This window comes from Tauraco erythrolophus, chromosome Z (genome assembly GCF_009769465.1).
Source record: "Tauraco erythrolophus isolate bTauEry1 chromosome Z, bTauEry1.pri, whole genome shotgun sequence".
Classification (NCBI taxonomy): domain Eukaryota; kingdom Metazoa; phylum Chordata; class Aves; order Musophagiformes; family Musophagidae; genus Tauraco; species Tauraco erythrolophus.
The window spans coordinates 61,114,426-61,186,005 of record NC_141496.1 but is presented as its reverse complement, the minus strand read 5'-3'; the positions used below and the strand labels follow the sequence as shown (position 1 = coordinate 61,186,005).

General features: G+C 43.5%; 1 protein-coding gene across 2 annotated transcripts; it reads left to right on the top strand.

Moving 5' to 3' along the window:
• The first annotated feature begins 17,954 nt into the window (after positions 1 to 17,954).
• On the top strand, positions 17,955 to 68,884 carry RAD23B (RAD23 nucleotide excision repair protein B). Of its 2 annotated transcripts, XM_086628743.1 has the most exons (11): positions 18,075 to 18,092; positions 28,293 to 28,335; positions 38,984 to 39,065; positions 45,385 to 45,464; positions 49,382 to 49,629; positions 53,124 to 53,179; positions 57,019 to 57,146; positions 63,335 to 63,458; positions 64,566 to 64,693; positions 65,102 to 65,278; positions 67,112 to 68,884. In XM_086628743.1, the coding sequence occupies exons 2-11, from the start codon at positions 28,315 to 28,317 to the stop codon at positions 67,223 to 67,225; spliced, it is 1,158 nt and encodes a 385-aa protein (XP_086484869.1). In that variant the 5' UTR covers positions 18,075 to 18,092; positions 28,293 to 28,314; the 3' UTR covers positions 67,226 to 68,884. The 2 variants fall into 2 exon arrangements, with proteins under 2 accessions (XP_086484870.1, XP_086484869.1); XM_086628744.1 differs by lacking the exon at positions 28,293 to 28,335 and having other exon boundaries at positions 17,955 to 18,092.
• Positions 68,885 to 71,580: the final 2,696 nt, after the last annotated feature.

The window sequence follows — 71,580 nt, the reverse complement described above, 5'->3', positions numbered from 1 at the left end:
GCTCATGGCTCTGGGAGGGAGGGAAGGTCCCATTGAGCTAAGAGAGAGTGCTGCTATCTAGCAGCTGAATTTTTTTCTTCCCGAGGTTGGCAGGTGGAGGGAACAATCTGTTCATCTGTTTTACATTTCAGCCTTTCACAACTCTGCAATTATTCCTACTGCCCTAGTTGAATTGCTTGTTGAACCTTGAAATTTGGCTAGTAAGTAATAGTCAACTGGAATGTGTACTACAGCCAGCTAAGAATCTGTACGGATCTCTTCTAAAAGACAGCACCCAGCACACTCAGTCACCTAATGAAGCAAGGAATGTTCCCAGTGAGTCTGCTGCCCCATTAGCATTCCATTACTTGCTGTGGCAGTCCATTCTGTAAATGCCTTGCTGAAAAATGACAATGACAATGTACAAGGGAAGGCAGAAGTACAGAGCAGGGATGTGTGTGTGTCTGCGTGTGTGTGTATCCACCTGTGTTAGGGAGTGTCTAAACACAACTGAATCATTCAGCCCAAGTCATCCAAAGCAATCCAAAACCTGGGTTTGCTAGCACAGACTAGGCTAGGCCACCTTCCATTATGTCATACAAAAATAGCCTTGAGTACCAACAGACATCAAAAAATATTGGATGTTCTGCTGATGCCCTTTGCACAACAGAAACAGTATCCATTTGACTCAATGTCATCTTAGAAATAATCACAGACACTGGCAAAAATGGGGATTAGTACCATTGTGGTATAGCTGGTAAGAAGCTGACTATAGGAAGAAGTGGCACAGAGGGATCTGTAATGACAGCAGGGGATCATTAGCTTGGAAGTAAGTTACCTGAGGAATTCTTCAGGGACTGCTATTTGGACCCATCTTACTCAAAATTTCCTTCAATGACTGTGATGCAAAAAGTGAAAACACCATGCAGAAACTCAGGGATTAGCTCAAAGTTTACAGGCACTGTCCACGTGGAAAAAGATGTGACTTTGAGAACTGGAAGAAGGTGTATAAATGTAAGTAGTACAGACTCCAAAGTCATCCCTTCAGCAGCAATGGCAAGAATTTCTTCTCTAAGCTGAAGATTAGTGGTTGAAAACTGCCAAGACAGCCAGGCAAGTGTGCGTATTTGATTGTCATGGTTTAGCCTGGCTGGCAACTAAACTCCACACAGCCTCTTGCTCACCCTTCCTGACCCCCAAGGAATGAGGAAGAGAATTAAAGGGGAAAGAGAAAGAGACCCATGGGTTGAGATAAGAACTATTTAATACTACCACTACTAATATACGAATACATATATATATGTACAATGATAACTATACACAAACAAGCGATGCACAGTGTAATTGCTCACCACCCCTTGACTAAAGCCCGTCCCATCCCAGACTAATGATCCTGAAATAGGTAAGTCCCAACACCGTAATCCTGGATGAGCGAGAGGCCCGAAAAGACAGCAAGAGAGAGCGAGCACTGCGAGAGTCCGAGAGTGAGAGTCCTGGAACAGCAAAGGCCCTTTGTTACGGCTGACCCTCACTTTTATACTGGGCATGAAGCTGCCTGATATGGAATACTTCATCAGCCAGTTTGGCCCTCAATCCTAAGTCTGAGTACAAATCATAAGGGGAGTTGTGGACCCTCTGTCCCAGCCATGCTCCCCCCTATCCTGTTGTGCTCCTGCACACTGGCAAAAACACAGCAGCTGAAAAGTCCTTGAGACCTCAGTGCCAACTATAAACATCAGTGCTCTATCAGCATTCTTCTCAGAGCAAGTCTCAGACTGAAACCAAAACACGGAGCTCTTCTAGCTGCTAAAAAGAAGAACTAACTCTGTCCCAGCTGAAACCAGGGCACTGGTTGTAACATACCTACATGTTACCAAGAAGACCGTACTGCAAGAAGAGCAAGCACTTTCACAGGGCAGGTGCAAATCAAGATCCAGAAGCACAAATCATATGAGTGAGATGTTGTGTAGGGTCTGGTTCAAATCCAAGAAAGATTAAATCAGTTTGAAACAGGTGCAGAGAAGAACAAATAAACTAGTCATAGGAAAGATGGCAAAACTACAGAAGCTTGGCATGTTTAGTCTCACAAAATGAAGGCCAAGAGGAGTACAACTACTATATATGAATGCGGTATAAATGCTGAAATCCTGAATGGCCATGCTGGCCCAAGATCAAATAGGTTTAAACTGATCACAAATACAATTATGCTGCTTCAGTTTTGTAACAGGGGGTTTCTGAACCATCGCACTTTATTGATAGATTCATAAGGACAAAAAAAAACAACACCCTGAATGAAACAACAACAACAATAAATCAACATTAATAGGTTTTAAGATGTTTCTAGGAAATAAGGAGTCATGTTCCTATTTTCTACTTTTGAGCCAGAGAACCATGTGTGTACATAGAACTACAGTGTTCCTGGCTTGACTGAGCTTCTGGTCACCGGCACTGCTTCTGCTGAGGGACTTCAACCTCCCTGGCACCTGCTGCAAGGGAAAGGTCATCAGAGAGATATCTGGACAGGGTCAGGGACACCTAGGTGGCCAAGAAGGCAAATAGCATCCTGGCTTGTATCATAAATAGCATGGCCAGCAGGACTAGGGAACAGATCATCCACTTGTACTTGGCACAGGTGAGGTCGCACCTTGAATATTATGTTCCGTTTCAGGCCCCTCACTACAAGAAAGACATTAGGGTGCTGGAGTGTGTCCACAGAAGGGCAACAAAGCTGGTGAAGGGTCTGGAGCACAAGTCTTATGAGTAGTGGCTGGGGGAACTGGGGTTGTTTAGCCTGGAGAGAAGGAGGCTCAGGGGAGACCTTCTCACTCTCTACAACTACTTGAAAGCTAACAAGCAACAGGAGAAGAAGAAATGGTCTTCAGTTGTGCCAAGGGAGGTTTAGAGTGGATATTAAGAAAAATTCCTTCACTGAAATAGTTGTCAAGCGTTGGAACAGGCTGCCTGGGGAAGTGGTTGGGTCACCATCCCTGGAGGTATTTAAAAGACATGTAGATGCGGCGCTTAGGGACACAGTTTAGAGATGGAATGACACTGCTAGGTTAATGGTTGGACCGGATGATCTTCAAGATAATTTCCAACCTCGATGATTCTATGATTCTGCAGCACAGATGCTGGGTGGACCAACCTGGAGTGATGCTGTCCTGGATGCACTAAAGAACAGGAAGAACTGGTCAGGGCTAAGATAATAAATAGGAGCCATAACTGTAACAATCCTGATACAGAGGAATTCAAGATCCTGGTGGGAGTAGCGTGGTTAGGAAGGTGCGTAGCCCTGCACCTCACAAGAGAAAGCTGTAGCTTATTCGGGGAGGAGGTAGGTGGGAGGCAGCTCTGGTGGGAGCCAACTCTGCAGGGCAAAGGAACTCAAAAGGGCTAGCAGGCCTTTAAAGATAATCTCCAAACACAAGAAAAGTGCGTGCTGATGCTCAAGAGAAAACCACAACAGATGTATCGGGAGGCTGGCATGCCTCACCAGGGAATTCATGGCAGAGCAATGCAAAAAACCATGTATACGGGTGGTGGGAGTTAGGACAGGTTACGAAAGAGAATACAGAAGCACTGCTGACATGTGCAGGGGTGCAACCAGGAAAACCAAAGCAAAGCCAGGATTAGCAAGGATACAAAGAGCAACAAGAAGGGCCTCTGCTGCTGCATAAATAGTAAATCAGGCAAGGAAAGCACGTGCCTGCTTGTCTCAACAGGAATTGAGTGATAAAGCAACAGAAAATGTGGGCAAAGCTGAGGTTCTCGGTGCCTTCTTCGTCTCGGTCTTCACTGACACTGTTCCCAGGTGTTTTAGCCCAGAGGTGGGGATCCAGAAGAAGAGGAATTCTAGTCTCAGAGGACATGCAAGTCACGGGTCTTCCGAGAAATCTTGTCCCACACAAGTTCGTCGACCCCGATGGGATTTGTCTGAGGGTGTTTAGTGAAGCTGGCTGATGTCACTGCGGGGCTGCTTTCTGCTGTCTTGGAAATGTTGTGAAGCTTGGGGGTGGCACCAAAGACTAGAGAGCAACAATTGTTGCTCCCCATCTTTAAAACAGGCAAGAGGAGGATCTGAGGACCTCCAGGACAGTCATCCTTGCCTCTGCCCCTGGGATAAGCGTGGGCCAAGTCCTCTTGGTAGCCATTTCTGGCCACATGAGAAACCAACCTGGGTGAGGATAGCATCGCCAACTACATTGTAAGAAATACCAAGACTCTTTCTGTAGCTTTCATCGATTTATTGTATTAGTAGATCATCAGAGCCAGAGTAAGAATGACAGTCTTCCAGTCCCCTTGGGACTCGTCCAGCCCAAAAAGGCACAGGCTGGACAGGATGAGCCTCTGCGCTGCTGCTTCCCTCCGGCCAACCCTGAAGATCAGGCCCAGCTCCTGCTGCAGCCAGGGCAGCACAGACCGGAGCAGAGCAGGGTCCTCTCAGAAGAGCAACACCCAGACACGGGGATGGAGGCCGCCCACAGGAGCCCTGTCACCGGCCCTGTGGCTGATGGCTGGTATGCTGCAGGGCAACAGAGACTGGGGCGACAGTGAGTGGGGTAGGGTGGGCGTCAAGGAGCTCCTCCTGTCACGTGGATGGTGACTGATGCAGCAGTCTGTGGTGGTGGTATTACAGCTGGTGGCTGATACGCTGCAGGGCGACAGACACTGGGGTAGGGTGGGTGTCGAAGAGCTCCTCCTGTCGCGTGGATGGCAACTGATGGAGCAGCAGGTGGTGGAATGACAGCTGACGGCTGATATGCTGCAAGGCGACTTAAACTAGGGTTGGCTGGGCATTCAGGAGCTCCTCCTATCGGGGGGACAACGACTGATGGAGCTGCAGGGGGTGCGATGACATGCTCCTCAAAGTCATTGTCCGCCCACACTGAGTGCACAATGGCGCTCAACCTCCTCTTGCAGAGGGGGCACTCGGCCTTGCTGTCAGCCCACCGTGCGATGCAGGGATGATGTTGGTGTGGATACCAGTGTAAATAAAAGCAAAGCAAAGTTGTTACACTTTGAAGTTACAGCTTCTGTAAGTGCATTTCCCCAGGTGCAATCTGGCCCTTAAAATTCATTTGGCCTATTCTCTTGAACTTTCATGGTCTTAGGTGGTTCACAGACCCCTTGAAGTTGTGCGTGACCAAGGAGAGCGATACTTTGGCTTGAGTCATGTGGAGAGTCATAAGGAAAAACTAATAAAAGTCAGATTTTTTTTCAAAATGCATAGCAGGAAACTCAAATTTTTAGACACCACAGAAAGGCTTAAGCAAATCAGTTATGATGAAAAACGTCCATCAAATTCTTGAAAAGAGGATGTTAGTATTCAGGACACAGGAGAACAGACTGGAAGTGCCTGGAAAACTTAATGACGTTGCACTTCATTGCACTGCAACTTCACCCTGTTTTTCTGGACAGGTCAGCTACTACCACCACAAGAGAAGCACTGACAGCATTGCTATCATATGTCTTCCTGGAATACTTGGCTACTGTAGTAAGGAACATATGCTGACATATAATGACAGACACTGACATATACTGGTTAGGCCACACCTCGAATAATGTTTTCAGTTTCAGGCTCCTCACTACAAGGAAGTCATTGTGGTGCCATACAAGTCCATTGACCATGATGGGATTTGTCTAAGGGTGTTGAGTGAGCGACTGAAGGAACTGGGGTTGTTTAGCCTGGAGAAAAGGGCCTCAGGAGACTTTATTGGTCTGTACAACTACTTGAAAGGTGGTTGTAGTGAGGTGCGTGTGGGTCTCTTCTCCCAACTAACAAGCAACAGCACAAGAGGAAATGGTCTCCAGTTGCATCAGTGGATGTTTAGATAGGGTATTAGGACAAATCTCTTCACCAGAAGTGTTGCCAAGCATTGGAACAGGCTTCTTGAGGAAGTGGTTGAGTCACCAATCCTGGAGGTATTTAAAAGACACATAGACGTGGTGCCTAGGGACACGGTTTCATGGTAGAATTGATATTGCTAACGTTAATGGTGCCACAGGAGCCCTGGGCACCAGCCCTGCAGCTGATGGCTGGTATGCTGCAGGGCGACGGAGACTGGGGCGACGGAGAGTGGGGTAGGGTGGGCGTCGAGGAGCTCCTCCTGTCGCGTGGATGGTGGCTGATGCAGCAGCCCGTGGTGGTGGTATTACAGCTGATGGGTGATACGCTGCAGGGCAACAGAGACTGGGGTAGGGTGGGCGTCCAGAAGCTCCTCGTATCATGTGGATGGCAACTGATGCAGCAGCAGGTGGTGGACTGACAGCTGATAGGTGGGATGCTGCAGGTTGATGGAGACTGGGGTTGGCTGGGTGTTCAGGAGCTCCTCCTATCAGGCGGACAGCAATTGATGTGATGATGTCCTACAAGAGTGCACAATGGAGTTCATCCTTCTCTTGCAGAGGGGACACTCGGCCTTGCTGTCAGCCCACCACGCAATGCAGGTGTAGCAGAATTGGTGGAGGCATGGCACCACATAGCTGGCCTGCTCCCAGCTGTCCAGGCATACTGGACGGCAGTCGTCCAGCTCCATGGCCATGCTTTCCACGTGCTGGGCTGGGCTGAGGAGAGCTGGTGGTGTGGAGAGGCTCCTTCACGCCGGTGCTGCAGCAGTGGCTGTTACACTAGAAAAGGGAGAGAGGCCATGGTCATGGCTGGCCCAGGGAAGGGTGGAAGAAACACCCAGGTCCTTCCAGAAGGAAACCCTCCCAGCTCCCCACCCCAGGGCCAGGTGTCCCCGCACAGCTCACCTCTGCTGCTGCAAGTGCCCCTCCTGGGTGTCCCGACTGCCTGAAGGTGGCAGAGCCGGGGAAAATCCTTGGGCGGCTCTGGGGTTGGGCACGGAGAGCTGTGAGAAACAACTCCCCGAGCACACGACCAGCACCGAAGAGCTCCCTCAACACTCCAGACCTCACTAAGTCGCTATCGCTCGGCTGGAGTGTTGGCACGAACTTGCTGGGGAATGCTTGGTTTAAGCAGTGAGGGAAGTGAGGTCACAATCTGTCGCTTGGGGACGTCACATCCATCGCTAGGTGACATCAACATCCATCGCTATGTGACATCAGCATCCGTTGCTGGGGGACATCACAATGGGTGATCCTCACCCATGGAGATCGCCCCAGCAGCGCTGTGGCCCCAGCACTCTTGTCCAGGGTTACTGCAACGCCAGTGTCCCCTCCATGCCCCCATCTCTTGTCTAGTGCTCGGCATTGGTGTTCCACGCCAGTCACCGAGGCCTCGGACGTGTCTTCCCAGGGCCCCATCAGGTTGCTCTGGCCATGGCAGACATCTCCAGGCACATAGATTCATAGATTCATAGATTTCTAGGTTGGAAAAGACCTTAGAGATCATCCAGTCCAACCATCCCTAATCCCCATTAAACCATATCCTCAAGTAGATCATCCACCCTATTCTTAAACACATCCAGGGATAGGGACTCAACCACCTCCCTGGGCAGCCTATTCCAGTGGCTGACAACCCTTTCAGAGAAGAAATACTTCCTAACATCCAACCTGAATCTCCCCTGACTAAGCTTATACCCATTTCCTCTTGTTCTATCACCCATCACTAATGTAAAGAGCCCTTCCCCTACCTCCCCACCATCTTTTCTCAAGTATTTGTAGGCCGTAATCAGGTCTCCCCTCAGCCTCCTCTTCTCCAGGCTAAACAGCCCCAACTCCCTCAGCCTCTCCTCATAAGTTTTATTTTCCAGCCCCTTGACCAGTTTAGTCGCCCTTCTTTGGACTCGCTCCAGGAGCTCAATATCTCTCTTAAAGCGAGGGGCCCAAAACTGGACACAATATTCCAGGTGCGGCCTCACCAGTGCCGAGTACAGGGGCAGGATCACTTCCCTGCTCCTGCTGGTCACACTATTCTTGATACACGCCAGTATCCCATTGGCCTTTTTGGCCACCTGGGCACACTGCTGGCTCATATCAAGCCGGTAGTCAACCAACACCCCCAGGTCCTTCTCCGCCAGCCAGCTCTCCAGCCACTCTTCCCTGAGCCTATAGGGATGCTTGGGGTTTTTATACCCCAAGTGAAGGACTCTGCACTTGGCCTTATTAAAGCTCACGCCATTGGCCTCAGCCCAACGATCCAGTCTGTTCAAATCCCTCTGAAGGGCCTCCCTACCCTCGAGCAGATCGACACAGCCTCCCAGCTTGGTGTCGTCCGCAAATTTACTGAGGGTACATTCAATCCCCTCATCCAGGTCATTGATAAAGATGTTAAACAGAACTGGACCCAGCACTGAGCCCTGGGGAACCCCACTGGTGACCGGCCTCCAGCCGGATTTAGCCCCATTTACCACCACTCTTTGGGCCCGCCGGTCCAGCCAGTTTTTAACCCAAAGGAGGGTGTGCCTATCCAGGCCAGCAGTTATCAGTTTCTCAACCAGAACACTATGAGAAACTGTATCAAAGGCTTTACTGAGGTCTAGGAAAACTACATCCACAGCCCTTCCCTCGTCAACCAGGCGGGTCACCCTGTCATAGAAGGTGATCAGGTTTGATTGGCAAGACCTGCCTTTCATAAACCCATGTTGACTGGGCCTGATCACCCGGTTAACCTGTATGTGCTCATTGATAGCACTCAAGATAACCTGTTCCATGACTTTGCCCGTCGCCGAGGTCAAACTGACAGGCCTGTAGTTCCCCGGATCCTCCTTCCGCCCTTTTTTGTAAATGGGGGTAACATCCGCCAGCCTCCAGTCCAGCGGAACTTCCCCAGTGAGCCAAGACTGCCCAAAGATAATGGACAGGGGTTTGGCAATGACATCCGCCAGCTCTCTCAGGACTCTCGGGTGGATACCATCAGGCCCCATAGACTTTTGGGCATCCAGCCGAAGGAGCAGTTCCTTGACCCGTTCCTCTGGGATCACAGGAGCTTCGATTTGCTCTCCCTCCCTGCTCTCAGACACCGAAGGCCAGCTCACCTGGGAACTACTAACCTTATTATTAAAGACTGAGGCAAAGAAGGCATTAAGGACCTCAGCCTTGTCCTCATCCCTAGTGACTAACGTACCCCCTGAGTCCAGTAGGGGCTGGAGGTGATCTTTAGCCCTCCTTTTGTTATTAATATATTTATAGAAAGACTTTTTGTTGTCCCTTACGGAGCTGGCTAGTCTAAGTTCCAATTGGGCTTTTGCCCCCCTGATTATCTCCCTACATGTCCTAACTTCCTCCCTGTATTGATTCCTGGATGCCTGCCCATTCTTCCAAGACTTATAGACATCCCTTTTTCTTTTGAAATGTTCCCAAAATGTGGATAATATCTCATGCCTCCCTGGGAGGCTGTAGGACAAGTCCCGTAGGCTGTCCCCACACCCCAGCACTGCTGGCCAGCCCTCTGGGCTCCCCTGCTTCCTGCCGCAGGGCATCACAGGCAGCATTTGGCTTGCTTGCATGGATTTTCTCCTATTTGCTCTCCTACCCAGGCTGGAGGGAGGCAGGCTGTGGGAGTGAAGAACTTGCCTTCAGAGGAGCATCTGTGTGGCCAGGGCTTGTTCAGCATGGAGCAGAGAGGGTTTGGGGAACCTTACAGCACATCCTGGTGACTGCAGGGATGAGATCAAGGGGATGAGGACAGACTCTTGCCAGTGATGCCTGGAAGGAGGGCAAGAGACAGTGACTTTAGCTGAAATCAGAGATGTTCAGCATGGTTAGATACAGGAAAAAAATGAGACTAATTGAGCACTGCAGCAGGAGCAAGAGAGGCTGTGGGGAGTCTGTTGGAGGTTTTCAAAGTCTGTCTGGACAAAGCTCTGAGCATCAGGGTCTGAATTAATTCTTGACCCCACTCCATGTAGAAGTTTGGACTAGAATCTACCCACCTGCCTGCAAACTATAATGCTTCCGTGGTCACTGTGACCTAGGAGCTAGTATTGTTTTTCACAATGGCTTTACCTGGACAGAGTAGCTATATGTACAAGTGAATGCCTGATGAATCCAGAGAGCTCACCCTCTCCAGCTGTCAGGCTACCCATACGCTAGGAAAGCAAAATACTGCAGCAGCTATCTTACTCCACAGCAGATGGCCCGTACAAGCTATGAACACTGTGACAAAAGCCTTGGAGCATAGCATATTGTTCTTTTTTATCTGGCAGTCAGGATAAAAAGCAAAGTGTTGGAAAGTGCATGCTCAGAATCAAGTAATGCATAAATCCATAGTCTGGTCTCTACAGAAAGATCTATTTTAATGTCTAATTCCTTACACCACACTGGAAAAAATTAATCTGTGTGTGGGGCAGTACAATTGAGGCCAAATTTGTTTAAATGAGTTTTAACTGCATTTTGATTAAATTAAAATACTTTCAGATAACCACAGTGATGACTGTAACATGATTAATGACTCATACAAAAATAAACTGATCTAATTTATTCATAGTGGGCCCAGTAAGACCTGTAGGATTTGATTCATTATTTCTGAGATAAATATTTTTCTTGGAATCAATGTTCCAGATTAATTGCTGCCAATTTCTGATGTCATTTCCCCAGGAGCTTTTCACAGTGCACTCAGCAATCCATTCTGCAACTGTTCAGTCCAGCCCCAAGGTTGCGAAGACCCTCAGTGCGACATTGTCAAATCGCAGAAACAGCAATGGGCTTCCCTGGCTTCCCTGGCTGATCACGTTATTTGCTGTTCCAACGTCTCATGCAGTAACTGGCCTTGCTTTGGAAATATTCAGGTGCCTGGCCTTTCCACAGCAGCTCCGCGGAACTACAGGCGGCCAATATGCAGCTTCCGGCTTCCATTTGTGCTTGTTATTACAGCACAGGCAGGGACAAAGACAGGACAGAAGCTCAAACAAAGCCTAAATGTTAAAATAGTTGGCAAAGAGTCTGCACTCTGAAACACTGTAAAATCCCCTTGCAGCAACAACAGCCCTTCCTGACAACAGACCCAGCCATCAGATAACTGTCCTCAGAGACATGCACTGGCAATTGTCAAACCAAATCATTTTTATTCCCTTCCTTTTCGAATGTCTAGCACTCCAAAGAAAGCAGTGATTAAATAATAAAACTTTTTACGGACAAAATATTTATGCATTTCCAAATTAACTCTTTTGAAGCCTACAGAATTCAACACTTTCCTCGCCTCACTGACGAGTAGTCTTTACGCATACAGAGATTTACAGAGTTTAATTCTGATGCCCTGTCAATAGCCTCTTCCAGGCATTGACACTGATGGGCTAAGCTTCCAGAGTCACTAGCCATACTGTTGCAAGCCTGGAAGATGACCTCTGCTTTAAAATGCTTCAGGCAACAGGCGGTATGCAGTCTGGTATTCAACTGCAATCTCCCATACTGCCTTTCTTGGCAAACCTCATATCCTGGAGTAGCAAAATGACATGGATATGACTGCAAGAGAGCCCATACATAAACAAACAAACAAAAATATGTATGAAGGATTTAGATTCTAACTGCAGGCACAGCTTGCACTGGTGTGAAGTTGGACTGTCAGAAGCAATGCTCTAGGAATAGCTCTCGAGGCAGCATGCCTTGCAGTCACTCCCTGACTTGAGATTCCTCTCCTCACCCCTTGTTCCTCAATACATGGGGTAAAACAAATTAACAGTGATTTCAAATTAGGAAGTTCATGTGCTTACTATAGTTACTGCACCTAAACCTCTCTATAGGGCAAAAAAAGTAAAATCAAAGTTTTCGCTACTGAATGAGAAAATTTATTATATAGTTAGGGAGAATTTGCAGATTAGAGTCAGATGAGAAATCTTTTGTAGGTTTCCCCATGCCTGGTACTGATTTTACAGACGGGAAATATCAGCTAGATATTCCTAATAAAATTACTACACCCATATAATAAGTGTAATAAATATATAAGACTATCAAGATGATAGTCTAATGCACTTTCCAAGCTGTTATTTTACAGTGAATTCCCAGTGTTGGCATCTGTTTGAGTGCCAGTCAAGCTAAATGGTTCACAGCAAAGCAATAGCTCTCAAAATAAAAGACCGCAAGTGTGAATCCGTACTTAAAAGAAATTTTAGTCCCCTTTTATCACAAAAGGCTGGATTTCATTTTGATCTTTACGTCAGTGTGTATAAACTACAGGTGCTTCTGTGCAGACGCCAGTGCTAACATCCATGGTGTTCAAGCGCTGATGGAAACCGTACTGGGAATTTCTACGCTTCTGAGTGTGGTGTTGAAAATGCACACAGTGATTTCCCTCATCCAAGGGAGCACCACTGCTTCGGAGCAGGATTTCTCTGAGTCTGAAGGCTCCAGTCCCTTTCAATGACTTTTTTTCAGACCTTGTGGCATGCAGACTTGAGGTCACCGATAAAGACAACAAAAAGTAACATCCAGACCCTCTTCTGCCTGAAGCTGGTAGCGGCTGAAGGGGTTAGGACCACTTGGCTGCAAGTTTCCACTGCTCCCATGGTCACTGCCTAATACCTCATGGTCTAGTAAGATGATTAAGCTGAGCAGCTGCTCTTTACTATCATGGCAAAAACAGTATGAAGCTGCTTCAGTGTTGTCTTGCACAATAAATGAGAACGACTGTGGAAGACAGGTAGCAGCTTCATACCTCAAGTAAACCTCGAAATTATTCCTATACTGAAAGAAAGAATGCTGCCAACAGGAGACAGAAAAAGCTCCCGAGTGCATGTAGAATCAGATTAAGGGTAAATTAATTTACACTGTATCAATTGCTGCAAACTGGAATCTAAGTACCAGTTTGCCTACTCCAGAGACGCGCTTGCAACTGGTTCAGCTTTCCCGGAAGGTTGCACTGGCATTCTCTGCTAGTACACGTTACAGAGAGAGCGAAGCGTAGCTCTGCATAAAGGTGTGTGAAACGGAGACCAGCCATCTCAATGGAAAATCTCACCCTAATGGAAAAATAAACACTACATCTTAGGACACCTCACATTAATTCGTGCCCATTTAACGTCAACAGCCAGTGGAAAACGCCTGCTTTCGAAATATTTTTCTGGGATAGGTCACTTGTTGTGAAAGGTGTCAACGATGTCTTTCATTAAGTGTAAGGAGCGAGCTCTTCATGTTACTGCCTGCCAGTCACCCTGCTACTTTCCCTCACCTCTCCATTACTAGTGTGTGCTACATCTGATCCAAAGCCCCTCCAGACTGTGCTGCCTTTCTGGAGTTCTTCTACACGTGCACCTAAGTAACAGTTCTTCCTAACTACTGCCACAAGTTCAAAATCTTGCCTCTTCGAAGCTCCCATCTCCCTGCTGCTGCTCGTCTGCTGGTATCCAGCCTCACAGGCGTCCACCTGGAGTGCTGCTCTCTGCATACCTCCCCCCGGTTCAGCACAGCCAAGACAAGCTGCTTTCTCCACCTTCAGGATCTTGTGAGGGTCGTGTTACCGTTCCTGCCACTTCTCACTTGGTTTTGAAAAGTCAACACTCGCCTCCAAAAGATCTGAAACGCAACTTCTGCTATGAACGTGTCACTTCCTTGCAAGCACTGTTTCACTCCTTGCTTCCTTAGATTGTCAGTTCTTTGGGGTGAGAACCACCTTCATATTCTCGATCTGCCACGAGTCCTAATATCTGGGAAGGACTTGTAAAAATTATGGTATGCTAATACCGATGGGCAGCCTTAATAACATACAGGTATCCAAGACAGTGGGATGACCCAGGCAACAGGGTGTAGGCACTTACTGCAAGTTAATGCAGAGACTGAAGGCACTGACTTACCACGAGCACTGGCTGATGCAAGTATTTGCCTCAATGTTTGCCAGAGAAACCGCAGAGCCTTTTACCAACAGTAACGAGACGAGCTGTAGGAACATGCAATAAGGATTTTTTTGGTGGTTTGAGAGGTGAAAACACACAGACTTGTACACACTGATCTTGTTATGCACAGCCTTTGGACACTGCTGTCAGGTCTAAGGGTCTGCAACAGTCAGGCTCCTTGAAGCCAGGAGTACGCTCACAGCTTTGAACTGGTACATGTAGTGAAAAAATTCACTCAGTGGTGAGATCTTATCCTAAGATGCTTGACTCTCTAAGCAGGGTCTTAGCTTTAGGCCTCTGCCTGATGGACTTCACGCAGTGTGAGACTTGAAAGTGTTACTTTCCCAGGTTGTCAGGCGTATTATCCTGTTCCTCAACATTTTTCTTGCTTAGCTTCCTCCTCCTTTTTCTCTTTGTGATACAGTTTCTCTCAGGGGTCAAGGCTGTACTTCTTCCATGACCAGTAACTAACTACTAGTGAACTTTTTATAGCCTGGAGGATGCTCTTTTAGCCCACATCCATGTGTTCAAGGCCTTTGCCTCAAACCGCACATTGTAACGACACACTGTTAACAAACCTTCTTTTTGCAAAGTAAGTTCTCACAACAAGTCAACAAGCACAAGAGACCCTGATCCTCTGGCCTCGCAAAGTTAGCATAAGCGCTGTGGTCTGTTACCAACAACAGCAAAACTGCTTTTACTAGGCCACCAGCAGCTGAGATAATCAAGTCCCTGCACATTCGCTGTAAATAAGCAGGCTTTCATCAGAACTGTTTACTGTCTTGGCTATCAGATTCTCCATCCATTACTGAGAGAGACCTGGGAGGTCACACACTCCAGCTGCTAGCTACTGTGGGCTCCACAGCACGTAAACGCACTCTGATAAACTACCAGCAAGACCCTAAGCTTTGGATAACTCTTTCAGTCAGAAAGGGGTCAGCACTGACTCATGTCCCCGTCTCTCTGTGGTTTAAATGTGTGCATCTTCCCAACTTCCAGAAGCACTGGGGTTATGCAAGGAAACCTGGCTGCAGGGAAAGGTGTACCGGAGGCACAAATCCTTTCCAGTTACCTTCCCTACCACATTTTGGTTTCACTGTGTCCTCCTCCCACTCTGCAAGAGCCATCTGTAATTAATGACTTTGCCTAGTAATTTGTAAGCCATGAAAACATACACCTCTGTTTGAGAGACAGCAGTTATTGGGGAATCATGGACAACTGAAAGGAGCTGAGCATGGTGGCATGAAGTTGGAGTAAGTGCACCACGAAGATCAAGTTAACTTGGAAATGAAAACCTGGGAGTTCTGAAAAACAAAAAGTAATAGCTGTACGCATTTGTCATCAAAATGTCTTTCTAACTCTGGGGCTTCATTTCACATCTCTTTCAAATCAAGTTTTACTACTTGCATAGAAGAGGTTTGTGTGCTCTCTGAGTCAGAATACAAACTGTTGTAAATGAAGTGGGTAAGTGTGATACTCAAGCCTGAAGCCAGGGCAATTACCCAAAATACTTCAGACACAAAATGAAAAAAAAAAAAACAAACCCAAACAAGAAGAAGTTGTCAAAGAGAAGCACTACAAAACTAAAAGATGAGAGTACTCTGGGAAAAAAAACAACTGATGGGAACCAGCCTGAAGAAAGACCCAGAGAGTCAAGCTCTGCCGTAATCTGTTTTATGGAGCTGAGGGGGCTGAGCTAGAGGAAACACCAAGAACTTGTTTATTTAATTTAGGCCCTATACAGTGAGTCGTCCTAAGTTCTTGTACACTCAACAGGGAAAAAGAAACCACAGCTTTTTTTTTTTCTCATTCTATTTGCTCAAAGTTCAAATAAACGGTCAGAAAAATGTCATCCTTAGCAGTTCACAGCCTTCGGAGTCAATTCCCCATTATGCTGAGGCTTATACAAGTCTCACAGCAAAGCTAAAAAGCAACCACGTAAATGAACCTTTGCCCCACCACAAACTGGGCAGAGCTGATTCATACTATGACCAGCAACCACAAAAATCAGAATGAATAGGATAAATTTAACATATTCTGGGCAGAAAAGAGTAGTGAAACTGACACAACCCCTCAGCATGAGGTACTTTCATTTGCATATGAAGCTCAGAACTTATATATACTGGACTGCTGAATGAAAAGTCAAAAAAAATCCCTTTTATTCTACCTGCAAAGTACAGAATTAGATCTGGTATCAGGCAATAGTGAAAGTGAAAAAGCAGCATGTTTTAAGTTGTAACCATCCATGCGAAAATAGCAAGCAACATTTTATCTCATGCTTTTTTTTTTTTTTTTTTAATGGCTCTCCATGCAACGCAAGCAAGTTGTTCCCTGCTGCCAAGAATGCTGGATTCCTACTGGCAACAGTCAGCAGTTTCTTTTTGGTTGCGAAAGCCCTAAGAGGCTTTCGCTGTCTAGCAGCTGTGTGTCAGAGCCTGAGGTAGATGACGACAGAAGCAGCACCACCAGCTGTGTGTGTAAGACGTACACATTCATACGCTCATGCAGGAAGAAGTGTCTCCTACTTTTCCTTTGTATTGCAATGCAGCCTGCTGGCCCCTACTCCGCTGCACTGATGGTAAGAAATTGCTATGACCCCAAGCTTACTGTAATAATGAGTTAAAAAATGTTTTTTTCTTACAAACATTATGTTGACTATGTGGCAGAGCGAAACTTTTCAAGGCATTACACAACACTAAGCAATTTGGAGTTTAATCATTACAGTATTAAGTTAGCCTAACATCAGCCTCCTCTTTTGTAGGAAGACAGCCTTCGTTACAAAGAAAATGCTCTGGGACATCTCACACCTACTGATGGAAGGGGTTATAAAGAGCTGGGACAGGAGTCCCTTTCACCAGGAGTAGCCGGTTCAACTTTAAAAGGTTATTTGTAGCAGGGCTCTCTCTTCACTGCCTAAGGAGTACCAGGGGAAACAGAAGTTAATAGCTCATCAAATGTAAACACTAACTACTGAAACCAGCCCTGATGGAACTGAGGCACTAACTACATTGTTCCATCCAGTGCACCAGTTTCTATGATAAGCGAGTCACCTCCTGGGCTCCCTATTTGTATGCATGGGATCAAAGTGAAGTGGAAACGATAATGCAGAAATGCTATAGACTTTAGGAAAAGCAGACAACCAACTTGTTAATTATGAAGCTTGGGATGACTACAGCAGAGAACTTGTCTCAACTTTTGCAGTATGTGCATCGTAAGGCTTGTCACGATTTTGAAAAGACGTTTGGTCTTCAAGAAGCTTGTCCTAGGTGTAACACTACATTGCTATTGACTTCTTGAAAGACTTTCACCACACTGAACAGGAGATTTGCTGTGGTGTTAGGCAAGCGGCTTTCCTGATGTATCAGTTGAGGTCTCTGTGCATCAGTCAATGCCGCTAACGAATTGTTGAAGGGCCCGCCACGTTACAGCGTTGCTGCGGAGAGAGACTGGGAAGGAAACACTGCTACCCGCTTACACAGACACGGGCTGACTAGAGCGGTCTGTGTGTGCTGAGGCAAGCGGCTGGCTCACTCAGCAGCACAGCCGCCTCACAACACACGAAGCAACGCTGAAGGAGCCCAGCTCCCAGGCACCGCGGGCCTGCCAGATGAACACACGGCCTCCATGACCGAACGCCATGCACGGCCGCCCTGCAGGAGAAGGCTGCAGCCTCCAGGTCCCCGTCCCCCCCACCCCCCGCCACCAACAAACAGGCATGTACGTACTCACAAATTTGCAACAACAACTTAGAAGCGGTGCGTTAGACATACACATACGCAACCGCGCTTCCCCCTCAGCCACCCCGCCCCCACGCACCTCTCAGCCCCGCGCGCCGGCAGGCAGCCGCCGCGCATGCGCACTGCGGCCGCCTCAGGTCAGGCGGCGCCACGGGCGCGAGGCAGTGCCGAGGCGCCCGCGCCCCCCGGCCGTCCCGCAAGCTCTCGGCGGACGCGAGAGGCGCGGCGGCCGTGCGCAGGCGCACGCCGCCTGCCCCGCCCCCTCCCGCCGAGCGGCGGCCCCGCGGCCACCGTCGCCCGCTGCCCCGTGTCCCTCCTCCTCGCCCCCGTTGTGCTTCCCTCCCCTCCGCCGCCGCCTGCGCCGCGGGGGCTGAGCGCCGCCCCCTCTCCACGTCCCGCTGCGCCGTGAGCGCGGCTGCCGCCCCAGGGCCGCGCGGCACAGGGCGAGCCTTGCTCCGCCTCCTCCCCCTCCCCTTTCTCCCTCCCCTCTTCCCCGCCTGTCCCGCTGCGCTGCGGGGGACGTGAGGGGCTGGAGCGCGACCGTGACGGGCGGCCTGCAGCCGCCGCCGCCGCCGCCACCGCCATGCAGATCACGCTGAAAACGCTGCAGCAGCAGACCTTCCGGATCGACATCGACCCCGAGGAGACGGTGCGGGCCCTCGCGGGAGCGGGAGGCGGTGGGAGGGCCGCGCTCCGTCCCCTCCCGGGCTCAGGCCTAGCTCCCCGTTCCTGGAGGAGAGAGCGCGGCCCGGGCCGCGGTCACAGGGAGAGCTGGAGGGACTTTTCGCCTGCCCCCGGGCCGGGGGGCGAGATGGGGAAAGGGAGAGAACGCGCCCCTCCGCTGGGGGAGGGCCGGGCAGCGCGTGCGGGGGGAGGGAGGGGTCGCCGAGCCTCCGTGAGAGCCTGGGGCTGGGGCTGTGTGGGGGTGACGTGGTGATCGCCCGCCAGGAGTTTGGGATTGCCGGGCGGGGGCGGGGTGGGGGGAGGGAGTGAGCTCCACCGTGGGGCAGAGGAGCGGGGCGCTTCGGGGGGGGGGGGGGGGGGCGGGGCTGACGTGGGCCTGTTTCCAGGTATTCCTCGGGGTGCGGAGGGGTCTCCTGCTGGGGCAGAGTGACTTTTCGTAGCTAGAGGAGAGGGGCTGTTCTGGCCAGTCTCCCGGCGGGTGGGCTTTCCTCGTTGTTTTGGAGAAGAACGCCCAGAAGGTAGGAGGGAGAGTAGCTCAGGTTGTACTCTGGAGGAGAGGGGCAAGAGCACTATAGGAAGTTTTTACTTTCAGGAATATACGTGCCTACAGCCGTGGATTAGCGGGTAATGGGACCAAGTAGTAATCTCTGCTGTTTCTTATAGGGAGTACTGGGAGAGTTTCATGACCTCTGGCGGGGGGTGGGGGGAGGTGGGGGTTGCGCAGCGGAAGGAAAATGTGGCGCTTGCTCTCTGCAGATTCCCGCCTGGGAAGGAAGTGTCGAGAGAGTTGTAGGAGTTGCAGGGCACTTCTCTGTAGGAGCGTGTACGGGAGAGGAGCTTATGAGCGTTTGCTCTTAGATGCGTCCCTATACGCTTAGGCAAGCGTATGCTGTCTTTGATGAAGGTGGATGATTGCGGGGAGGCTTTGTTGTTTCACCTACGGTGTTGAGCTGCAGTGATTAATCTGCGTTTACGAGGTGAGGGAGCACACGTGAGATTCTGCTACCTGCTGTGGGGTGGCTTTTGGTGTCTCCTGCAGAGCAGGCGGTTGGGTGTGTGTTGAGGTGTTTAATGGAGGTAGTCTCCCTTGTTGGCAGGTTACAATGACTGTGTATCTGTGTACTTGTGAGACTCGGAGCGGGGAGACGCGTTTTAGTTGCAGGTGACTGTTTTCTGTTGGCACGTGGGAGTCCGCTGAAAAATCCTCCGGGAAATACAGCGTCCAGAGATGAGAGGAAGGGCATAGGTGAGTTTGCAGGGATGGAAGTTGCCGTGTCACTTGCCTGAGCACGGATGGTTGCCTCTGATAGCCAAGTACAGATGTCTTTGTGGCCGCTTTTTGAAAGATTTGGGGAGTTTAGCATCTGAAGGTGTGTCTGCAGCAGCCTTTCAGGTGACAGCTGGGCCCTGAAACTCTGGAACATAGCGTCTGCTTTTATAAAAGTCTGTTGGTTTATCCTCTTCCACTTCCATCTTAAGAAAAATAACAAACAGTTAAAGTCAGACTAAGAGTTCATTTGATGGAACAGTGTGGCAGAAAGAGGTGGCAAATGTCTAGCTGAAGCATATGTTAGAAACCTCCAAGGATTTAAAACATTAGTCTTTACTTGTTAGTGAGAAAAGCTCTCTCATTTTTTTTTTTTTTTTTTTTCCTCTCCTGCTCTTTGTATTCGGTAAGGTCCTGGGAAAAAAATCAAGGAGAGGGCTGAAGGAATGTTGCCAGTCAAAACCCTCACCAGCTTATGAGACAGCAAAATGCATTAGCTGGAAGTTAGGTTATGGGAAGTGAGACTGCACTCTCTGTTTTTAATGTAGTTGTTACACTTCCTCAGTAGCTGGAACAAGAATGCTTCTCCTGAGCATAATAATTCAGGTTTTGATTAGGAATGGGTGGTAAGATAGAGGAAATGTGGATAGGATTTGAGGAGAACTTTTTTGTAAAGTGAGCAGGGTGAAGCCTTGATCTTATTAGCTCTAGAGGTGTGGAAGTGTATATTTAAATTTCCTTGGTCTACTTTTGAGAAAATTACTAAGAAATTCTTGTTGAAAGTGTTGTAAATTGTAGAACTTAATAAAGAGAAGAGTGCTTTTGAGCCTCAGTTTAGAAACCAAATCTGTTAAAATTGGAAAATGCTTTGAAATGTAATTTAAGTGTTTCACAAGTATATGTTTGAAAGTTCTCTGTCTGTTTTTGAAAAAATACTAATTTCATGTAAGTATACTGGTTTATTAGATAAATTTTCTAACATTTTGAAGCAAATGTGTGTGTTTGTGGACTTCAGGAAACATTACTTGTAGTCTTTGAACTATATATATGTCTGTTTGTCTGCTAGAGGTAGGCTTGTTTACTTGGAGCTGTGCCCTGTACTGTGACAAGGCCAAAAACCATCTAGTTGTGATAGGCCCAGGAAACTTGTTGCTCTAAAATTGGATTCCAGTGCTCTAAAATTGGTTTCTGATTCTAGCAGTTTCTCCTCTTATTCTCAATACTGAATTAATCTGAAGAGACTTGATGTTACAGTGCAAGGTAGTCATCTAATAAGAGTTTATGCTTGTAACTGAAAGCTGTCATTAATAGTAAGGAATATTTAAACAGACCTTCCAGTGAGAATTTGAAGGAACACACTGCATAATAACTATTCAGGCTTGTTACAGTTAGTTAACACAAGCAACTATGGTTTTTTTTTTTTTCCTGCTCAATCAGACAGTTGAATTTTAAAGTTTAAAACATGCTTTTAATAATGGGACTTTAGTTTTTGTTTAGTTGTGTTTTGAAGTATTGGTCCAGTATTTTGACAGAATAGAAATTGCACTTGAAGCGTGGAGTATTTTTGTTTGTGAAAGTGCTAGATAAAGACAGTCAAATATTTTTACTAACTAAAGACGTTGGAAAGATTTTAGCCTCAGACCCTATAATTTGACAAGACTTATCAAACGGAGAAATTTTTGCAAACATGGCTGTGTTTGTTAATTTTTTGGGAGAGAAGAGCTCTGGAGTGCATGGGAATCAGTGTTGTACTCGCAGTGCTCAGTAGAGGGACAGATTTACCTGTTGGAAGCATTTTAGTGTTCTGAAAGGGGCAGTTCAGTACTTGAACATTCAGTCTTAACCAGGTTAATTGAAAGCGTGCATTTGTCTACAGGAGCTGCTTGTTGTGTTTGTTGACTGACTGTGAGAGAATAAAGACGTTAAGCGTTGTGTTAGGAGCAAATCATAAGTCCTGTGAGAAACTGATGGAGATCTCTGTAGCCACATTTCTTGTCTGAGGTGACAGTGATGACATTGTAGGCTTCTAAATCTAGCACTTCTGTTGTAGTTATCACTATGTAGACTTGAAATAGGCTTTTAAAAAAATCTCAACAGACATTCTTAACTATCTTTGACAGTGAAACATCAGTTGAAAGTAAGTCTGTCCTGTTTCTTTTTCAGCTTCCCTGTGCTGTTAACCTAAAACCTGATTGCCAAAATGCAGAGAAGTGTCGGTAGTCTTTTGGCTGCAGTCTCTGTGTCACATAATACGGGCTTTCACATTTCACTGTTCCACCACAATGTTTGAACACCCAGGAAATGCCTGCTTGTTTAACGCTGTGTCAACAAGACACTTGTGGAAGTTTGAACTTCTGTATGTTCTGATGCATCCTTAATATGTTTATACTTTATTGTTAAACATGTATATGGGCAGTTTTGGATGCTGATGTTATGCCCCTTTGGGGCAGGAAGCTCCTGCTTTTTAAGTTTAGAAATTTAGACTAGATGCTAACTGAAGCTTTATTATATGTGTGGGGAGCGTGCTCCAGCAAAAAATTAGTCAGGATCCAAAGGGTATGTAATATGGAAAAAGTAAGATTTGGCATATATTTCATTTTTCCAGATAAACCAGATATACTGCAGGGGGAAAAAAGATGCTACTCTCATTTTTCAAAAGACAATGTCATAGCAAAGGATTTGTATTTTCTGATTTGTAGAGGGTGTAAGAAACATTTTGGCTTTGTAACAACAGTGAGATGGTACTTATAAGGGTGGTGTTTTTTAGTATGTACATTGGGGAGGTCTGTGATAAAATGACAAGCTACTTTAATTCTCTTCAGAGTGCAGTGATACATTTCTGAATTAGTGCAGACTATCAGCTGAATAGGTAGAGGGTATGACTTGTGAACCTATATGAAAGCGAATACTATTCATGAACCCACATAATTTTATTAGTTACATCTGTTTTTATCTATTTGGTATATTGAGAGCGATATTAAAGCATCTAATAAAAAAGAGAGATGAGTATTGAAGGTCTGTGTAATTTTAAAGCATACTTTGCATCAGTTCTCATTCTGTCTGAGGCTAGGAAGGATGCATAGAAACAAATAGTGGGTTGTTGTAAAAAGTGTTGATTGTATTTCTTAGAGGTCTCCTGGTAAACTATGGGCTTCTGTTGGGAAAACACTGCCTGATCTAGCGCCATTAGTGAAGAATAAGGGTTAATACAATTCGATACATAAGTGAACGAATTGTAAGTAGTGGTACATTTATCTCATAAGAAAGTGTTTTGGGTTTTGTGTGTGATACAAGAAGATCTAAAAGTAATAGATTTAGCTTTGGTCGTTTTAGTTTTGCCGATTTGTAGTTTATAATATTTGTCAGAAGAATTAACTTCAGACAGTTCTGCAAAAGCCAGAGAATATTGATGGGTGAATTGGTAAAATCTGACTTTGAGCTTGCGACCTGTGAGGAAGTATGCACTTACTCTGATGACCTCCCTCCTACATGTGTCTTCAGTGTATGTTAATCCTGCAGTGTATGTATGTTTTCAGTGTATGTTAATTGCTGATAAAGAGGATTGTTTTCATATTTCCCTGAGAGTTTGTAATCTTAGTGGTTAGAGGAAAAGTGCTCTTATGAACCTGATCAAAATCCAGAAATACCCGTCTAGATTAAAGGTGTTTTTCTGTCTCAAGTCCTGATATCTTTCTGTAATTCTTCCTTGATTTTACAACAGATATCTTTCTCCTCTTCAAGAGGATTGTTACGTTGCTCTTGCATCTCCTAGGATTTTACTAGTGAGTGTATGTACTTGTGGAGTCAAAGGAGGTGTGAATTTGAAGGGCTTGTACCTACTGCTTGCAAGCAGTAAGTTTGATAGATGACTCTGCAAAAATGGTGGTTTCAGAGTTAACCAGAATAAGAGTTTCAGGAAACATTTGTGTGATTTGTTTTTTTTTTTATTATTATTTTTATACTTTCTTTGCAGACAGTAGCATTTTCAAGTTATGTTTTCTGATAATTCCTTTTTGTTTTATTGACTGAGTGTTTTTGCTAGTGCTATTCTTCAGTAGCTAGTCTTTTTCCCTATTTCCTGGCTAGAGTTAGAATTTTCAAGCAAGGGAAGTTGTTCTAATTCTTGTCTGAAGAAGGCTAGGCTTTCACATATTCAGAAATATTTTCCTTAAATTCTAGTGAGTGTTCTAATATGATATCCAAATAACTTCAGGGAAAATGACACATATTCTTTAAAATTTAATAAAGGAAGGTTAATATAGTATAAATTATGAATACAACTAGTTTTATTTGTAATAGAATATGGTTTCACATGGTAGGCATCTTTCAGATGCGTCAATTCTATGACCATAATTTTAAAACTGTTTTATTTGGAATGTTCTTATCCAGTTTAGCTGTCAGCAAGAAAAAAGTTACGTTTGTACTTCTAAAAATTTGTTAAAATCATGTGCTGTATTTCTGAACAGTCCCAACTTTCTTGGACCACCATTCCCAAGGTGGTGAGTAAACTGAAAAGTTAAATATATGGGTTGTACATGCCTATGGATAGCTCTGTACGTAATTGTGTCTTATATTTAAAGTCAGTCGTGGTTTAGCCCAGCTGTCAGCTCAGCTACCATGAGGTCGCTCACGTACCTCTCTCCCTCAGTGAGGTGGAGAGGAGAAAAATGTAACAGAAGGCCTGAGGGTTGAGATAAGCACAGGGAGGGATCACCCACCGACCATGGCCCCGGGCAAAACAGACTCAGTTTGGGGACAAATCAATTTAATTAATTAATGGCTCATTCAGAGAGCATAAAAAAAAAATGAACCAGATCTCAAAACACCTTCCCCCGGTCTTCTTCTCGGCTCCACCTCCTCCCCTTGCTACACAGGGGGACAGGGAGTAGGGGTGTAGGGGTTGCAGGTCAGTTGATCACGCATTGTTTCTGCCGCTCCTTTCTTAAAGGAGGAAGAATGACTCCCTACACACTTTTCCCTGCTCCAGTGGAACCCCTCCTCACTGGACAGTCCACAGACTTCTACAACATGAGTCCCTCCTGCAGGATGCAATCCTTACCCATCAGATTGCTCCAGCACGGGCTTTTCACACAGAGTCACAGCTTCTTCTCCATGGGCTTTGGATGCCTCTCCGTCTCCTTGTCAGCCTCCAGCAGCTCATGGAGACCATTCTCTATTACTTCTTTCAGGCACAGGCATCTCTGCTCCAGCGTGGGGTTCTCCAGGAGCTGTGGGTGGATCTCTGCTCCACCATTAATCTCCAGGAGTGGCAGGGGGGCCACCTGCCATCTCTCCACGGGCTACAGGGCAATCTCAGCTCATGCACACTTCTTCGCGTTTCATCTTCACTGTCCTCGGTGTGTGCATAGCCGTTTCTCTCAGATCTCAGTCCTCTTGACGAACCTCAGCAGTCCCGGCAAAATGAACTCCTCCCAGCAGATACCCCAGGAGTGGGCCGCTGTGGAGCTCTCCAAGCTGTGTCACTGCAGCCATCTCCAGTTGGGTAGAGGCAGCCCAGCGCAGGCAGCTGCCCGCCTGGGAGACCGGTTCCAGCCCCTGCCTCCCCCCACTCTTCAGTGTAGGTCCAGCCCTGGTTCGGGCTCCTTTGTCCCTGTCATAAATAGGGCATTCGCTGAGGTGCTGATCGGCTCGGCCCGGGGCTGAGGGGGTGGGGAGGGTCTGACCTGTCCAAGGGATATTGGAGCCAGGGAAGCTTTTTACAGCTACTTACAAGGGCCATTTCTGCAGCCCCTCCCATAAATCCAGCACAAAGTCTGTTTTGCAGGTATGATTGGTAAGCAAAAGTAATCTGTCCTTGATATGGATAACAACAGGCTGGAAGGTGTTCCCTTTGGAACTTACGAGGAGCAGAGAGTCCATGTTAATTATAATTAGAGAATAATATGAGCAGATGACCATGCTACGGTCTACAGTCTCATTGCTGCCCGTGGTCGTACAAGGGCATGTTTACTGGCAAACCTCTTGAAAATATTTTCATTGCATTTCTGAAACATAGCAAAATACTTTCCTGCAGGGAGATTTATAGGACCATGTATACTTAGAGGACTGAAGGATATGGCTGCCAATGTCTTTTCCCGCCAAGGTTTGTATCTTTGGTCACTGTTCCAGACAGGATACTTGGATGGAGCGGACTCACTGAAACAGGTCACTTTTTATTTTACAGGATATGGTGAAGTGCTGCATGTCTTATCTAGGCTCTGTAAGGGCCAGACAGGGCAGCTCAGTGGCTCTCCTCTGCATGCTGACCTGCAGGGAGCATCAAATGAACATGAAAAGAGGAGGAAAGGGCTTGTGACTGCTATAAGCTGTTGGAGTGCGGTATAAAGGCTGACTGACTCTAGTTATGCCTATCTCTATTATTCCCTTTGGTTTTGTATTAGCGGTACATTAAGGTCAGGGAAAGGAACAGAACTGAAGCTGAAATCCTTATCCCAGTCCCCCCAACTTGAATGTCTGAATTTCACACCTTGTATTTCTAACTACTTTTTTATTTGGTTATCTAAATGAAGGCCGTTAATGCATATCTAAATAAAACTTGTTTTACTCTTCCAATTGGTTTACCAGTATACAGTATTGAGAAAGCCTTTAAGTGTCTTTTTATAATTACTTAAAGTGTCTTGTCAATTTTGTTTGTACTCAAGCAACTATATTGCTTTTACACTCGGCAAAATTGGTTTGTGGAGAATAACCTTGTTGTAAAAATTGTCTGCTTAAAGGTACTTGGGGGTTGTTTGTGCTAATCAACATGACCATGCAAGTTACTTAGAGAGTGTAAACCTCTGTCCTTAAAACAAGCCCTTGCATATTCATAGTGAGCAGTCAGAGCTGTTGATAGCCCCATCTTTCTAATTTTTTTTAAAGGTACAGGTAGCTGAGCTTTTTTGTTTCCTGTTGCTTAAAGCTCTGCTTTATGTTGAAATCTGTGTGTTCATGTGTTAGTTCAAAGCTGAATGCATGCAGCTCTTTGAGACACTGTTTAGCATCAGAAAACTAGACCTTGTGTCTCCTCTTTTAAACAAGGCTTATTAAATCAATTTTGAAATGCAGATAAAAGTGCGTAGAGGCCAACTTTGAGATCAGAAATTCATTTTGTTGATCTCTGGGCAATGTGTAACAGCAACTACTGGACTGATGAACTTCATCTGGGTGTAGATGAGCTCAATTCTGGAGAGGAAATTAGAAATGTGGAGATAATTGCTCAGAAAGTAAAAGTCAGAGCTAAATTTCGATTTGCACCTTGCCAATTCCAGAGTATTTATATTCCAAACCATGCTGCTGCTTTCTTTGTATATAAACTTCAGCATAGTAAATGCAAATAGTAAATACAGAAGTTTGTGAATGCTTTATACAGTCTGTAAGGCGGTTTTAAAATACTGGAATAATTTTAAATGCCTTGTTTAGTTGAGTATAAATGTTTTTTCCCGTCACTCACTAACCTCATAAACCTGACTGGATTCACGAGAGGACTCTTCTCCTGTGGTTCTTCTTAATTACTTTGTCTATTATGCCTTTGGGACCCAAAGTAGAGCAGTAATCTGTTCGTGCAACTGCTGAGGTGGTCTCCTGACTAAATAGGGGTGTCCTGTTTAGGTAGACAATGTAAGAGATTACTGTAAATGTAGGCTTGTTCCAGCAAAATCTGCTTTTATTATTTGTTGAAGGAAGGAGCTAGAACCGAATGTGTTATCAGTAAAGCTACTATAAAGCATTTACTAGGAGCTAAGTAGTTTCTTACCCTCTTGACGTTTCAATAGTAGGCACACAATATATGCCATTAACCCGTTGCCGATCATGGAGTTCGATTAAGGGCAGTAAAACCTGTTGCACTGGTCAGTTTGTTGCTTCATTAGCTGTTTTTTTTTTTGTCTGATACAACTGCATCATCCTCACCTGACTTTGAGCATTGTCTATATGGCAGTATAATGTGTGGTAAATATGTTTTCAAGGGCAGCGGGAAGGAAAACTCGGGAATATTAAGCCTAAATTCCGAACAGAAGTGTTTATCCTGGCATGTTCTCCCTCAGAGACGAAGAGGAGAGCAAACCCCTTTGGGTTGAAAGCTTTCGTCCTTGTCTAAACGATGACTTTTCCCAAAGTCTGGGAGAAACCTGTTAGTCTATTACAGGAAAGATGGAGATGGGTAAAGAATTGTAAGGAGGATTTAAAAAAAAAACTCTGCACAGAGTTTCTTCTCAAAAAGAGAAGCAGTTCAGCTGTAGATAGGTTGGTAGAAAAGGTCTTTCGGAGTTAGTCTTGGGATCCATCTCTTCATACTGCTTTTATTAATTTGGTAAGACTTTGATGATTGTAAGTAGAAATCAGTAGAACCATGATGGAATTGAAGAACACCAAGTTTAATGTTTGCATTTGGCTGCCCGATTGGAGGTCAGTCTTTTCAAAATTGCTGTCAAGTGAGCAGCTTAGATTAATGAGTTGTATTCACTAAAGGGTGAAGCCCTGAAGCTCACAGATCCTGAAGCTTCCAATAAGAGTAGTGATGTCACTCATCTGTGTGTGTGCTGGCCACCTGTTCCCAAGGGGAATGAATTCTGCTAGAGCAGATAGATGAAAGAGGTGCTAGGAGGCTGTGGAAGACTGACTCCCACGTGAAAAGAAACTAAAGGGTGCTGGCTGACTTAGCTCACAGGCTTAGAGAAAGATTTGGTAATGCTGCATAAATATTTTACAGTGGTAAGCACCGTGGGAGGTGGGAAGGTTATTCGTGCTTGAATTACGACATCAGCTTAAGAACAAATGAGTATTAATAGTCTATGAATTAATTTGGACTGGAAATTAGGAAGAGACTTCTAACTTCAGAATAAACTTTGTAGAAGTCTTGTAGTAGAAGAAGGAGCAAATGACCTCACTTGTCTTTAGGTGAAGATGCATCAGGTTCCTGATGAAGATTGTTGTGTGGGAGGTGAGTATGTGGCTTTATGTCAGAGGGGTCCTTTTCAGTTTTATATTCAGTTTCTCTATAGATCTCAAGAAATTCAGAAATTTGTCTTGCCTGTATTGTACGGCCTGTGTAATTATAAATTTAAATTAATCGAGGTATACTGTTTGCTTTTTCATTAGGAATTATGAAATGTATCTTTTGAATCAGCCATTGTTTTTTTTTTTTTTGTCTCTTCTGTTTTAGCATAGTGTGTAAGGTAGGAGAAAAGAAAATTGGTGTGTGAGAGGGAAGGGAGGGAGTTTTGCTCAATGTACTGAGCTATGGGAACTACTTGCCTAGATGGAACTCAGCATGCCCTGCTTGCTTAGCTGGCAAAATAACCTTAGGGAACAACTGGGCAACTTAGCACTAGCAATTTCATGTAACTCATTTTTAGGATGTCCAGCTGGGATGCAGTTAGGGACTGGAATTTCTGTGGAAGACCTCAGTTTTTCAGTTAAGAGTCAATCAGCTCTGACTCTTAATTAAACTGATTGCATGGCATCTATTCTTGAGGACACTGTACAGTGTCTGAATAGTAAAGGAGGGCTTTGCATCTAAATTCGTAGGGGGCAGAAGAAAATCTTTTTGTCTTGTAAGTTGGCCACTATAGTGTGTAAGCATGCTGTTTGTGAATCTTTAGGGTAGATGTTTGCAGATTAATTGATGCTCTTCTTAAAGGTGTTGTCATGAAGTATGGGTTCCCTTTATTCTACTGCAAAATTTATTAGGGCCAAAGAAAAATGGCATTCTCTGAGGACTGAGTGTCATGGTTTGATGTGGGGGGGGAGGTTCTGGTGGCAGAAGCTGCCCATCAGAACCGGACTCCCATCCCCCTCAGGGCTGGAGCCAATTGGTGCCTCTGCGAATTGCCCTATTTACGTTTGGACAAAGGAACCGGAAAGGTGTGCCTTTGCCCAGGAGCGAGGAGAAGGGAGTGGGGTGCTGCCCCGGCTCCCGGCTGGGCTGGCACCACCCGCTGAGGATGGCTGCGGCAGAGCCGCTTGGGGAACTCGGGGAGAGCCCCGATCCCGGGACACCCATCGGACCGAGTTCACCCAAAGAGGACTGAGATCTGAGAGAAACGGCCACACAGACACCAGGTCAGTGAAGATGGAACAGGACAATGTGTGCTGCAGCTGAGTTCCTCTTGCAACCAGTGGTGAGATGGCGAGTGCTCCCCCTCGCAGCTAAAGGCGGTCCTCGGGGGAGCAGAGACCCACTCGCGGCCCGTGGAAAACCCACGTCGAAGAAGAGATGCCAGAGCCTGAGTACGGTACACATCTAAAGTCCGTGAGACAACCCCCGCCGATGGGGAGGTGTTTTGTTTAAAGGAGATGCCTGAGCCTGAGACTATTGTGAATTATGGGCACAGGTTGAGACGTATTTACGCATTTAAAGTCTGTATGGAGACGCATTTAAGGTCTATATGATGACCCATACCGGAGCGAGTGGCAACAGCTCCCTAAGAATCCAAGACTGTGGTAAAGCCCGCACCTGGAGCAATCCGATGGGGTAAGAATTGCATCCTGCAGGTAGGACTCACACTGGAGAAGTTTGTGGATTTTCCTCATGAGTAGGGGATCCACTGGAGCAAGGGACAATGGTGTAAGGGCTCCTTCTACTTTAAGAGAAGCGGCAGTAACAACATGGAACGAACTGACCTGCACTCCCCCATTCCCTGCCCCCTGCGCTGCTAGAGCCAGGAAGAAAAGGCAAAGGGGGATGAGTGGTGTTGTTTTTAAGATCTGGCTTTGTTTTCTTGTTATCCTCTCAAGTAACCATTTTTGTTTGCTTTTGTTTTTTTTTTTTTTAGGTAGCTGTTAATAAACTGTTTTGCTTTAAGGAAACTCAGTCTCCTTTGCCCGGGACTGTGGTTGGTGGGTGCTCCTCTGTTCTTGTCTCAACCCTCAGTCCTTTTATTATATTTTTCTCCTCTCCATTTTACTGGAGTGAGAGACCGACTGTGTGGAGTTTAGTTGCCAGATCGGCCTAAACCACAACACTGAGATATACTTGAACTCTGTTCAGATGGAATAAAGCTAGTTAGTCTGAAGGCTTGTTTATGGGTCTGTACTTTCGAGAAAAATATGTCATAATGTTGTGGATGCAGAGTTTGTCTGTATATCTTAAACTTGCTTTGTAAGTTTCACAGATCAGTGTGCTGAGTGTCCCAAAATTAATTTTCACATAATAACCCTGAACTGATGGTGATGCTGAAGTCTAGATTATCAGCGACCTAATTTGCTAGAGGCAGAGTTTGGGATGTTGCTCTTTTCAGCAGCTCACTGTACCGCTAGCTGGAAGATGTAGCTGCCTTTTCTGAAGAGCAGTGAGAGGGCTTCTCTTTTTATCCCCACTCCCCCCATGAAAAAGCAGCATTTTTTAGAGGTACTCATAGGTGCTCTTTTCTGTGTCTTCTTGTTAGTGGGTGCTAAATCTTCAGTCTTGAAGTTAGAACTACACGAGGAAATTTTATGCCACTAGCATGTTACTGTTAAATTGGATGTATCTGATGTTATCTATTCCTTTTTTTTTTTTATTCTGAGAATTGGTATTGTATCCTCTGCAAATGAAGTGTTTCTGGCCTCTTAGGCTAGGCAGTGACCAAAGCCAAAGAACAGACAGGCACTGTTTATTAATACTTACTTTAGCCTGAGTGTTTCTTGAACTTCTGCCTCTATCAGGAGAATGCTGATGTCTGCAACTGACTACATTCTCTTGCAGATTTCAGCTGCGGTAGTTAAGAGTTGGCTTAAGTAGAAGTTCTTTTCATTTGCTCCTTTTAATAGCAATGATCACGTCAGTGAATTTATTTGAGATATGATAGATTCCCTTATGTAAATTACTATACTGTATAAAACAGTTAAACAATGTTCTGAAATGCACTTTCTAGAAGTTACTTGATTCTTTTGTATATTTTCAGTTATGTAGGAACAACTTGAACTACATTACAGGGTTTTTAATTAATAATTTGGAGCTCACGATGTGTTAAGTTACTGTCAATTACCATAACACAGTAGGTGTCTCTGAATGGCAAAAGTTCACAGTAGAACAAATGTCCATTTAAAGCAGGGGCCTGTGTTAATGATCTTTGCGTTTATAAAAGGCAGTGTGTCTCATGGATATAATTTGCAAAATCCTGTAAATTAGCTGAGCTGTGGTAAGCTTAAATTTGTTTCAGATTTTTGTAAACTGTCAACTGGATAAATGTGTCTGAGAACTAAGTAATTTGTATTCACGTTTACAGTGTGATCTGTTCTTAAACTGATTGAGGTATGTGGCAAGTACAGAGAATAAAGACCAATACTGAAGACTGTAATGGCCTTCTCCAGCATTTCCAGTTTTTTCAGGCTCCTTTAAGAAGCTAGTCATCGCCACTGTATTGGCAGGCTCTAGCCAAAGATTACCTCTGTTCTTCGGGGAGCAAGTGTGTAATTTGTTCCTACCTTCAGTACTACTGTGGTTCATTACACCTGGCTGTGGCCGACCTGTGGGGATGCCTCAGACCAAGCTTGCACCGCTGCAGTCACCGTGCTCCAAGCAAAGGCAGCTCATGCTGCCAGCTCAGCACTCTGCTCTGCCAGACTGCTCGCAGCCCTGCTCCTATCAGAAAGTAAAGGGGAAGAAGAGATGACTGCTTTCACGTACATTCGTGGTGATCTTCACATTAATAAGAACTACTTAACCGAGGCAATAAATACCCAGCTGCTTCAAGTGGATCCAATTACTGCATAGTAATTTATGTATGTGTTTAGTCTGTCCTGACCTAAACTAGAACATTAATAAAAATGTCAGGAGTGGGATCCAAAGGGTGGTTTTGAACAGTGGAAAAAGGGATTATACAGCTGAAGTGCAGTCTCTTGAATGTCCACGAGGCCGAGGCTGCCTGTGCCTGCCAAGTTATTTTTTCTGGGTATAATCTTGTTGAACTTGAGGGCTTGTGCTCAGAGTAGGAGCCTAGCAGGCAATGCATGCATTTCTCCTACTGGAGCTTGTGTGTTAATAGTGTATATAGAATAACAGTAACTCATAGGTAAATTAACATTAACTCCTACTTTATATAGGCCAGCAGAAGCTGCATGTAGTAGAAGCTGAATTCAGCCACACTAAGGGAAACTAAACCTTGCAATGTTGTAATGGGACTTACTTTTGCATCTCGGACACTGACTTTTTGAGGAACAGATATTTTAAGGATCCACGAGGACATTGAGTATTTAGCATTGCTACTGTGGAAATGAGGGATGATGTCCCTTTGACAGACATCTCAACTGCCTGACCTCTTAGAAGGAGTGCTAGTAGTAGAAGCACTGGTATCACTTTGATTAGTGCTGGCTGCAACTGAGATGAGCACTGATTACAATACTGGACCAACAGAGATTTTCTTTTTCTTGTATGTGGTCATGTCAAAGAAGTGGAAACTCAGAGGGTGTTTGCATGAATTCATTCACCCTTCGAGAACTGTGTCTGACTTGTTTGAAAACCCAGTGGGGATCAGAGATTAACTGTATACTATTGAGGTTTGAATAGGAGGTAATACGACCCTCCAGTGTGGCAGTACCAGATGTGCTAGAACTACAGTATAAACTTGAAACCAAGGGGAGCTGATCCGGAGCTGGCCCCATCCACAGCATAACGGCAAATCTTCGCGTGCAGAGGGATTTTCTGAGGCAGGGAAATGCTAGGGATGTGGAGAGACCCTTCCAGCAGCTGGCAGCTCTTGCAGGACACACTAATGAGGCCCGGGCATTGCCAAAGCAACCGTAGCTGCCCCTAAACCTACAAAAAGCAGCCTGGGCAGCACGAGCAACCTGGAGCACTGCAAACAGAGCGAGCAAACAGGGCAAGCAAACAGGGCATGGCACGGCAGTTTGCATGGAAAGGCGTGCAGGAATGGTGTTGTCACTCTACAGCTCAAGATGTGAGATCAGTTGATGGTCATCACCCTTAAGGAAGGATCATAACTATGGTATCTATCCAACAGAAAGCCATGTCCTCTGCACTTGGCAGAATGGATGTGGCAACCCAGACAGAGCTCCCAGGAAAACATGCAACCATCCAGGTCTCAGGCTGAAGGGAGTTCCAGAGCCGTTCACTGGTAACTAATGGCAGTAGTGAGAGCAGCTGTGTGAGGTGTGACCAGGTGCATGATCTGCTCAGCATGGTGTCAGAGCTGTGAGAGGAATTAGAAAGGTTAAGGACCATCAGGGAGTCTGATAAAGAGACAGGCTGATGGAAGCGTGCTCTCTTCCTGAGACAGAAACAGGAACAGCCACCAGAAAAAAAAAACAAGATCAAGGAGATCCTGTATCCTCCCCCTGTGAGGCTTAAGGGAAAGGAGTGAATGGAGGCAAGTCCATGCTTGGGGTGGCAGGCGAACCCCCTCCTTACCCACCTCGCCTTCCCAGGCACCTCTGTACAACAGGTATGAGGCTCTGGATGTGGGTGATGGTACATCTATACCAGAAGTGTCACCAAGGTCAGAAGGGCCTACCTCCCCTTTATCACGACCACCTCCATGAGGAGGAAAAGGCAGGTTACAGTTGTAGGCGACTCCCTTCTGAGGGGAACTGAGGGTCCAATATGCTGGACAAACTGTCCTCTTAGGGCTGTTTGCTGCCTCCCTGGGGCCCTGGTTAAGGACATCACTAGGAAACTTCCTAGCCCAGTATGGCCCTTGGACTGTTACCCATCACTACTCTTCCATGTGCGTGGACATGTAGTCCAAGGGGGAGCAGAGTCACTCCCACTTCAAGAGAAGATCGAGTTCATGACCACCTGAGGAACCTGATCACATGTACTTCTATGGGATCTGATGAGATGGATCCCAGAGTCTGGAGGGAATTGACTGATATAGTTGCTAAGCCTCTCTCCAAGCCACTCCCTACATCCACCTGAGGAACCTGAACATATGTACTTCTACGGGATCTGATGAGATGGATTCCAGAGTCCGGAGGGAATTGGCTGATGTAGTTGCCAAGCCACTCTCCATGATACTTGAAAAGTCATGGCAGTCAGGTGAAGTCTCCAGTGACTGGAAAAAGGGAAACATTGCACCCATTTTTGAAAAGGGTAGAAAGGAGGTCCCTGGGAACTACTGACCTGTCAGCCTCACCGTCTGTACCTAGGAAGATCATCGAACAGATCCTCCTAGAAGTTATGCTGAGGCACATGGAGGACAGGAAGGTGATTTGAGACTACTAGCATGGCTTCACCAAGTCTTGCCTGACCAACTTAGTGGCCTTCTGTGCAAGATTCTGCACCTGGTTTGAGTCAACCCCTGTTTACCAATACAGCCTGGAGGATGAAGAGATTGAGAACAGCCCTGCAGAGAAGGACTTGAGATTACTGGTGGATGAAAAGCTGGACATCAGGCAACAATGTGTGCTTGCAGCCCAGAAAGCCAATTGTATCCTGGGCTGCATAAGAAGTGTGGCCAGCACATTGAGGGATGCCATTCTGCCCCTCTGCTCTGCTCTGGAGAGACCCCACCTGGAATACTGCATCCAGCTTTGTCCCCAGCAGAAAAGACATGGGACCCATTGGAGCAGGTCCAGAGGAGGGCTACAAAAATCATCAGGGGGATGGAATGCCTTTCCTATGAGAAAAGGCATAAAAAAGGGTTGGGGTTGTTTAGTTTGGAGAAGAGAAGGCTCTGGAGATACCTTGTAGCAGCCTTTCAGTATACTTAAATGGGGCTTATAGGAAAGATGGGGACAGACTTGGCAATAGGATAAGGGGTAAAGTTTTATACTAAAAGGTGATAGATTCAGACTAGATAGAAGGAAGAAATTTTTTGGAATGAGGGAGGTGAAGCACTGGAACAGGTTGCCCAGGGAGGTGGTAGATGTCCCATCCCTGGAAACATTCAAGGTCAGGTTGGATGGGGCTGATAGCAACCTGGTCTAGTTGAAGATTGAAGGAGGGTTGGACTAGATGACCTTTAAAGGTCCTTCCAACCTAAAATGTTCTATGATTCTACGAATATTGCTTTTTGTTCAGCCATCGTCATAGCTAGCACACTTTTTCTCAATTCCCCTGGCCCCAAAGTGTGAACTGCAGTTTGCCTATGTCTGGAGAGGAGTGTCACCTGCCAAAGGGATGAAAGCATAGCCCTGTCTTTTGTTGCAGACTTATACAGAAGGTTTTGGAAGAGGACAGTGCCCTAGGTCACTTGCGATATGTCAATGATATTGTAGTACAGGGAAGCACTACATGCAAAGTGGACAGCAAAGGCAAATGGATCGTTGGAATTTTACTGTTAGTAATTTACTACAGTAGATTTCTCAACTCGTTTGCCTGGATCCAGTTATTGTGTAGTAATTAACATATGTGTTTAATGTGTCCTGACCTAAACTACTATGTGTATCTGTTGGGACATTTTTATTTGATAGGACAGATTTTGGTTTTATTCCTTGTAGGAAAAAGACTGTCATGTGGAATAAAACTCAAACACTAAAACATGAGGAAAGTAAAGTAGATATTTGAAACCAGAAGCTTGATTTAGTGCAGAGGACATGAAACAAGCCTTATATATTCTTCTTCAAAATAGATTATATCCGCTGATGGCTTTACAATATTTGTTACAAATCGTGATAAATATAGTGACTGTGAATGAAAGGACAAGCTTTGAGACATCGTCTTTGAGTGATCGTTACAAGTTCATAAGTATATGAATAAGTAAGCAGTGTGTTAAAAAGTAGGCATTGGAAAACATAACAGGCTTTTTAACGTGATTCAGGGGGTTAATTTGCCATGGTGGGTGCAGGACGCTTAACTGGAGTTGCCCGAAGTATCTACTACTTTAAAGTTCAGGAAAAACAGCTTAATGGCTTGTCCATGGCCTAAGGAGGCTCTTCAGTTGTAAAGTGAGTGACTGTCAGCCTTAAATAATAGTTGAGGAGGAATTCACAAATTAATTTTTAGTTTTCAGGGAAATACTCTTTTAAAATAAATGTAAATCCGGGGATAGAACAGACTTTTGTAAAGGAAGTGCATGAGAAGGATGGTGCTATCAGCAAATTGTTGTTAAAATGAATGATGTTTTGACCCTGCCTGAAGACTTATGGATGGCAGTGAGTTGCTGTTAGTTTTGCTGTGGAAAAGCAACTGGCTGACTGGAGACCGATTCTAAAGCTTTTCGCAGGTGCTAGGATCCCATATATAATGATGATACCAAGTGCATCCTTCCTTCATCTGCTGAGGAAAACAAAAACTTTGCTTACTATTACGGTATAGTCCAGTAGAAGGAAGTCATATGTTGTGTTCTGTATCCTTGTGTGGCCGGTGATTTAATCACCTACATCAGGTGTAAGCTTAGGGAAGAGGTTTGGTTCTCACAGGCTTCCTTTGCTGGGTCATGAAGCCTGGTAAAAGAAACCCTCCTTTTTATGTGTACTGCTGAAAAGATGCAGCTTCATTGTGACTGTTAAAGTTTAGTTTTTCCCTTTTGGACCAAACATCCAAACTGAAAGACCAGTAAAGAGATTGATAAACATGAAAATGAAATCTGAGAGGAAGAGGAAGAAGAAACGAGGGGCTCAATAAAGGAAAAAGGGAAAAGTAACACAAAGGTCTAAGACATCATTAACAGAAGAATAAAGTGAAGCCAGGAAGCGTGACCCAGCACATGAAGTGGGTGACAGATTTTGAGTATGCTGAGAACCACAAAGCTCAACTTCTCGGTAATTATTCACTATTTAGCATCTGAAAATACTGTTTCAGCGTGTTTACTACTCAAGCAACCCTAATAGTGAGCTACAGCTTTCAAAATCAACAAAAAATGGTAATACTAGCTAGCTACCTGTGGCACAAGTAGTTGCCAGTCCAACTAAATCAAGATAAACACATTATCGTGTGCTTAGCTGGTTAAATAGCTAGGTATATGCATCTCAATTGCAGTGTTTCTCGAAAAAAAGCTTATGAATATTTAGGAAAAGAAGTTTAAAAGATCAAGTTTGTAACAGATTGATTGTCTTTGTTTTATGTGTCTTGAGAGTGTCTGTCAGTACACAAGAAGAACAAACATTTGTATAAAGGCAATTTATCTCAAAACTGGATTTAAAATGTATCAGTACAGAAATGCTTCTACAGGAACATCTTTCATCTTCTCAGGATAGCATTATGCAGCCTTTCTGGAGAATACAGGCATTCTGATACATGACAACTAACAAAGTGTCATTTGAGCTGTTGTATGTGGTGCTCTGAAAGTGTGGACTGTATGTCGGTGGTCTGCATAAGCAAGTAAATAAGGCAAAATGATTTCATGTGTAGGCTTAAAATTGCTATGCAAAGCTCCAGAAATTATGGGCGAGAGGAGAACGACCATGAAATGGTGAAGTTCAAGATCCTTAGGGCGGTGAGGAGGGCCCACAGCAAGCTCACTACCCTGGCCTTCAGGAGAGCAGACTTTGGCCTCTTCAGGGATCTGCTTGGTAGGGTGCAATGGGATGAATCCCTCGAGGGAGGAGGGCCCAAGAAAGCTGGTTATTATTCAAAGATCACCTCCTCCAAGCTCAGGAGTGCTGCATCCCAACAAAGAGGAAGTCAAGCAGAAATGCCAGGAGGCCTTCATGGATGAACAAGGATCTCCTGGACAAACTCAAACTCAAACCAGAAGCTTACAGAGGGTGGAAGCAAGGGCAGGTGTCCTGGGAGGAATACAGGGAAATTGTCTGAGCAACCAGGGATAGGGTTAGGAAAGCTAAAGCCCTGAGAGAATTAAATCTGGCCAGGGACATCAAGGTCAACAAGAAAAGCTTTTGTCGGTATGTCAGTGATAAAAGGAAGACTAGGGAAAATGTGGTCCCTCTCCAGAAGGGAACAGGAGACCTGGTTACCTAGGATATGGAGAAAGTGTAGATACTCGATGACTCGTTTACCTCACCAGCCAAGGAAGAAATTTTTTACAATGAGGGTGGTGACACAGTAGACCAGGTTGCCCAGAGGAGTTGTGGATGCCATGTCCCTGGAAGTGTTCAAGGCCAAGTTGGATGAGGCTTTGAGTAACCTGATGTAGAGGAAGGTGTCCCTTCCTGTGGCAGGGGAGTTGGAATTAGATGATCTTTGAAGTCACTTCCAGTCCAAACCACTCTATGATTCTAAAGAGTTGAAAACTACTTACGTAAAATGAGAACTGGACAATTTGCACAAGTTTTTGCATATCAAGGCTTCAAGTCATTCCAGTGAGTTAAATTGAATGTCATGGCAACCTTACCAAAAAAACCCAGGCATTCCCTGAAGAGTCATTGTGATGGAGGAAGCTGTCAGCTGTATGTAGGATGCGTACCCCCTGCATTCAGAGAAAGAACAGGGAAGGGGAAGGAGTCAGTAGAGAAAAGCTTTTTTCCCCAAATTTCTCGATGTTCCACTGTGTTGTAAACTCGTACTTAAAGACTTGTCATGGAGAAATTACTTACCTAATTTGATTAAGCATAAGAGATTATTTGGGAAGGGAACACATTGCTCTGCGAGTGGTTACGACGTCATCTTTGGAAGATTCATGTACTTGACATAATCAAGATATAACCAGAAACTACTTTTCAGTTTTTAGAACTTATAACAAAGTATGCTTAATTAGGTTTTTATTCTGAAACTTTTTTTTTTAATCAAGATTGTTTCTCTGCTTTAGGTGAAAGCACTGAAAGAGAAGATTGAATCAGAAAGGGGGAAAGACGCTTTTCCAGTAGCTGGCCAAAAACTAATTTATGCAGGTAACGGATATTCTGAAGATAGTGTATCTGAACCTACTGTATTTTTTATGTTCTTTGATGTGAATGTTAAGTTTTCTAAAGATTATAAGTACTGAAATGCAAACAGGTTAAAAAAAAAAAGAACAAACACAAAAAGAAACCAACAACAAACCTTGTTGTCAAAGAGAACTCTTAATTTTGAATCAGAATTTTTCAGGTTTTAATACATGTGTGGCTGTTGTTATCATCGCTCTCATAGCATGAAACGCTAACAGCTTTAGTCCTGGGTGGAGTATGCTAGGTGAAGTAGAAATAGCTTTTGCTATGAGAAATCACAATTTAAGCAGAACACGGTCATGGGTTTGATGTAAAGGGGTTCTGGTGGCAGGAGAGGGGATTTGCTCCCTGTGACTTCCCTGGTTTCGGAACTGGATCAGACTCGGTTCTGGCCACCAGATCGGACTCCCATCCCCCTCGGGGTTGAGCCAATCAGCACCTCTGCGAATCTCTATTTAAGTTGGGACAAAGGAGCTGGAAAAGGTGCTTTGCCCAGGAGCAAGGAGAGAAGGGAGGAGGGCACTGCCCCAGCTCCCGGCCATGAGGCTGCCCACACCGGGCCGGCGCCACCCACTGAGGATTCATAGATTCATAGATTTCTAGGTTGGAAAAGACCTTAGAGATCATTGAGTCCAACCATCCCTAATCCCCATTAAACCATATCCTCAAGTAGATCATCCACCCTATTCTTAAACACATCCAGGGATGGGGACTCAACCACCTCCCTGGGCAGCCTATTCCAGTGGCTGACAACCCTTTCAGAGAAGAAATACTTCCTAACATCCAACCTGAATCTCCCCTGACTAAGCTTATACCCATTTCCTCTTGTTCTATCACCCAACACTAATGTAAAGAGCCCTTCCCCTACCTCCCCACCATCTTTTCTCAAGTATTTGTAGGCCGTAATCAGGTCTCCCCTCAGCCTCCTCTTCTCCAGGCTAAACAGTCCCAACTCCCTCAGCCGCTCCTCATAAGTTTTATTTTCCAACCCCTTGACCAGTTTAGTCGCCCTTCTTTGGACTCGCTCCAGGAGCTCAATATCTCTCTTAAAGCGAGGGGCCCAAATCTGGACACAATATTCCAGGTGCGGCCTCACCAGTGCCGAGTACAGGGGCAGGATCATTTCCCTATTCCTGCTGGTTACACTATTCTTGATACACGCCAGTATCCCATTGGCCTTTTTGGCCACCTGGGCACACTGCTGGCTCATGTCAAGCCGGTAGTCAACCAACACCCCCAGGTCCTTCTCCGCCAGGCAGCTCTCCAGCCACTCTTCCCCGAGCCTATAGCGATGCTTGGGGTTTTTATACCCCAAGTGAAGGACTCTGCACTTGGCCTTATTAAAGCTCATGCCATTGGCCTCAGCCCAACGATCCAGTCTGTTCAAATCCCTCTGAAGGGCCTCCCTACCCTCGAGCAGATCGACACAGCCTCCCAGCTTGATGTCGTCCGCAAATTTACTGAGGGTACATTTACTGAGGATGGCAGCGGTGGAGCCGCTGGGGGAGCTTGGGGAGCACCCTGCTCCCAGGATGCCCACTGGGCCGAGTTCATCCAGAGAGGACTAAGATCTGAGAGAAATGGCCCGACACCAGGTCAGTGAAGATGGAACGGGAGGAGGTGTGCCGGAGCTGAGTTTCCCCTGCAACCGGTGGCAAGATGGCAGGTGGCCCCCGTGCAGCCAGGACAAACTCGGTGGAGCAGAGACCTGCTCTCAGCCCGTGGAGAAGCCCATGTCGGAGAAGAGGTGCCTGAGCCTGAGGACGGTCATGGAGGATGGGACGTACAACAAGGTAAAGATGCATCTAGAGTCAGTGCCCACGCCGGAGCGAGTGGCAACAGCTCCCTAAGAATCTGAGACTGTGGTAAAGCCTGCACTGGAGCGATCCGATGAGGAAGGATTGCATCCTGCTGGTAGGACTCATGCTGGAGAAGTTTGTGGATTTTCCTTGTGAGTAGGGGATCCACTGGAGCAAGGGAAAAAGAGTCTAAGGACTCTTCCTCCTTTAAGAAAGGAGCGGCAGTAACAACATGGGGTGATCTGACCTGCACTCCCCCATTCCCTGTCCCCCTGCGCCGGTGGGGGATGATGTGAAGCCGGGAAGAAAAGGAAAGGTGGAGAGGTGTTGTTTTTAAGATCTGGCTTAGTTTCTTTTTATCCTCTCCAGTAACTGGTTTTGTTTCTCGTTATCCTTTCAAGTAACTATTAGTAAATTGTTTTGCTTTATTCCTGAGCCATGTCTGTTTTGCCCGGGACCATGGTTGGTGGGTGCTCCCTCTCTGTTCTTGTTTCGTCCCTCAGTCCGTTTTATTATTTTTTTTCTCCTCTCCACTTTACTGGGGAAGGAGTGAGAGAGCGGCTCAGAGAAGTTTAGTTGCCAGAGCAGCCTAAACCACGACAGTAATTTTTGACGCCCAACGTGAGCTCCTGGTATTCGAGATAAGGATAGTGATTGGGAGAGGTAACGGGCAAAACGTGGACTCCACAGTGATGAAAAACAGAACGACCTTGGGGAACTTAAATTGTTGTGACTGGTGAAGGGACGAGTGGATTGTTTGTAAAATGTGTATTCTTGTTCAATGCTGTTATGATACTGTTGTAATGTTGATGTAACTGAAGTTGTGCCTAAATATGGAATTTGCAGAGGCGAAGGGTGGAATGTGATGGGTTTGTGTAAAGGTGGTAGGTTCTGGTGTCAGGAGAGGGAATTTGCTCTCTGTGACTTCTCTGGTTTCTGAACCAGGTTAGACCTGGCTCTGGCCACCAGATCGGACTCCCATCGCCCTTGGGGTTGAGCAAATCAGCCCCTCTGCGAATTGCCCTATTTAAGTTGGGACAAAGGAACCGCAAAAGGTGCTTTGCCCAGGGGCGAGGAGAGAAGGGAGGAGGGCACTGTGCCTGCTCCCTGGCTCCCAGCCAGCCAGGCAGCTGCCTGCGTCGGGCCGGTGCCACCCACTGAGGATGGCAGCGGCAGAGCCAGCTGGGGAACTCGGGGAGCGCCCCACTCCCGGGGTGCCCACTGGGCCGAGTTTCTCCGGAGAGGACTGAGAACTGAGAGAAACGGCTGCATTGACACCAGGTCAGTGAAGATGGAGCGGGAGGAGGTGTGCCGGAGCTGAGTTTCCCCTGCAACCGGTGGCGAGATGACAGGTGGCCCCCCTGCAACCAGGACAAACTCGGTGGAGCAGAGACCTGCTCTCAGCCCGTGGAGAAGCCCATGTCGGAGAAGAGGTGCCTGAGCCTGAGGACGGTCATGGAGCATGGGACGCACGGCAAGGTAGAGACACATCTAGAGTCCATGTGACGACCCACACCGGAGCGAGTGGCAACAGCTCCCTAAGAATCTGAGACTGTGGTGAAGCCCGCACTGGAGCCATCTGATGAGGAAGGATTGCATCCTGCTGGTAGGACTCACGCTGGAAAAGTTTGTGGATTTTCCTTGTGAGTAGGGGATCCACTGGAGCAAGGGAAAAAGAGTGTAAGGACTCCTCTTCCTTTAAGAAAGGAGCGGCAGTAACAACATGGGATGAACTGACCTGCACTCCCCCATTCACTGTCCCCCTGCACCAGTGGGAGAGGAGGTGGAGCCGGGAAGAAAAGGAAAGGTGGGAGGGGGAGGTGTTGTTTTTAAGATCTGGCTTAGTTTCTTTTTATCCTCTCCAGTAACTGGTTTTGTTTCTCGTTATCCTTTCAAATAACTATTAATAAATCGTTTTGCTTTATTCCTGAGCCATGTCTGTTTTGCCCGGGACCATGGTTTGTGGGTGCTCCCTCTCTGTTCTTGTTTCGTCCCTCAGTCCGTTTTATTATTTTTTTTCTCCTCTCCACTTTACTGGGGAAGGAGTGAGAGAGCGGCTCAGAGAAGTTTAGTTGCCAGAGCAGCCTAAACCGTGACAATCACAACCTATGTTCTGGATTAACTGTTGTCTCTTGTTCAGTTTATGCTGTGTATAGACGAAGCATTCCTCTATATGCCTTAGAGAATTAAAAATCAGATTACTTATTTTGTATTAACAAAGGAAACCCACCACCAAATCCTTGCTATACAAAGGTACTTTCAATACTTTTAAGGCCTGTCATTAAAAACATGTATTAGGTGGTAGCATAAAGCAGGCTAACGTCAGATAAAGACATGAAGTTAAATTTGAGGTAAGGAAGTTCGAATTTTTTTTTTTTCAATTTTTTTATTGCTTTATACCTGGCTAGTCCGTTCTTATGCTAATATACAGGTCCATTTTTTTTTATTCTCAGTTCATGTCAGAACTTAAAGTTCTGTTCTGATACCTGCTCTAGTGCTTTTTCCTCTCAAGCTGTAGTTGAAAGAAACTTTGGTGGTCTTTTGAATTTTTCAATGTACTGCTTTGTAAACAGTATTAGTTTTCTGCTTCTAACAAGCTAAAGCCACTGATCACAATAGAAAGATGGTAATGGAAGAGAAGTCAGGAGTCTCTCTGTGTTTGTATAGACTCCTCAGGACTGTGTTTCTTAGCAAGCTTTATGTCCCTTGTACTTCAGTGAAGAGAATGTATATCAGGAGCACGAAGGTAAAAGTCACGTGTATAATAATGAAATAACGAACAAGGCAGAAAGCCTTGTGCAATATGTATAATTGCATGACGCTCTTAATACTGTGTTTCTGTGGTTAAAAAAATTCAAGGATTGCGTGAGATCGTGTGGCTTGAGTATTTTTCAAAAGCCAGAGTTTATCTGCAGCATTGTGTAATCCTCACAAGCAGTAGGAAATAAGGTTTAGAATAGAAGACCATCCAAAGATTGATAGTATTTTTTTTCTTGGACAAGAGGTACAATAAAGGTATATTGATATTTTTACTTTGATTAAAATGAACTTAGAATTGTGTGATATCCTGACTGAACCTGATTAATAGTATACATTCTGTTATTAAAAACACTTGCAATTTTTTTAAAAGAAAGGTTATACTGAGCAGCAGTGAGGTAGATCTGTTGTGTTGTCATCTGTATTAGAGTAAAGCCTAGAAACCCTGAGAGTAGTGTGTCCCGAGAGGATATGATGTTGGCATATATACATTGTGCAAGCTCTATCCCCAAAGTGCCTATAAACCATAAAATTTTAAGTAAACTTGTGTAGGTTCTGAGTCAAATGCTGCACTACCTACTACAAGTATTACTACAACTAGAGTACATGTAATGCATTCTTGAGTATTTGACCTGCAAGACTGGTAGAACCAGTAGAGAGTAAGACAGTGCCACCTTGTTTGTTTTCCAGGTGCCATAACGTGTATGCATTGCTTGATTTGCTTGCAGGCATCAGGATAAGGATGTGTCCTGGTAGTTACAGTTGAGTGGTATGTTCCACTAGCACTGAGAATGGTTATGAAAATACGTATTTTCCTCTTAAATAGAGAAGCGGTCCATCTTCAGAAAATGAGTCAATTAAAATTGTAAAATATTTCCTGAAAATTATCTGTGAGAAGCAAGTGCTATCAGACTCACTGAAATACAGACTTAATTTTCTGATTTGTGTCACTGCCTCTAAATTAGCTTATCCAAAAGAAACCCAAAACCAAAAATGTTGTTTAATGTGTTTCTGAGTTCTTGTATATGTGTGGCAAATCTAGTTTGCCACAGTACCGTCTCTGCTTAGGAGACGTCAAAAGTGGTAGTATGATAAACGAATGTTTCTAGTTTTGTCTCATCAGGTTGGTTGTTTTTTTTTTTTTTTTACCCTTCTGTCAAGGTAGCAGGATATGGAATGACTCTAGCTTTTTTTAATGCTTTAGCCTTCTTTTAGAACAAATTGTTAAAAGTTGCAAATTCACAATGTGGCAGGAGATGGTAGACAGTTTAATACATGCGAAGGGCAAACAGAAGATCAGCAGGAAGGAATTCCCCTACTGTGTCTAGAGTGCGTAAGCAGGCATAAATTATTCAGTTAAGCTATTGTATCCTAAAACCTTTCTTCTGCATCACTTATATCTATGTTAAAGGTCCAATAAATCTTTCTCTAGATGGAACACTTCTGTTTTAAGTGGTTTAAAGTATCTTTGACATTTATGGCAACAGCCTTCCAGCTAACTAGTACTGTGGACATCATAGGAGGAAAATTACTTGTAGCTGTACTGCCAAAGCTTAGTATCCAAAATACTTTTTGTAGGGTTATTAATGTTTAGAGTCTGAATAAAGTGTGTTTTAATGTTTGCTTGGGGTTTTTTTTGGAACCGTGTTTATATGAAGGAATCCTAAGATCATCTAATGATCTGTTAAGTAACTTTTTCCTTTATTTGTATCTATTTAATTTGCCAGGTAAAATCCTTAATGATGATACTGCTCTTAAAGAATACAAAATTGATGAGAAGAACTTTGTGGTGGTTATGGTGACAAAAGTGAGTAGTTCTTATTTTTGAAAAGGAAATTGCGTTCATTTCATTCTTTTTTTTTTTTTCTCATTGTGATGAGTGATTGTATATGCCTGTCCTTAAAACTAGTGGAATTTGATGATGTGAAAGTTTTGGTCAACAGTAAAAAATAAATGCTTATGTGAATAGATACGAAATATAGCTTCACAGTCCTGGTTTGCCTACACTGATTGTTGTTGCGGTTCTGTGGTTCTGTGTTGAATGTTTACATCAAACAAAAAATTTGCCGGTGGCTCATTTTACTGTTTCTTCGTTCTTGTCTGTCTCTGTTACTTTTCCAATGATATGATATTATTAAAAGGAAGAAGGGAACCTAGATAGTTTGTTACTAAATCCTTTGTGCAGTACTCTTCCAGTCTTGCAATGTTCCTTTTAAAAACTCATGGCTGTTTCTTTTGTTGAGCTCAGCAGCTTAAACCAGTACAGAAAGGGTACATGTGCCGATCAACAAACCTGTGAGTTTTGAATGGCTGCAATGGCAAATTAAAGGGAATGACTGTGTCATCTGTTTGAAGTATCTCTTCTCTTAACCAGTTGCCGTATTGCTTCCAGGAGTCAAGCCACTGATTTTCTAGGCATTCCAGACCTGTGGGATCAGAATAAAACTGGCTTCATGTCAGTCTGGAAATATATATGAAGTTAATTTTGGAATTAGAGGTCCTCCTTCTGACAAAGAAAACCTATATTCAATTGCTCTTCACTTCTGTCTGTTGTCAACTCATTAGATTCTCTGTTTAAACGTAACTTATTGCTCTCTTCCTGAACAAACAAGCCTTGTAGTCTGTGGTTTGCCTGGAGAAAAGGCATTTATCAGTACGAGAAAACAGGTGCAGATAGGATTTCAGAGTATAGCTTTCATTTTGTTCGTAGCAGAAGAAATACAGACCTCCATGAAGAACTCCTAAATGCAATGCCGCCTTATACTAAAGGGCCTGTGTTTCAAAGTTGGGCATTTCTTCAGTGTTACGGTCTTTTTGCTAAGTCTTTAAGCTCAGTTTTGCTTTCCTTGATTCTTTTCTGGATAAGACATGCCTGTCACATAAGCACAGCTGCTTTGTCTGACGTTCAGATGTGTTTCAGAGTTTTTCTTTGAATGCTTCTTAAAATGTTCTGTATTGTGCCTATCGTGTTGGTATCTATTCATTCGCAACCTCTCCTTTCCTTTTAGACAAAAGGAGGAAATATATTTTTCCTTGTTTAAGGAGACATTGTCTGACAGTGATTCACATTGGATAAGTAGTTGTATTTTGTTAAATATCAGCTATTTCCCTCAGTAAGGCAGAGATGGGGGTCAGTCTTGTGAATCCTTAAGGATATTTATAGGTAAGGGGCTACAGTGATACAGCTTTCAAAATGTAGTTCCATACCTTAGCTGGAAGTCACATCCATTCTGAAAAGTGTAATTTCAATATAATGGGATTGATACTACTTCCAAGCAAAATTCATGTTTCCAGTAAAGATGTGAAGATTAAATCACAATTACGTACAAGTACTCCCCACTCTAAATTTGTTGCTGTAAATTTGGTAGTCCTTGATTCTGCTGGATTTTTGGCTCTCACTACAGAACTCAAGCATGTGAAATCATAGAATCATAGAATGGCATAGGCTGGAAAGGACCTTAGAGATCATCTAATCCAACCTCCCTGTCGTGGGCAGGGACGCCTCTCAACTAGATCAGGCTACTCAAGGCTCCGTCCAGCCTGGCCTTGAACACCTCCAGGGAGGGGGCATCCACAACTTCTCTGGGCAATTTATTCCAAAGTCTTACCACCCTTGTACTGAAGAATTTCTTCCTAATATCTAATCTAAATCTTTTCTCCTTCAACTTAAACCCATTTGCCCTTGTCCTGTCAGTGGACACTCTTGTAAAAAGTCCCTCCCCAGCCTTCCTGTAGGTTCCCTTCAGATATTGGAAGGCAGCTATTCGGTCCCCCCAAAGTCTTCTCTTTTCAAGGCTGAACAATGCCAGCTCCCGCAACTTTTCTCGTAGCAGAGGTGCTCCAGCCCCTAGATCATCTTTGTGGCCCTCCTCTGACCACGCTTCAACAAATCTATGTCTCTCTTGTGGTGGGGACATCAGAACTGGACGCAGTATTCGAGGTGGGGTCTCACAAGAGCCGAGTAAAGGGGGAGAATCACCTCTCTTGGTCTGCTGACCATGCTTCTCTTGATACATCCCAGGATGTGGTTGGCCTTCTGGGCCGCATGAGCGCACTGCTGGCTCATGTTGAGCTTCTCATCTATAAACACCCCCAAATCCTTCTCTTCAGGGCTACTCTCAACCCACCCTGTGCGCTGTTTGTATTTGTGCCTAGAATTGGCCCGACCCAGGTGGAGGACCTTGCATTTTGACTTCTTGAAGCTCATGCAGTTAGCACTGGCCCATTTCTCAAGCCTATCAAGGTCCCTCTGGATGGCATCTCTTCCCTCAAGTGAGTCCACGGCACCACACGACTTGATGTCATCGGCAAACTTACTGAGGGTGCACTCAATGCCATCATCCATGTCGCTGACAAAGATGTTGAACAGCACTGGACCCAGAACAGACCCCCGAGGGACACCGCTTGACACTGGTCTCCATGTAGACGTTGAACCCTTGACCACAACTCTTTGAGTGCGACTATCCAGCCAGTTCTTTATCCCCTGAGTGGTCCATCTGTCAAATCTGTGTCTCTCCATTTTAGAGACAAGGATGTCATGTGGGACAGTGCCAAACGCCTTGCACAAGTCCAGGAAAATGACATCCGTTGCTTTACCCATGTCAACCAGTGCTGTAGCTTTGTTGTAGAAGGCCACTAAATTAGTTAGGCATGACTTGCCCCTAGTGAAGCCATGTTGGCTGTCACCAACCACTTGGTTATTTTTTATGTGCCTTAGTACAGCTACCAGGAGAATCTTTTCCGTGATTTTACCTGGCACAGAGGTAAGGCTGACTGGTCTGTAGTTTCCCGGGTTGTCCTTGGTCCCTTTTTTAAAGATGGGGGTTATGTTGGCCCTTTTCCAATCTGTAGGAACCTCACCAGACTGCCAGGACCTCTCAAATATGATGGCTAGTGGCCTAGCAACTTCAGCCGCCAGTTCCTTCAGGACCCGTGTATGTATCTCATCAGGTCCCATGGACTTGTGTACCTTCAGGTTCTCTAGGTGTTCCCGGACCTGATCCGCTCCTACCCTGGGTGGTTCTTCACTCTCCCAGACCCAGCCAACATCCTCTGTGATTTGGGTGGTGTGGTTCGAGTGGTTGCCAGTGAAGACTGAAGCAAAAAAGTTGTTCAATATTTCAGCCTTCTCCATGTCCTCAGTAACCAGGTCACCTGTATCCTTCTGGAGAGGCCCATGTTATCTGTGTAGTGCTTTGAATGTAAAGATTGCATAAGTAAAAATTCTTTCAGGTTAAGTTTAAATTTTTTAGCTTTTCATTTTCCAGCAAATAGCATTCATAATGAAATGTGATTTCTGTCTTTATGATTTTTTCCCAAATTTAAGTGTTAAGAGAACCTTAATGCTTGTTACGCTTATCAGATGTCTTTTGTTACCTGTTTTAGTTTCTTCTGAAAAAGGGGCTTTTATAAAAGTAGATTGTTTTCACATTTAGAGTACTGTGGTCTATAAATATTTAGATCTTTATCTTTGCGTTTCATTTCATACTCAAATAGTGTGACTGCTCAGATGTCTAAATAAGTACTTTAGTGACACTGTCAGTTGCCTGTTTAAACACTCTAAAAGGCATTATAGATTTAATGTGTTGCAGTGTTTTAATGTTGTACCTAAGGCAGTGATGTCAAACACAGGTGGTCTTAACAGAACTTAATCAGTGTGTTGATGATGGAAAGCATGAGCTTAGGAGCTTTGTGCTGTGTCTGAATTCTGTTGTCCTCCTATAGCCCAAAGCAGCAGCTGGAGTGACTCAGCAGACAAACGCTGCTACTGCTATTACCTCGACAACTGCAGCTCCCACACCAGTCACTGCACCAATCCCTGCTGCTGCCCCTGTGCCAGCTCCTGTCCCTCCACCACCAGCACCAGATGCAGTTGCTTCTGAATCTGCACCTGTGAGTGCTCCTGAAGAAGAGAAGCCAGCAGAAAAACCACCTGAGGCACCAGCTGCTGTCAGCCCATCATCAACTGAGAGGTATGAATGAGATTCTAAAAATGGCTTCCCTGTCCATTTCTGTTGCTTCTAGTTCTGGTTTTAAGTTGAATTTTCCATTACAATGTTAGTCCAATCATTTTCTCTGTTCTACATAATTTTTCTTCTTTCCTAACGATAACTTCAGTCTCTGGCTCATTACTTAGAGTAAGAAGTTCCCCTCTCAATTACACCTCCTGCTGTGGGACTAGTGATCTTGGGACTAAACCTATGGAGTGCAGAGTTAAATGACACAAGACTTGTGCTCCCGTTAGGCATTTCAGAGTTACTGTGGCACAAGTTTCTTTTCAGACTGAGGAGACTCACCTGTGTGGGGATCTGCTGTTCACAAAGCTCTTAAATACTTCAGAGGGATATGTCCTGTCCTGTTCTTAGATCTCTGATTGTGTTTTGAATCATGTTGTTTAGATTTGAACCATAAGTTCTTTATTGCTGTAAAAGTCTATTAATTTCTGGAAGGAGCTTTTTCTTCTGAAGTGTAGGATGTAGTGTTGCTCGTAATCACATAATGTCTTAAAGCTACAAGCTTATTTGTTCTAAATTCTCCTTGGCCCATCTGCAGGTAGTTGTGGGAGTTGGGATAGCTTTTAACCTCAGTTTTCTGCATTTAAGAAAATCATATGGAAGTTAGAGATTTCATCCCTGTTGTACACTGTGGCCTTTTTTGCTCACTTTAATTTTCTGAAGTATTGCATGGGATAAAAATGTTGTTAACTGTAATTTAATGGCCCTTGAAGTGCTGCATAACATCAAGTCTTCATTTTTCATACACTGGTTTTCAATTATTTGTGTGTTATTTATGTGCATGCCAGTGCACAAGACGTTAATTTTTGAAGTGGTTATATTCGAAAACCATCAAATACTGATTTGATGATAAGGAAACAAAATTTGCAATTGCCTAATATCTTGAAAGTGTCATCACAGATTTCCTGCACTAAATACCCTAATTGACGATGTAATTTTGCAATTCTGAGAGATGGACATCTTTTTAAAATGGAATACAAGTGGAGCATCATCTATCAGTTGAATAACTTAAAATTTTTTAATGTTTATGAGTGAGTATTTTTACCGCTCAGTTTGTGCAGTAAGTTCAAAGATTAGATTAAATCTTTCATGCTGAAACAGTGCTTTCCAGGTTTTCCACTTAAGATTGCAGTGATGTAAAACTGCAGTAAGGGAGCCTCAATGTACATACTTAACAGGAAGCAAGAGAGTAATTTAACAAATACATTGTAGTTATCACCTGCCTTGATTTCAGTGAGTACTGCTTGTCTCTGATTTGCTTTAGAAGTTAAATTACTAAGGCTGATGAAGATTTTTTCAGCCATGACCAGGCAAGGTGATGTCCCATTTTGCCTTTGATCTTTTTTAGTTGTAAATCTTACTAGTGATAGGTACTAGTGAAGCATTCTTGTTGGAACAAATTTTTTCTTACATAAAAAATGCATCTCTGTAAACACCTTGTCAGATTTTTAATGGCATCTTCTGAAAACTGGTTCGAATTAATCTAATGATCTTTCACTTGCTGATAGGAGTTGCTGACTCTGGTAGCCTGATAGATGCGAGGCTGCTGCAGCTCCATGTCCCCAGGTCTATCAAGTGTCGAGGTTGAACTTGTATTCCCAGTACCTACGCACAATATGTATGTACCTATATATATGGCTGGCTGCATAAGTCAACACAGGCAGAAAGCCTCAAGGAACCACGCAGCGCCAGCAGTCACGTCCTGTTCCCCTCTGGCTACTCAAGGCAAAGCCCAGTAGTGCAAAATACATACATACAAACATACAAACGAACAATACGAATTTCTCTAGTACCTGGCCTTAGGCAGTCTATTCCAATAGCTAGATGGGCCTGGATCTTCCAGTCTCCCAAGTTTTTGATACCTCGGCATGTGACTGCCTGAGTCCTGCAACACTGCTCTTCAGTTGCTGATACTCAGATTCCCTTTGTATGCATACGCATACTCGCCCACACAGAGGATCCATCCAGAACCTGGCTGTACACATGCACTGAACCTGGTAGCTAGTCCCTAGATCCCTTGATCTCCCAGTTGCCTTGTTTGTGGACACACAAACAAGTCTCTCCACTTGCTGTTGAGGTCTGTGACCTTACCAGTAGCTGGCCGTCAGATGTTACTTTTTCCATCAGCTCCTCTCAGACCCTCTGGTCTCTCCAGCAGCTGTCTCTGACTTATAGCCATTCAATACCCAGCTCTCAAGCCTCTTACCCTGCTTGCTGTAGTTAAGCTTGATGCTTGCTGATGATTACATGCACGTCAATGTATGCATCCACACAGAATAGGGATGCAATGTAGTCTTTTCTGTTGCCCACACCCCAGGCACATGGACCCCTGTGGCCCTTTCTCCACTTGCTGACACCGAGACTTCTACAGTGCCTGGTCCCTGCAGTCACTGGCTTCACAGGCGTGTGGTTCCCTGTCCAACTGTGGGCACTTAGGCTTCCAGACAGACATGCATGTAGAATAGAGAGACCCCCAGCATGAAAAATAGTTAGAAATGAAATTTAATTAGAAGGCAGGATGGACTGAGGATCGGGTGCAGGTCATGACCAGGCAAGTGCTATTTACATGTGACGGGCCCTTTTTCTCCTCTTTTTCCTCTCTTGACCCATGCTTTTCATCTGCAGGGTGCCTTGATGCTTCCCTTTCCCTGCCTTTGGTTTTTCCCCTAGATATCCTGTAATAAGTCTTGCACAATCCCTAAATACTTTTTGCTGGCACCACATGGTGAGTCACACTGCCCTGTAGACAGTAATGCCCTTGATCTGTAAGGACACTGGAGAACCTCTCCCATTGACCCATCAGAGGTGTAACCCTGAGAGGAAGGGGCTGATGCTTTTTAAGTTGCAGCCCTGGGAAGAGCCAGGAGAGTCAACCCTTGGCTCTGAGTTAACTTGAGTTCCCCTGCCTCGTGTTGTGCCTCTGTATTTCTTTGGTGTTCTTGGAGGTGAGCCTTTAGTCCTGTAATTTAACAACTTTGATAACTCGGCAATGGAGTAATTGCAAATATTAGCAGTTTATATTCCTGGGAAAGTAAGATGCTGAGATTTTAGTAAGTGCTTGCCACTGGCCTCCTTGGGTCCTCATTGAGGTCAAACCAGTGACTATGGGGAAGCATTTAGTGAGACTGCTGTGTGCTTTTGAAAATCCACCTTGTACTCCCACCCTTTAAAGCATTCAAGTGAGCATATGGCTAATCCCTGAACAGATGGGCAAGAGCCAAACTATTGGGGGGTAGGGGGGAAGATTGGCCTTTAAGTGTTAAAAATGGTAGCATTGTAAGTTTGTAAAATCTGGTCTCACTGTAACACCAAGAGAGTGCTCTTTGGAAAGCTTTGTTGGTTTTTTAGAAACAAAAGGGGCTATTAGAGTTACAGCTGCTGCTGCTTTTTTTGAAAAACAGGAAGTTTTCCAAAGTTTTGTAATTACCATTGCACTTGTCTTCATCTTACAGTACAACAGGTGATACATCTCGATCAAATCTTTTTGAGGATGCTATAAGTGCACTTGGTAAGTGGAGTGTTTTTTTAATGTAGACATTACTTTGATGCAGCAGAAACAAGTGACGGATTAGCAGATGTTGACATTCTCTTCTGTGTCTGTCATTGTTAAAGTTATAATCAAAGTACTCTTCTCTTAAGACCTGAGGTTGGTAACTTAGAACCAGCATCAAGAACTTCTTTACTGAAGAATATTTCACTTCATATATTTTTATTGTGTAAAAGGAAGATCCTTATCATTCCTGGTTCCCTCCCCACCCCCTTTGCCTTAATTTCTCTTCTAACTATTCTATTTGAAGTGGCTTGAATAGAAGCCTGGATGTAAATATGTATACGCTTTTCTTTTCACCTTTGCTTCCCAGTGTGCAGGTCTGATAAAATGGCTACTTTTATTCACTTGTTCCAGCTTTGACAGTACTGTCTTTTGACACATTTAGATTAGATAAATTCACCAAATCTGCTGCTATCTAGGTTGAGGAGAGAATGCCTCCACGTACTTACAGTCAATTCACTTTTCTTTTGGCAATTTAAATGTCTTTGTTTCTCAGTGAAATAAACAGCGTAAAAACAATAGAAAGTTCTGCCTCTCACTTAAGCCGATTCTGATTGCCAGGAAATTACTAGACAAACTCACAACTTCTTACACCTACTTAAATTTTTTGGAGGGCTTTTTTTTTTTTTTTTTTTGAGTGTAGCAAATTAAGGCATAGAAATAGGTGGATTTTCTGTTTTGTCTAATCTCTATAATCTCTATAAACTTTAAGCTGCAATTTGGTACAAAAAGTTAAAACATTTTTGTGTAGAGCTATATATATATATTGGAGGCAGGTGTTGTGATTAAGCAGCCCAAGGTGATTTAGGAGCCGTAGTAATGTTTCACATGTATTGGTGGTAGCCACCAAGTTTAGTCTGTCTAACTACAGGTTAAGTCTTATGTTATGCCATACTGTTTTAGGCTGAAGAAACGTGTGAGCTGAAATATCTGATAGACACTGTAGGAGACAACCAGTTGATTTAAAGCGACTGCTGCTACCAAAGTCGCTGCAGGCTTCATTAACCATTCACTATATTTTAGTGGCTGAGATGTGCTCGTCACAAATACTCATGTTAACAATAATGACCAACAAGTTTAATTAAGCTGGTGGTCTTGATTCAGTTGTCTTCAGAACTGGGAAAAAAAAAAAATCTTCCAATGTAGCAAGGAGAGCATCACCTCACTATCCATATTATATGAAAGTTCTTTTATTGGTATCCGGTACAGTAAACCCACATGTGCCTGGCAGTTTGGAAATAGCAGGCATTGAGGGTAATTTCCTGGATAAGCATGCTGTAAGGGTTATATACCAAAACATTTTCAAAGACAATAGGCATGAACTCTGTAGTTCTTTTCCTTCAGAAGCTGTCTTAAAAGGAATTTGCTCGCACAAATTGATGTAATATGTTTTTACATCCTAAGTAGGATCCTAGGCATGTTCTTCCTGTGGCTTCTCAGTTATGTTGTCTGAAGATAATTGACTTCACTTTAAAACCAGGGATTGGTTTCTACTGAACTGCTTTTGTTTTCAGTTGGATATACTGACTGAAAACGGATGTGGCTTTGTGTGCTACATGATGGTCTGCACGTCTTGCAGTTTCTGTGCAACTGTATCTTTCACTGGAACATCTTAAGCTTTCTTTAGGACAGGGGACAAGAATTATGGTGAGGAGTGTGTGATGGACTGTATTGCAAAGTTAATCCAGCTTTAAAATGCTATTTGAAAGACAGAAGTAAAGAGCAGAATCAGTTCAGCGTTGACCGCACAAACATTCCCAGTAGCACTATGTAGAGATAGGCTTGACTCTGTATGACTTTACTGGTGTGCAATTCCTGAATTATTATTCTGGGTCTTACTCTTGCACAACTTGTGTAAGTGAACTGTATATGTATATGTACATGTGTCTAAATTTGCAGTAATTCTGTTTCTTCATTTGGCTTTCAATTATCGCTTGTGTAGCATTCTGTCCAGAGCAGGTTGACCTTCTTACATCTTTTTCTGTGTACCAAATTTCTTAGACTGTTCTAGTCTCTTCTTAGCTGATCTTGAAAGAGCACTGCAGAAATGTTGTAGTAACTAATTAGATCAAAAGATATTCTGTCTGCTGTTTACCTTAATTAGTTTAGTAGCAATAATAAGGGTAAATTAGCGCTGTGTAAGAAAGAAAATGAGCAGTAAGTTTATCAAAATCACTGTTGGGACAATTGTTGGCTTGTCTTTGTTTGCTTCTCTGAAGATAAGTACAGAAATATGTATCTTTAGAGCAAAGTTTAGGTGAGTTTTTTATGTCTTTGAAAAAATAAAGGTAGATGTAAAATGATTGATCTTGTAATTGTATATGAAGACATGAACTTACCATTCCTTAGTCTCAGATTGGTACTATTATTTTGAAGTTTGAACAATAAATACTCAAATTAGTCAAGGGTTGTAAATCTATTATTTATCTTTATGGAAAATGCACAAGTATGCTTGGCTGAGGGCCGTTTCATTATTTGTTCTTGAGTATATTGCCCTCAGTTGCTGATTATTTAGAAGCGTTCTTCAGAAATCAAGCAATGTGGTTGCATTAATGTTGACTTGAGTGGAACACCTTTTCCCTAAGGGAATAAAACTTAATATTTTCTTTGATTCTTTTAAATGTGACTTACTTTTCTTAACAGAGTAGCTCTAGCAGTATTTGTTTCCTCTACTTTTTTAATCTATTGGTTTTTTTTGTGGTGACTGTTAATTATTTAACTCTCCTGCCACTAACTTACTAGTGTTATGGAGTCAGTAGTAGGATTCCACTGAGATCACAAATACCTTCATCCAAGGAAGGAAATGGTATTTTAATGCCTGGGTTGGTTTGTTTGTTTTCTTTTTCTGTTTTTGCATGCGAAGATAACCTTTAAGACGTTCCATTACAATTTATAATAGAATAGGGTGGGGATTTTTTTGATTGTTAAACCTGTTGTCTGCTTTTAAGGAAGGGAAATAACATGGATTATGAAAAAAGATAGTTTTTCCTATGATACCATTAGTGTAGTGGTCAGTTGTCCTTAAATTGCTCCATATATAGTGTGTGTACCCTTTTGTCTTGATGGCTACAGGTAAGGGCTAGTTTTAGTCCATTTGTGCTGTAAGAGGTGAGGAATTTGATGTGGTGGATGTCTAGTCAAATATACATTAATTAAATAACATAACTTGTTCTACCAAACCCTCATTGAGGTCTTGAATGACTTTCCTAGATATAACTTTAGGTCTTCTACCTGACTTGAGTTGGTCCATGTTAAGTTAATTAAATGATTTCCATCATCGTCACAAGCATGCAGCACTATACAGTTGTAACTTGGTCATCACTATTTGTCATCTATCTAACCATAGCATAGTGTAAAGTATGTGAAAAAACTTCAGTGGCTAACAGTCTGACAGGCAGATTTCTGCCTAGAAAGTTTAATTTCCAAACTTATGCTGCAAGAGACTTTTCTTGATTACATCAGGAATTAAGTGTTAACTGAGAAGGTGCCTTTCAGCTTAGGTGAAAGCATAAAGAGGGAATACTGTTTCGAGTAAAGAAGTATCACAAGTGCTGCTTTTTCAATATAACTTTGCATTGTGTTCGTTACCCTCTACTATTTCAATCAGATGCATAATGAAACCACTAGAATATATTTGGAGTTAAAGCAACTGAACTATAGCAAACTCAATGTGAGCTATTCTTTAGTCTTCAGTGAGCAAACTCAGGTTTGGGTAGAAATGAAATTTATCCATTGAAACTTTTTTTGTCCTTTTTTTTTGTCCTATTCCCTTAAACTGGTGGTCATGTTACTTCTAGTGACAGGTCAGTCCTATGAGAATATGGTGACTGAGATCATGTCAATGGGCTATGAACGAGAGCAAGTAATTGCGGCACTGAGAGCCAGCTTCAACAATCCTGACAGAGCAGTGGAATACCTTTTAATGGTGAGCACTTTATTTTACCTGCACTCTGTTCTTTCACTTTTTTGTTTTGTCCTCACTAAATAATTCTAACTTTGATTTACTTGTTGTTTTGAATATTATCCAATTGGTGAGATTAATACATGTTCATAGAGGAACAACATCTCTAAGCAGAGCATCTGGAAGGCTGAGATTCGGATTCTGAGAGTCATAATGTGTTACAGGAAATTCTGAAGTCATCCATAACTACCTGTATCACTTTGCTTTTATTCTTTGTTGATTTGTATGGATAGGTGTGTAAAATATGTCCAGTTACAGTGATAATTTAAACTGCCAATGGTTGGCTCAAGGAATGATTTTGTGTCACATCTCAGTGACAGCATTAGTTCTATTTTTCTATTAGTATCTGTAAGATGACAAAGGCATTTTTTTAAGTTCCAGATCATCATTTTTACTAATAATGCATAGTGTTCTTAGTAATAGACTTTCCAAACAGAGGGATTTGGGATTTTTTTGAAGTGTGCTTAATTTAACTGGTATTTTAATTTAAGACGTGTTTTGGAGAAGAATGGGTTTCTCATTTGATAAATATAATTTGAAGGATGAAAGGAACTTCATGTGAGGAAACAGAAGAGAAGGTTCACTTTAGTGGAAATCTTGTGAGTTGTTTTAGGGGCTTTTTGGATTACTTCTCATTGCATATCTTAATCTGACAGTTGAATTGTAACACCAGACAATCTGGCTGGGAGCTCATTGCTTAATCAGTGTTTCTTGTGCATTTAGTTTTCACTGTTGCGTACCATTTTTTCCCTGATGTGGGTTTTCCTTGTTCCAAAGTTGAACTTTATTAAAATCTTGAAGATTTTAATCTTACAATCCTTGCAAAATGTATACAAATTGAATTTCTGATAGGTTGATAAGAAAACCGGCATCTTGACCTCTAGTTATAAAACTCCTTTTGTTAATGAAAATTTCTTTGATAGTTACAACTACAAGTCACTGGTGTGCTTGCTACTTACCTTAATAATCCCAGTACTTTGTAACCTGCAGTTTTTAGACAGATAACAAATGTTTTGAGTACTTGAGTGTAAAAAGCTCAGTTCTTAGTGAGTTATTAGGACAATGAAAGGTTATAAATAATGTCTTACCCTAAGGGTGAATGCAGTAGCACCCATCTGTCTGCCATAAGCCTGGAATCTCAGAATTAGTTTCTCATGCCTTAAAAATGTTGATTTTACTGTGCATTTAGTCTGTACAGATACCATAAATCCAATGCCTGCTGTGTTGGGCTTGCTGTGCATGTGCCAGTCATGTACAGTATGCTGTGCTTGTACACTCAGTCTGGTGTTCAGGAAGTCCTGTGTAGAAATAGAACATCCCTACGATTAAGTTCAACGCATGGCATGTCTGCCAAATAGGTTAAGTTTCACGGGTCTGAGCAGCTCACTTCTACTCCTTCAGCAGGTCCCATGTTTACAGTGGGTCCTCCTGTTATATAAGCTGGTGCCTTTCTGTCTCATGTTATCCTTTACTGAGGATATCTATTCTTTGTTCTTTCTCTTCTTTCTGGAAGGGGAGTAGGGAGGATCTCTTGCTCTTATAGACCATACTAGCTGGCAGATGTTTTTTTTAATTGTTATTGTTGCTGCCCTTGATGAACCGGGACAGATTGAATTCTATCAGGGCTTTAGCTTTCCTAACCTGACCCTTGGCTGCTCAGACAATTTATCTGTGTTCCTCCCAGGCTACCTCTCCTTGCTTCCACCTTCTGTAGACTTCCCTTTTGTGCTTGAGTTTGTCCCTTTTGTACTTTAGTTAGTACTGGTTCATTGATGACACTGTTCTTTGACTCTCTACCTACTTCCAAACTATCATCAGTGTTGTCTTTTATGTAATCTGCAGGGTAGGATTAGGATGTTGAGACCTGTCCTGGTTTAAAGAGTCAATACGCCAAAGGTAGCTGTGAAATGTTGGAAAGAAGATGACAAGAGAGTATCTGTGCTTATAGCGTAGCTGTTCCTCTAATTAGCCCTGAAGATTCCGCTTGCGAATGGTTCAGATGACAAGCTGTTCAGTTTTCATGGCTGAGGATCTAGGTGTAATCCGATGTTCTTGAGCTGTTGTCATGGCAGGAGGTCTTAATTCCAGAAAACACTTTTTCTGTGCCCCAGTCTCATCTTTGGAGGTATTTGGATTCAGATCTCTTTTTGACCCAAGGATTTTCTCATCCTTAGTTAGGAAGAAATCCTGTCCTTCCACCGACAACCAGATCATTGGTTGCAGCCTCTTAATTTGAAAATTTTTAGGAGACGTTTCTTTACCAGGAAGGTAGTCAAACACTGAAGAGGCTTCCTAGAGAGATGGTCTATGCCCCAAGCCTGTCAGTTTTTTAGAGGCATTTGAACAATGCCCTTAATAACATGCTTTAACTTTTGGTCAGCCCTGGAGCAGTCAGGCAGTTGGACTAGGTGATTGTTGTAGGTCACTTCCAACTGGAACTACTCTGTACTAGATGTGTACATCCCTTGCATCAGGCCTGATGTAATTATTAATATTCAAGGATCACCTCCTCCAAGCTCGGGAGCAGTGCATCACAACAAAGAGAAAGTCAGGTAGGAACGCCAGGAGGCCCGCATGGATGAATAAGGAGCTCCTGGACCAACTCGGGCACAAAAAGAAAGCCTATAGGGGGTGGAAGCAAGGACAGGTAGCCTGGGAAGAATACAGAAAAATTGTCCGAGTAACCAGGGATCAGGTTAGGAAAGCCAAAGCCCTGATAGAGTTAAATCTGGCCAGGGACATCAAGGGCAACAAGAAAAACTTCTATAGATATGTCAGTGATAAAAAGAGATCTAGGGAAAATGTAGGCCCTCTCCGGAAGGAAACGGGAGACTTGGCCACCCAGGATATGGAGAAGGCTGAGGCTCTCAATGACTTCTTTGCCTCAGTCTTCACTGGCAAGAGCTCTAGCGGCATGACCCAAGTCACGGAAGGCAAAGGCAGGGACTGGGAGAATGAAGAACCACCCACTGTAGGAGAAGATCAGGTTTGAGACCATCTAAAGAACCTGAAGGTGGACAAGTCCATGGGACCGGATGAGGTGCATCCACGGGTCCTGAGGGAACTGGCAGATGAAGTTGCTGAGCCACTATCCATCATATTTCAGAAGTCGTGGCAATCTGGTGAAGTTCCCACTGACTGGAAAAGGGGAAACATAGCCCCCATCTTTAAAAAGGGGAAAAAAGAAGACCCAGGGAACTACAGGCCAGTCAGTCTCACCTCTGTGCCTGGCAAGATCATGGAGCAGATCCTCCTGGCAACTATGCTAAGGCACATAGTAAACAAGGAGGTGATTGGTGACAGCCAGCATGGCTTCACTAAGGGCAAATCCTGCCTGACTAATTTGGTGGCCTTCTATGATGAGGTTACAGCATTTATGGATAGGGGAAGAGCAACTGACATTGTCTACCTGGACTTATCCAAAGCATTTGATACTGTCCCACATGACATCCTTATCTCTAAACTGGAAAGACGTGGTTTTGATGGATGGACCACTCAGTGGATAAGGAATTGGCTGGATGGTTGCTCTCAAAGAGTTGTGGTCAACCGTTCAATGTCCAAGTGGAGGCCAGTGACGAGTGGTGTTCTTCAGTGGTCGGTACTGGGACCAGTGCTATTTAACATCTTTGCTGGAGACATGGACAGTGGGATTGAGTGCACCCTCAGCAAGCTTGCAGATGACACCAAGTTGTGTGGTGTTGTGGACACGCTGGAGGGAAGGGATGCCATCCAGAGGGACCTTGACAGGCTGGAGAGATGGGCCTGTGAGAACCTCATGAAGTTCAACAAGGCCAAGTGCAAGGTCCTGCACGTGGGTCGGGGCAATCCCATGCATAAGTACAGGCTGGGCGGAGAATGGATTGAGAGCAGCCCTGAGGAAAAGGACTTGGGAGCGCTGGTGGATGAGAAGCTCAACATGAGCCAGCAATGTGCGCTGGCAGCCCAGAAAGCCAACCGTATCCTGGGCTGTATCAAAAGGAGCGTGGCCAGCAGGTCGAGGGAAGTGATTCTGCCCCTCTACTCAGCTCTCGTGAGACCCCACCTGGAATACTGTGTTCAGCTCTGGAGTCCCCAACACAAGAAGGACATGGAGCTACTGGAATGAGTCCAGAGGAGGGCCACAAAGATGATCAGAGGGCTGGAGCACCTCTGCTATGAAGACAGGCTGAGAGAGTTGGGGCTGTTCAGCCTGGAGAAAAGAAGGCTCCGGCGTGATCTTGTAGCAGCTTTCCAGTACCTAAAGGGGGCCTACAGGAAAGCTGGAGAGGGACTTTTTCCAAGGGCGTGTAGTGATAGGACAAGGGGCAATGGCTTTAAACTGAAAGAGCGCAGATTTAGATTAGATATAAGGAAGAAATTCTTTACATTGATGGTGGTGAGGCAGTGGAACAGGTTGCCCAGAGAAGTTGTGGATGCCCCATCCCTGGAAGTGCTTCAGGCCAGGTTGGATGAGGCTTTGGGCAACCTGGTGTAGTGGAGGATTTCCCTGCCCATGGCAGGGGGTTTGGAACTAGATGATCTTTGAGGTCCCTTCCAGCCCTAACCATTCTATGATTCTATGATTACATAGAATCTCCATAGTGTGGAGAACAGTGTCAGCTGAAACTGCTTTGGTGCTATATTAACAGTAAACAATTGTTTAATCCACCATAGGGCAAAAATCACCTTCTTGCTGTCCAAGCAATGTTTACATTAAAACTGTGTGTGAATCGATATGCTTTTTTCTGTTGGGTAGCTATATGAACAAGGTGCATATACACCTCAGTAGTCTCATCTGATTACAATTGTACATAGTCTCGGTTGTTTGGAGAGTGATACTTCAAGCTTGTATTGAAGAGTTAAGATGATGTTCAAGATGGTAGATCATCCCTAAGTAAATTTGGTTGAACTAGTTTCCATAGTGCTTCCATTCAAGAGCAAGCTTAAGGTTTAAACAAGTATGTGCTGTTGATCTGGGCACACAGACATATGTTGCAGTGACAATACATGTCTGTGAATAGGTGAAATTAACCGATAATTTCAAAGATTAACCCAAGTTCCTACATTATACTTAGATTCCCAGAATGACTGATTTGATTGGAAAAGGTATTTAAACAGTGCTCTGTAAGGCACTGATAAGAGAGAGTTGACCACACAGTTATGTCGTGAGTGGAATTTTCTTTCCCCCTCTGTGGAGGAGGGGTGTGTAGCAAGCTGACTAAGCCATATAATGGTAGTGATGTGTGTGACAGGGAAAATTTGCATTTGTTCCTCTGAGCGGCTTAAACTTCCACCTGATGATTAGGTGGATCGGGGCAATCCCATGTACCTTGATGTGCTTCTTACCTCACAGTTGAGGCAAAGTTTTGCCTGGAGCACTGTCCAGTTCTCCCTTTCTAGATGTCACCTTTAAATTAACTGTGTATTTGCCCCTTTTGTTCAGCTATAGTGGTGAACGTTACATGAAAAACATGTAGCAGGATTTTTAGTCTGCATTACCTACCAGTGATTTCTGTGGTAGGTTTGCCAAACTTCTTCGTTGTCTGGTTACACCGAAGTTCTGTGATTATTTCCACCTACCCTATTCCCTATGTTTTGTGGTTTCCAAACTGAAGGGTGCTCCGTTCATTCGTGAAATATATTGTTATACCATTGCTACTACCTTCTCAGGCTTACCTGGACTGAATATGCTGAAGACTGTAGAAAAATGGAATTTTTTTTCCATCCTGGAAACTGAATGTCGTGACATACAGGTCTTGTATAGTTTTTCCCCTTTGGGGCAGGGTTTAGCATAGCTCCCCCCACTATCAGTGGGGTCTGCCTCTTGGGTTCCTGTGGGCAGCTTCCCGTGCCTGTACCACTGGGGCCTGTAGTCGTACAGGAGTCTAAGATTCAAAGCAAGTATTTGTTTAATGGAGTAAAACGTATTTTAAACTGTTGCAGTGCGTGCTTTACTATGTCGCTGTACAAATGACATATTTTTCTTGTCAAAAAATAAATTACTTTTTCACAGTGTTCTCTTCCAGTTGTAAATGCATACCTTTTGCAGCATCTTGCTTTGTATTTGCAGTGAAAGCATTAATGTTTTTTTTGTTCTGAAAAACAAATAATACATGCAGTAAAGCAAGTGTCTTTTAGCATTCTGTTGGTAATTATGTGAACTGTGGCTTTAGGGTATACCCGGAGATAATCAGGCTGTGGCTGAACCCCCTCAAGCAGCAAGCACTGGTGCTTCTCAGTCGTCAGCAGTGGCAGCAGCAGTAGCAACTATACCTACAACTACTAGTTCGTTAGGAGGTAAGAAAGGGAATGTGATAAACACGCGTGCTTAAGCTTTCTCTGCTTCAGTTCTTGGTGCTTGTCAACTGATCAAAGTGAATTGGATGAGAGCTGTAACATGGAAATTCCATAAATGTGGTACTTGCTTGAAAGGTCTTGTTTTATGTGGATATGTGTGGAATAAAGCATGACGTTTCTAAAAATGTTGTGATCTTTCACAATTTCTTTCATTCAGTGTTCTGGATTTAAATGTAAGACCACAAATGTGGAGGGAGTTGTGTTTTCTCTCACTTTCTGGCTTCCTACTTCTATGGCTAACTGAGCTGTCAGCTGTGACTGTACTTGTGTGTTTACTGCTTGGAAGTTGCAATTTGAAGGGAGAAACCTGCAATAAGGCCGTGAGGTGTAGCACCTGAGAGACCTATCCATGACCTAGTACTCCTCACCCAGCAGTGCAGTACATGGGCAGAATGGTTAGTGCTGAAGAGAACTGTCTTAAAGGGAAATAAATACTGAAAGGAGCATAATCAAGGAGCAGGAAAGGTCTGTGGCAGAGATGGTGTTCAAGATGTAAACCTTGATAAAGGCCAGATTGTTCAACATAGAGATAGTAGTGACAGGCACACATGACACCATATATAAGGAGAGAATGGGGGGAATGGGGTATTGCAGAGCACGTTTGACGTTGCTGCATTCAGGGCAGTACCTAACAGTATAGGATATATGGGAAGGCAAGACTCACTTTGAGGACAGAACTGGCCTATTGCAGGAGGTAAAGAACTCCATTGTAGGCATAGAGACAAGACAGTAGGCTGAGTGGGTGTCTCTGAAGTAACTCAGAGATAAGACATAAAGAGAAAATTGATGGAGATTTAAGATCCAAGGGCCTTGTATCCTTAGAGAAGGCTGGGTGAGAAAAAAATACGTTGTTTAACCTTAATATAAAGAATTCTTGCTTAAAGCTAGAGTGAGTTACTGTGAGGATGCAGGCTCTTCTGCTTTTCAGTGAGGGGTGTATTGTCCACTTCCATGTCCTGTTTCTGTCTACATTTACAGTGTAGGTATGTATTTTATTAAGAGTCTTGGTAACTTTTTAAAAAACATGTTACCTCCTTGATTTTTCAGGACATCCGCTTGAGTTTTTACGGAATCAGCCTCAGTTCCAGCAGATGAGACAAATTATTCAGCAAAATCCTTCTCTGTTACCAGCATTGCTACAGCAGATTGGACGGGAAAACCCTCAACTACTGCAGGTAAATCTTAAAACAACAAAATAATGCTGCTAATTTTGATTTAGCTTTACAAGAAAGGAATATGTTGATGTTAACTGAGGTAGTGTGTTAATAACAGTTAAAACATTCTGTTACTGGCTTTTCAGCAGTTGTTGCTGTACCAAACATTATTTATGACATTAGAGGTGAGCCTGAGCCTCTTTTATAAGAGGTGCAAAGCACATGAGGAAAAGGGAAGGGTCACTGCAACTGAACTGAAACATGAAATTGCATTTCTCATGGTTAGATTTACTCATTTTTCTCTATGCGCTTTTTTACACATTCTTTTGACTACTTAATTCACTGAAAAATAATGTTCTTACTTGCCTTTTGACAGGCTTAAACATGCTTTATTTCAGTTTATTTTTTTTCTTCTCCCATGCATCACAGCAAATAAGCCAACACCAGGAACACTTTATTCGTATGTTGAATGAGCCAGTTCTAGAGTCCCGCCAAGGTTTAAGTGGCAGTGATGATACTGCCAGCACTGGAGGAGTAGCAGAAGCTGGAAATGGTCATATGAACTACATTCAAGTAACGCCTCAGGAGAAAGAAGCCATAGAAAGGGTGAGCCTTTCTTCTTTGAAATGTTGCTTGGCTGTTGCTATGGGGTGTTGACTCTAGTGCATGCTTAAGACATGCCTTAACTTAAACTTTGTTTATGCTTAGTAGTTCTGCATCATTTTTGATATTTCATAGCTGTTGTAGTCTTGTTTCAAATCACATCTCTTCTTGCTTTATCGCAATTGAGTCTAGAATCTCTTGAATCTGTCTTACGTAGAAGATGCAGAGCCTTTTCAGTGATCAGAGGCTGCCTGTAATGATGATTGAATGGGTTTCCCTTAGGAATGGGAACTCAGGCAGTAATTCCTCTTGCAAAAGCCTCAGATGGTATTGTTCTAGATCGTGCTGTGACAGGTTTCCAGGTAGAGAGGTGTGTCTGCATGAGGACTGTTGGCAAATTACTTGGATAGTAAGAGCTCTCAGTGGATTAGCTGAGATCACTACTTAACCCAATTATTTGTCTATCCATGAGAATTAGTTAATTACAGCTTTCTAAAAATACAGGTAAACATGTCTATAAAAATATACTTGGAGGTGTTATATTGCATTCAGAAATACCGTGTGTAACACTGACTAAATATGAATTTGCATAGATGGCAATGGCTCTGAGATTTTTCTTACAACAAATTGCGAAGACTTAGGTCATACTGTGGTAGTGTTTTTGTATATCAAAGACTGATTTTCAACTGCCAAAGCAAAAGGTTATGTAAGTGTCATCAGAAAGATCAATTTTAACGTAGGTGTCAATCCTCTAAATCTCAAGGAAATTGACAATTAATAAAATTAGTCTAATAAAACTGTTTGCCCACGTACTTCTTAACAGATCACCCTCTCTAGTCTGCTGCATTTCCTTTTAAAACCATTTCATGCAGTAGAGCGTTACCTCCACAACCTGTTCCAAAACCAACCCAACGGAGATCTGTATGCTGCTTCCCTTTCCATGAAAAATACACCTCAAATTTTAGGTGTCTTAGTATTACAGCTGCCACATTTATACTGTTTGTAAGCATGAAAGTAAATCTAAGAATGGTTGATAAGGGATAATAAGATGTGGTTTCTTGCAGAGACTTGATCTGCCCTGTATGTAAAATGCCTTGCAGGTGCTGTGAGGATTTTAAGAAAAATCTCTAAATGGTTGTATGTACATGCTAAAAAAGAGATTGTTTTGCTGAATGTCTTTAAGTGCAGGCTGATCCCATTTCGCTTGGCACAGTAATAAGCTCTTCTCTAGTATTCTCATCCCTCATCGTCATTGCGTCCCAGACATTATTTATTTCTTTGACTTCTGAAAAACAGATTGCTTTCAATTTACTTCTCGTGGCTGCAATGCGTAGTCAATTTTTTTAAAAGTGAAAGTCTAGTTGGAACAATTGAAAGTATGGCTTAATGTGATGTGTTGGCCTGCCTACCAGTGATCACAGGTTGGGAGCTTCTGCTTCGGGCAACTGTTGCTAAAAATCCTGAGCTTTTTATGATTAATAGTTTATAATGGACATCGTTTCAAGGTTTTTTTCCGCAGCAGTGCAATGTGCCATTACTTCCTCACACTGCTGTGACCCGAATCTGTTTTAGTGACTTACTATGACAGTGAAAGAAAAGTGACATGTTTTTTGGTGCTCATTAGACTGATTCAAATCACTTTTTCAAGTGAGAATTCTGTTTACTAAAGACAGAGGCAATGCCTTCTTATTCTTTGCTCACTGAAGGCTGTATTGAGCTAGGCAGCATTGTTTGTTTCAAGAAGGCAGTAATTGCTTAAGTGCATCTCAAAATACTAGAGATACAAAGAAGCTTAATATACAAAATGTACTTTCTAAATGTGTTTCTTTTCTTCAGTTAAAGGCATTAGGATTTCCTGAAGGACTTGTGATACAGGCATATTTTGCTTGTGAGAAGAATGAAAACCTGGCTGCCAACTTTCTTCTACAACAGAACTTTGATGAAGATTGAGAGACACTTTTTTATTTCACACCTCACACCAGTGCATTACACTAACTTTGTTCACTGGATTGTCGGGGATATTTGGGCTTATATTCATAATGCTTGGTGTATGGTATGTGGGAGGGGGGAGAAGAGAATATGGGAAACAAAGCAAAGAAAGCAGCAAGTATGTCTGCTTTAAATTAGCAGCTGCAGAAAATAATATACAACCAAAAATCAGCTTCTGAAGATAATTAGTTCCTTCTGTAAACTATAGGTTAACTATTTTCTAGGTTTTCACTCCTACTGTAGTAGTTCCAAAAATGTAGTGTAATGCCCTGCTTCATGTTCCTTTCTTCTTAGTATTAGTATTGGAAGTAGCCTGTGCTATCTAGATTCTACAATCTGTATTTCATGGCAACACTGGATAGCAGCTTTCTGAAATCTAAAAGATCTGAGCAAATATAAACATCAATGCCAAAGCATGGGTAGTAATTTTGCTTTTTCAGATGTGTTAAAGTAGTGTAAGAAGCACGGTATTTTGTTTAATGCTGGATTAAAACAATATTCGCGCTTTTTTTTTAAATGAAAACCTATTTCACTTGAAAGTGTCTTGATCATTGAGAAACAGCACCGCCTCCTTTGACCCTGTTAAATGATCTGACAAGCTATATATGTACAGGTAAAATTCTTATTCTGTTTACATATTTTTCTTTTTGGGAAAAATGATAAGTATCTAATTACTGTTCACTTCAACGTTATGTTGCAGTAGAAGTTTTAAAAGCAATAGACGGCGTGTTTGGTTTTGTTACATGAGCTCTTGTGAGTTGAATATTCTTTTTCTGCCAGCAAACAAAATGCAAGCTTCATTTTTGTCCACTGCAATGAGACTTTATCAAGTCAAATTTCACCTTCTTACCTTTGTTGAACTAGCTTTTACAATACAGCTGTAAGCATCTGAAGATATCGGCGTTCTGTTGCTCTTGAGTAGATTGCAATGATCGAGCTACTTCTGTTCAGTAAGGACTTTTTTGGATTTATTCACCTTATGAGGAAGAGAAGTTCATAACTTGAGATGTCAAACAAACAGGTTACTCCAACCTGAAAGAGTCTGCACTTATACCTTTCTATTGAAAACAAGCTCTGGTTATAGACTTTTGAATCTTACTTCTTGGTACCTATACTTGTCATTTATATTGGTTAGGCATCATAAAATGTAACAATCTTCATTTTAATATACTCTGACTTTTAGGGGCAGTTTTGCCCATCATTGCAATGCTAGCAATGAAAACAAATTTTAATTTAATCTAAAGCTATTATGTTCTTCCTGAACACAGCTTGGGGATGTTTTGAGTTTTTACTGTTACTCTTACAGGTACTTCAGTTACCTGTATTACAAATTTATCTCTACAGTAACCAAGAAAATATTATTGGTGGTACATCACTGAGCTGTTGTACCACTAATTATATTAATGATTTAGTGATACAGCTAAAGAATGATTTTTTGCTTAGGTTGTCTATCAGTGGAATTAACTACTGTTTAAGCTCAAAGTATAAATCAAGTGTCTGAGAAGAGAGCAAGAAAGACTGAAACGTTTGTGTTTGTATTTTTATTTCTTCATTGGTTGGCTGTAGTCTGTTAATTATCTGCACAAAATAGATAAATGTATTAAAGCCTTTTACTTTTTCTTTCTGTTCTTAGAAATCTGTGATGTTTTTCCAGATAGAGCATATTTTAATTATTCGGATTTTATTCTTTTAAAATTTCATAGCTGCGTAATGTCTCAGTGATCAGTAGCACAACCTAAATCTATCAGTGGAATGTGTGATGTCCCTAAGTAGAAAATAAGTCTTTCATAATGCTTTCATTTTAGAGAAGTTAACATTAATACCAGAGTCAGCCAGTAGGCTTCAGCTAAATAGGAGTCTCATTATATTTATGGGCTGGAAGAGATGGATTTTGATTTAACGCTCTGCAGACAAAAAGGAGGTATTTGTTATCTGTAAAAGGACTAGCTGCCAGGTGCTTGAAAAATGCCAAATAGATACAAGGACCTCTTGAATGTACTTTACTACATAGCTAATACCTAACTAAGACAAAAACTTTTAGTTTGTGGGAGTCTTCTGTACTGATCAAACTGCTAACAGAAATAACCTTTCCTTCCTTAGGAGGATGGAGAGTAAAGCAACAATGTCTGTGGGTGTTTCAGTCTGCTCCCTCCAATTTTAATTCTCAAATGTTTACTTTTAGAAATACAGAGCAATTAAAAACTGTTCCGCTTGGTCTTTGTAAAAAAGCCAGTAGCTTTGGTCATTTGTAGCTTTGTATGCTGACTCACTGAGGGGTTTATAGCTGCTGTGGTTAAAACCTTACCAGGAATTCTGTTCCCATTTTTCAGCAGTGGAACAGTGTGTGACTTCTGATGAACAACATGTGTCTTGACCTTATATGCTAGCAAAATCTGTTACTCGTTCAGCGGTGGGGTGCTTGCTAGGGTGTATCATGTATCTCATTGTAGTTGCAACCAGAAAGGAAGAATGTATGGAACTCACGTGGTGTTGAGAAGGTAAGTGTGAACTGAACAAGTTGTGCAAGTTGCCTAGGTATGCTGTGCCTTGTTTTCTACCAAGTACTGCTAGGAATTGCCTGCACAGAGTGCTTTTCAGCTTGTTTGCTGCGGACCTCTTAGGGGCTTGGGGGGCAGTCTCCTCAGGGCTTTGTGAACAGTAGCTAAGAAAAATCTAGTATTTCTTCGTAAGTTTTAGTACTGGAGTCCTTACCTTTGTTGTAAAACTTCTAAGTATCTGCTTAATGAAAAGCTATTCATGATGCACTTTTAACTGGAATTAAATATTGTTCTGAAGTCATATTAATTCTATAGTTGTCTATTCCTGTGTCCTCTGTATAGCTGCATTTTAGTGCTATGATTCATTAACCTTGTCCAGAATCCTCTTGCGAATCTAGCTAAAACCCAAGAAACTGGGTTGATGATATGCTTTATTCTTACCACACGAAGAGAACTTTTTAGGAATGTGAGGTAATCACTCATGAAGTCAAACTGTGATACTGGTTTTGAAGCGTCAGATTGAGCTTTACTTCAAGAGTACACATGAATGAATGAAACCGGAAGACACGACACCAAGTCCTCAAATAGTGTAAGCAGATCTGTCGCCTGTGGTTTTGTTGGATATTCCAGTTGGCTTTAGAGACGTTTGAAGGCAGGCATGTTAATGTTGGATTTTTTTTTTTTTTTTTTTGCTGATTTATTTCAAGTCCAGCTCTGTCTGTGTACAGCTGCCAAAGATGAAAAAATGGGGCAATGTCTCCCAAGTGCCTGTATGGCTGTATCTGTAGAATTACTCAAAATCTTGTGAATCCAGGTACATATTTTTAATTATATATTTGAATTCAGCATGTTCCCTCCCTCTCCTACCCTCTTGTCTTTACCCTAAATCACCAGGCATTTTTTTTCTTCTTTTCTCTTCACTATTGGAGAAAGTGTGCAAGCTGCAAAGGGAGCGCTCCTGTTAGAGAATGGAAGAACAAGATTTCAGAGGCAGGAGTTGAGGAATAAGGGAAATGGTCAATCTTCTGAGTGGAATATGAAAAAAAACAATGAGTGCTGAGTAATGGGATAGAGATTTCCTGTGTAAGGAGGCTAAGGTGAAGTGAGGAGTCTGCACCTGGAAGAAGCAGTGGTGTTTGTGAAAGAGCACGCCTGAAAGAGTTACACAGTATGTTGAAGGTTGAGAGAAATGGAGTGGTGTGGCGGGACCAAATGGAGAGTTGGCTAACTCCAAACTTTTGGTGAGACTCTGCAGATATAAATAAACGAGTCGGATTGATGCAGATCAGATTGATAAAGAAGTTGGGAACAGGATTAACTTATATTCAAGGAGACTTCAAAGACAAATAAATGATGGGTTCCTTTTCAGCCAGTGGCTGTTTTTCTGGCAGTTTGCTTCTAAAACAGCTCTTTATTGAGAGGTGATAAAGAGGTTACAAAACACAGAGGGCGATTCAAAGAAACAAACCAGTTTTTACCTTGGCAAAGATCTTACAGACAACAGGTAATCTTGGGTCGTCTGACTGCGCTGAGGTGCTCTTGTTTAAAGGTGAAGGAAAAAAAGAGTAATTTCATTTTTATTTCTAGCTACATGTTACATTGTTAAGACCTAATCTGCTCTTAGAGTGGGTTAAGGAGCCTTTGTTGTTTGAAGTGAGTGGTCCACCTGAAGTGTGCATTTCATAGTAACACTGCTGTTTGCTTCATTTGTATCTCCATGTAAAATAACAAAAATTCCCTTTTGGCAAAGGACAGGACTGTGCAGCATATGAATGGAGCAATACTGCAAAGTTCATTTGGACAGCAATTTCTGATGAA

Excerpts from the sequence above, each read along its gene's own strand:
- RAD23B (XM_086628744.1), top strand. The coding sequence starts at position 18,027 with ATGCAGATCACGCTGAAAACGCTGCAGCAGCAGACCTTCCGGATCGAC. Across the intron at positions 18,093-38,983 it reads ACATCGACCCCGAGGAGACG|GTGAAAGCACTGAAAGAGAA; the intron begins GTGCGGGCCCTC and ends TCTCTGCTTTAG. Across the intron at positions 57,147-63,334 it reads CAGTGGAATACCTTTTAATG|GGTATACCCGGAGATAATCA; the intron begins GTGAGCACTTTA and ends CTGTGGCTTTAG.